The sequence below is a fragment of the Bradysia coprophila genome, unplaced genomic scaffold, assembly GCF_014529535.1.
Source record: "Bradysia coprophila strain Holo2 unplaced genomic scaffold, BU_Bcop_v1 contig_24, whole genome shotgun sequence".
In the NCBI taxonomy this organism is placed as follows: Eukaryota; Metazoa; Arthropoda; class Insecta; order Diptera; family Sciaridae; genus Bradysia; species Bradysia coprophila.
The window spans coordinates 3,335,867-3,407,955 of NW_023503501.1; the positions used below are offsets into that span (position 1 = coordinate 3,335,867).

The 72,089-nt window shown below is 34.7% G+C and overlaps 1 protein-coding gene across 1 annotated transcript; it reads right to left on the reverse strand.

The window, feature by feature from the left end:
* Window positions 1–1,302: 1,302 nt before the first annotated feature.
* Window positions 1,303–18,588, reverse strand: LOC119077853 (neuroligin-4, Y-linked). The gene is made up of 13 exons (XM_037185179.1): window positions 18,384–18,588; window positions 17,169–17,318; window positions 16,446–16,520; window positions 16,352–16,381; window positions 15,487–15,815; window positions 15,170–15,424; window positions 15,085–15,103; window positions 14,812–15,014; window positions 14,709–14,751; window positions 14,373–14,600; window positions 11,735–11,977; window positions 6,579–7,265; window positions 1,303–2,360 (listed from the first exon to the last, which is right to left on the reverse strand). The coding sequence occupies exons 1-13, from the start codon at window positions 18,508–18,510 to the stop codon at window positions 2,080–2,082; spliced, it is 2,670 nt and encodes an 889-aa protein (XP_037041074.1). The 5' UTR covers window positions 18,511–18,588; the 3' UTR covers window positions 1,303–2,079.
* Window positions 18,589–72,089: the final 53,501 nt, after the last annotated feature.

Consider the following 72,089-nt stretch of genomic DNA (forward strand, 5'->3'; position numbering starts at 1 on the left):
AAGCTCACCATATGCCACTATCACTGTGATTTATGTCATCGGAGGCGAATATGTGTATAAAATTGGTCGGTTATCTTGTTCCATATCATATGAAATTTAAGATTTTCCACACCATTTTGTGAGAACAATAAAACCCATATGGGCGTCAGGGAATCACAATTTAATTTTAATATTTTTAAAGTGATAAATTGAATCATATAGTCAGATATGTGTAACGTGCGAGTAACACACAAAGTTAAATAATTAAAAAGATTTATTAATTTTGATTAAACAAGTAATGTTCAGCAAACGGTTCGTTCATGCTCATTTAACAAAAAATGTTGTGGCACTGGGAATTACTGGAATTGGAATTCAATGCAAAAAATAAGGGGAAATCCCTCGTACCTCTTCATACATGCAACTCATCAGCAACGCTATTCTTTCCGAATGAAACTATATTGTAATAACCGGGCTGGCTGCACAAAAGTCTTTCGGACGTCAGAGAAATGATAAGTTGGTACGGCTGTGGTGAGACAGAAGGAACATGTGGCAATGTTCTGAAAGAACAGGTTAAGACACCCACGAGGGCGGCTGACACACAAATTTTGACAAATAGATGCTATTTATTGAACAGGTTAAGACACCCACGAGGGCGGCTGACACACAAATTTTGACAAATAGATGCTATTTATTGAACATACTCATTACAGATTGTTTGAAATGTCAACTTGAAGAAAAAAAAGTTTTTATCAGGTTGACATTTAAAACAATCTGTACTGAGTATGTTCAATAAATAGCATCTATTTGTCAAAATTTGTGTGTCACCGCCTTCATGATCAACTCAGATGTGTCTTAACCTGTTCTTTCAGAACCTTGACATGTGAATGACAGTTGGCTAATATGGGAGAGAATGTGAGAGAATTTTAATGCAATTCTCTCACGTTCTCTCCCATAGGAACCAACTGTGACCTCATGTGAATTCTATCTCGCCAGAGGCGTACCAACTTATCATTTCTCTGTTCTGCGTTGAATGATGAAAATCGGAAAAGAGCGCTTACAAAGAAGCTCATCGGATATCAACCGAATGCCCAGGCCTAGAAAAAACATCATTTTTTTCTCGTGTGCACCATGCCTTTTGATACATATTAGATGCACAGACGAAAATTGTGGACGAGAAGAATTCCAACTTTTGCTCATTTTTTGTCCACAAAACCAGAGAAATAATAACAGATGGCGTTGCTGTCATACCAGTGAGACTACAGCAACGCCATCTGTTATGAATCATGTTAATACATTCGATAACTATAATTTACGAATGACGTTCGTTGTTGTTTAACGAAAATTTCGTTGCGAAATATACTACACGAAGCTACGGGACATTGACGTATACGTATACTTGGAACACGTACAGAAGTTATTCGTCAACATTCACTAGCGAATTTTTGACAGTTGTAACAAAGATACCTATATCACATAGATGGGTAGAGGAGAGAGATAGATAGTGAACTTTGACAGCTGTCACTTAACGAAAAACAATTGCTGTATGCGTCCCAGAAGATGATCTTATACTGTCATAAGAGAGCCAACCGAAATCTGACCTTTATCAAATTGATGTAAACAAATTTTTATCAGTGTAGCCGTGAAACTGTAACATGTAATTGATGAAATATCATAAATAAGTTGTAGTTCAAAAGCAATTTCAAGAACCACTCGACGGCATCACAGGTATAAATAACATTTAAAACTCTATTTAAATACTTCATAAGTTCCAACAGTTTGATTTCAAACGCAAAAAGCAGAAGTGCAATTCACAATTCAACTCATATGTGTTTCCGCATAACTTTGAGCATAAAGGGGAAAAACAATACGAAATCGTTTACTAAATGGTTTAATGGTTTGAGCCGCAACGTAAACTCGCGTTTAAATTAAAACAAATTCCTTTCAGACCATTTTCCTTTCTCTGCTTCAATTCAGTTTTTTTTGTTCAGCTAAATAAATCGTATTCTGCGTGTGTATGTAGCTACCGTCCGCAAAATGTTTTTCTTTTCGCAAAATTTACGTTTCGAATAAAATTTCCATTTCACAAATACCTTAATCCTATCAAACTCTCATCTCGTTCATGGCAGCTTGAGGCACCTGTGACATTGTAGTACCTTTGATCGCTTGTGCGCTATGGTTTTCTAGATGTTGTTGTTGGGACAACTGATGATTATGATGATGCTGCTGCTGCTGATTATTCTGTAGTTGCTGTTGAGTAGTTAAAAGAGGTTGCTGTTCGGGTGGGCTAGTACTACGTATCGGTGGTCGTGGTGGTATTTTAGTGCTGATGCTATGGACGCCAATTACATTACCGTTAGGCTGGAGTTTACTTTGTTGAGCCTCTAAAAGCAAACAAAATTTTTGTCTAATGAATATTCATTGGAAATGATTCATCTGTCTGATGTAGCATGTATCCGTTGTCTTAAGAGAGATTTTCCCTTATTTTGCATGCGTTTGCTTTTATATAACACGCGCTCGGTTTAACACAAACGTTGACTGAGAGAGTGAGAGACGGAAATTAATTTCATTCAATTTATTACCATTATACGAACAGTATGTAATTTGCCCGATTCGATAAGGCTTATATGGTAAACCGGGAGCATTATTTCTCTTTCATGTCAAAACGTAAACAACGAGGATATTTTAATTAAAACGAATCGTCCTCGTGACAGTCTAACTACATGTTGGATCAGCGAATTATCTAAAAATGAATGTAGGACCTTTTGAAAGTTTGAGAGCACGCAGTTTTACAAGAATTAATCTCATTGATAACTTTGAAACTTGGGACCATTCAACAATTAGAGAATTGTCGAAAAGCATACGAAAGTTCGCGACTGGGGGATTACCGAAATACTGTGCAATCGATTTGGGAACGTTTTGTTAAGAATGTGCAAGCAAAATGAAGAAAGTCATCATTTTAGGCGTATACAGTTTGTGAGAGGCTGCTCATCTGTATACACACACTGACTAGGTTTCACCTTTTGGGCGGGTCAGGTCCCTTGACTGACACTTTTCTAAATGTATTTTTGTTAGTCAACTATCAAGTTGTTGGTCTGCTATCTTTGATAGTCAACTATCAAGTTGTTAGTCAACTATCAACTTTGACAGTCTGCTATCAAGTTGTTAGTAGTTCACTAGCAAGAGATGTTTACACGTTAAAAGCTGGGCACCAAATGATGAAATTATTCTTCCTACTAGTTTTCAAGGCTGTGAACTTTGGGGCCCCAAAGTTTACAGCCTTGCTAGTTTCATGCACATCGAAACCAAACTAATATGATTTACACACACTACCAAACAAAATCAAATTTCATCAAAGTAATCTTTTTTAATTGAGGGTACGCTTAACAGTGTAAAATCCCCTTTTTCTCGGATAGCTTCCAGATCCTTAGTCCTACATAGCCCATCTTCGAACTTAGCCTCGCGGGATTATAATTCCACGTATTTAAAAAAAAGAATCATCCGAATTTGTTGAGAATTACCCAAGTTATCGTGCCTTCAACGAAAAACTGTTACCCACATTTAACGTTTTTCATAGCATTTCATACATTTTCAATCACAGTTAACACATTGAAATCAATTGCGGCTTGCCAACTTTCGGCACCCTGGACTTTACTTAATAGTCGAGGAATGCCTCCAAATAAATTTCTTAAAATTTAAAACTGAATTCTAGATTTTTAGAAATTTATTTGGAGGCATTCCACGGCAATTTAAGTAAAGTCCAGGGTGCCGAAAGTTGACAAGCCGCAATTATTTTGAATGTGTTAACCTTGTTGTTACCCATATTTTTCGGTATTTTCTAGTGTGAGACCCTGACTTTCAGTCAAGGGAATAATGACTGCATCTAAACATAAATCGTTTGAATTAGGTCTTATTTTAGGGAAAAGTTCTGAAAATTCATAATTCTGCATCGCTGAACTTTATATAAAAAGTACATTGTTTTCAAAATCATGAATGAACACATTCTGCAAAAACTTATGAAAATTGACTAAAAACAACACACTTCAAGCATGAGTGGTACTCTAAATAGAGCACTGAAAATGGACAGTGTATCAAAAAAAATTGACACTGTAAAAAAAAATGGAATATTTTTTTATACAAAATAGTACTCTATTTGGCAGCTGTCATTAAATTCATCTTTGCTTGAAGTGCATTTTCGTCAAATTTTTTCAAATCGGCTAATCAGGGAGTTGCGGGAAAAAGGAAGAAGTAGGAAAATATGCTGTTTTGCTTGCTTTCTCGCCAATAGCTACTGTTATACCAACTCGTTTTTCTTACAAATTTAATATTTTGTATCGTCTCGTCAACAATTTGAAACACCATTTGCACACTGTTTTTAAGCGAAAACAACCAGAGATATCCTGGAAAAACTTATTTTTATATGAGAATGATTTTGAATTGTTTATTTAAAATCGAAAAAAAGGCTGCAATGCTCAACCACAACCAGTAAAAAACGATCTTTTCAAAAACACATATTTACAATAAATAAAAATCATCAACTCAATTACGTCCTAAAGTCCCCAAAATGCAACTAGCGTCTCTTCGTTGAATTGCAATAAAAACCTTTTGTAATAGGTAATCCATTGAGCGTGGTTCGCCAGAAGCTTTTCGCATTAATGAACCTAATTTCTTAATAAATGTACTAGTTTCGGGACCCATGCAACCTAGTGATTCAAAAGCAATGGGTGCAAATAAATATTTTCCTGGAAAAACTAGTGAAAAACAGACAAAACAAGCAAAACACATTTAATGTATGGTGTCTAACAACCGAAATCAGACTGGACAAATTTGAAATTCTTGAAATCATTTTGAATTTTCGAAATATTTGCTTTCTTTGCATAAAACGTGTGGAGCTAATTACTTAATGAGAAACAGACAATATTACCATTTCCCGGAACCCACTGTTCAATTTGTTCAATCAACATTTAATGTCAAACTCTGCTGAATTAAGAGCTAGTCAAAGCATTTCATGAACAATAGCTCATACAAAGCCATCGTAATATTGAAGTCATTAAGTGTATAACTGTGATGATTATAGTAAACGAATTTTTTGAAATATTTTTTTAAATATAAAAACATGAAATTTTAACGAGTTTCATCCGAGTTTCCCTCACATTCAGCTTTTACTGCCGTGTTGTCAATGGTTACGACGAACCATTGTATGATATTTGATAATTAAAAGTAATTTCATCTGTTGGTGGAAATGAAATTAAAATTTTATTTGAAAACAGTTTACAGTATGTATACACTTCCCTTTAGAACATGCCGTATTATATGACATATTCTGATTCTGTTGTATGCTTAATGTAATTAATTGATCAAATTCATCGCAAAATGTACAAACTACCATTAAATTTAAAAAGGAACATGATATTTAGTAGATTGTTATTATTACATTTCATTTTAGGTATCATTTTACCAATGCTGGGAATTATCATTTGGCCATTTTATTGGATGCGCGGTGATCAGGGACTGCTTTTGTGAAAACATTTTCCTGTATTTTCTTGAATTTTCACAAATTCTCGTTCATTTTTACAAATCTAGAAAATCTAGGAAAATGCAAGAAAAAATTGGAAAAAAATTTCTCAAAAATATTCCCTGGCGATGAAACATCACTTTTGTTAATTTAATATATTATAACAAAATTCACCACATCATCACAACAATGATATTCATCATGATAGTGATGAGTTTCTTTGTGTCAAAAACACACATATATTACCAACGCACTTCAAGCAAAAGTGTTTCGAGTGACAGCTACCAAACAGAGTACTATTTTGCACGATTTTTTTTCTAGGTTGTTTACAGTGCCTAGATTTGTTTGATACACTGTTCCGGTTCGCTGAACCGGGTTCAGTACTCTATTTAGAGTACCACTCATGCTTGAAGTGCGTTGATATTACCATAAAAATCTTGTTGTCAACCGTATCACCGGTAGCCTTGCATTTTAATTAGTACATTACGTTCGTTGTTTCAAATTTTTATTTTGAGGTATGGAACAGATTCGATGGCGGCAAAGATATCAAAATAGGAGGCAATGAAATCCAAACCGTTAGGCTCGTACAAATGTCTCGGTCACGACACAAGACCGGTCTCGATAATCAAACGGCTGAAATCACGAATTTTCGGGAAAATCACGAAAATTTGTGAGAATTCTCACAAATTCATGAATGATCGCGAAAACGTTTTCACGTATGCAGTCTTGCGATTGAGTATCCGATTTCGACGGGCTATTTTTTCAAAAGAATTTCCCCATACCAACATGAAAAACAGTCTGAAAAGGAACCGTTTCAGACTATATCAAAAATAACATGGAACGAAATGTCGGGGGAGTCGGATATCGCTTTTATAGTATTCTTCGAAATATTAAAAATTTCCTTTTCTCTCTATCTCTCTGTGTAAGCTTTCATGAAAGCATAATTAACGAACGCTGAATAAACCTGTAATTCGATTGTTCAGAAGCTTTGATATTTTTCCCATTTTTTTTTCTTGGCAAAAAAAAACATCCCCGGCCATCCAATGCGGGCTGGGACATATCATTCATCTAACAAATCAATAATTACCTGTATTTCCAGATGAAGTATTCAAATTCGTTGAATTTATATTCCGTGGCAGTGTCACACAATCATTTCGATAATTAATTGGATGATGGCCTTGTTTCGGTAACGTCATCATTCCACTCGTATTGTACGCTGTATTGCTTCGGCTGAACGTTTGTGCGTTTTTCATTGGTACATGATCCCGATTTTTCGTACCATACGTTCCGCTATCGTTCAATGGCACCTTTGTGGTCATACAGCTAGACGTGTTTATTTGCATTGTATTCGAACAGATGTGCGGTGATTTCACGTCATTCGACAGCAGCAGCGTACCCGTGTCATGATTCTCAACGTCAACAATTACATTAGCACTCTGCGAATGTCCCAAATGGTAATGGGCATGTTTGATTGGATCGTATGGGCCTTGTTGATGCATGCCACGCTGTTGGTACTGCTTTTGCAAACTCTTCACTTCAAGACGGGTTTTGTCTCGCTGATAATACACTCCAGCAAATATTAGTACGTTCAATATCAGCAGACTGCATCCAATAGCAATGGTTACGCTTAGGGCTGTTGAATATGCTGCATAACCGGCGGCTTCGTAGCCAGCCAATGTATCTGTGGTAGCATTGGTGACTGTAGTTGGGACAAATGCACTGTAGTTATATGGGGTGCACGTTGTTGAAGGCAATGGTTCTACTGTTGTTATGCCTGTGTAATAATAATGAAGAATAGTAATGTGCAATCTCATGTAAAGAAGGATAATGTCGACTGGATTTAAATATAAAATATGAAGCAAAATTTTCTGTGGTGTAGCGTGGTTGACAATGAAGGAAGCTTCGGATATGAGCACTATATGCAAACGAGCAAATTATTTTAATTTTTTTTCTTTTCCTTTTTTTTCGTTCTACATGACAAAAGGGAATTCTATATTTGCATATCAGAGTGTAAAGGTTGCCAGAGCATTACAAACGACATTACAGGTCTACTATACATATTTTTATGTATTAATGCAATGCGATGCAATGTGTAGGAGTAGCTACACCTATAACGAAGTACATTTATGCTTTTTAATATTTGATATTAATCATTGCCTAGTGCCACCCACTTTCGCCTTACGACTTCATTTTCCATGTTTTCACTTTCCGAGTTATTTCCGCTGAATTGCTTGAAAACGGTAACTTTGTAACAGATTTTTTATGCTGATCAGTGAAGTGTTAAGATAAAAGGAAATGTTAATTGGCGTGAACAGTTTTTACAAGTGGTTTTTTTTTATATTGAATTGTTTTCGATAGGAGAAGGGAAAAAAATGTTCGTTCATTTTAGCACAGGTTACCAAGAAAAGCAATTTTTTTCAATTTTAAAATTTGACGACGACAACGACGGTTTGGAAAAACTATACAAAGGTTGCAAAACACAGACGGTAAAACGTTCGTTCGCTTTTCTGAGAATAGCGTTGTATGCAACTCGGTGATAATAAGCGCAATTTCCTTTATTAGCTCTATGTAATTATTGCACGGGGCCCAAAGATGAACAATTTTTTTTTTCCTACGAAACAAAAAGCAGCAGGGCCTATTTTTGAGAATTTGATTCCTAAAAATTCTTAAAATTCCTAAAATTCTTTAAATTCCTAAAAAATTCCAAAAATTCCAAAAATTCCTTAAATTCCTAAAAATTCCAAAAATTCTTTAAATTCCTTAAAAATTCCCAAAATTCCTAAAATTTAGAAAAACTGAGTAAAGACGTTCTATTTTCTGGATTTCTAATTAAACGTCTTCGAAAATTTAAAAAATTAAATGAAAACAACATTTCAAATGAAATTTACTCAGATCATTTAAATTTTTTTGGTAAAAAGTATTCAAATTTCGATTTTACATCGTTTTCCAACGATTAATAATAGACTTTTAACTGGAAACTATAAAAAAATAAAGACGAATATTTTAAGATTAATATTTCGATTATACCTCAGAGTTCAAAATAATTCAACAATAACCAAGACGTTCACGAAAAAAAATTCTTTGAAACCCAAAAAATTGCGAATTTATCGAAAACAAGACAAATGTTTCCTCTTTTTTATGCTAGACGTTCACAATAAATAATAATAAATTTTAAAATTATTACGAAAAAACGGTATTGCACTTTGTAGTATGAAAATTTCTTCCAGAATTTTTTACAGTGCCAAAATTTGTTTGATACACTGTCCCGTTTCAGTACTCCACTTAGAGTACCACTCATGCTTGAAGTGCGTTGTTTCAACCCAAAAACAGCGAAATCTTCTCAAAAAAGGAAGAGAAATTGAAAAATATCTTTCCTAAGAACTACAAGCGAAGTGAGCATTCATTTTTGTATCAGTTTCTAATCTAATTTAAAGTAATTAATATATTTATCACGGTAGTGCATTTATATCGATATTTAAAAGAAAGGAAGTGTTACTTGAAGTATCAAAAAATATTTCGTTTACAAAAACCGTTTCAACTTGTGTACCATTTGAGGGGGAAACAACCTGAAATGCAACTTATTTACAACTCATTTGCAACTCTTTTTTCTTCTACCGACAATTCGTTTTTCCATAACATTTAACATTTAACCAGCGTATCCATAGATTTTTGGTTATGACAGTAACGTAACATTTGATAGGTTTTTGTAACCTTTCGTGAATGACCAACGCACTTCAAGCAAAAGTGATCATAGTCGACAGCTGCCAAATATAGTACTATACAATTGTTTTTTACCGTGTTCCACAGATGTCTGACAAACTGCCAAGCTTCAGTACCATATTTAGAGTACCACTCATGCTTGAAGTGCGTCCAAAAAAATAACGATAACAAAAACGTAATGAAAGAACCATTGTTTAAGGATGACGACCGGGCCTCACTATCTCAGTCGACCTTATACAATTATTTGTATATTAATACAAATGTGCCTATATAGTAGCTGATTTCGATGCAACAGCGGCATTAAATTGTAGGATGGCAGAAAAAGACAGAAGACCGAAAGCTAACTCGAAGGCAAAATCGCAAGAGTGGTTCAAAGGAGTGTTTAAAAAAGCATATCTACGTAAAACCATCGAACGTCAATCAAGAATTCAATTTTGACTTTCAAAACAAATATTGTATCTACATTTCAGTCAGTTCAACTTTTTTTCGCTGAAGTAACTACCGTTTTTATTCATGCCACGCCACAGACCTAGAATAATAGTATATTACCACATTAATTGGTCATGAGCATCATTATCTCATGTTATACTTATAAGAGCGGAATCCAAACAAAGTTCTACTATATTAACTTGATTTATAGTGCATTTGAAGTATGAACTTTATTAAATAACGAAATAATAAATTCCAAGAATTCCCAAAAATTCCAAAAAAAATCCTTAAAAATTCCTAAAATTCCATAAATTCCTAAGAAATTCCTAAAATTCCTGAAAAATTCCAAAAATTCCAAAAACACATTCTCAAAAATAGGCCCTGAAAAGCAGCATAACGTTTTTGAAAACCTAAACAAAGTTACTGCTCGAGTGAGAAAAGTTCTATTAATCCACACAGCAGGGCGTATTTTTGAAACTTTGAAAGATTCAGAATCTTTCAGGATTTTTTCCCGGATTTTTTTAGAGTTAAACTTGCTAACAATAAGCTCTGCCACACAGTCTTAGATGCGTTATATGGATATTTTGGACACTAGGAATGGCAATCCAGCAAAAATTTCGAAGGTTAAAACACCGGACGAAAATAGCTTAGAAACGTTTTTCCTCTGTACTTTTCTTCAATCCACAAATGGGATCCACCTGAAACCTGACTATAATGTATGCTACCACAATGCCATCTATATCGATTTCCTCCGATTTCCAAAAACTTCTTTTTTAGCAAACCAATTTTCTCATGCTGAATTTAATCAAAGTTTTCGATTTCTTTACACCCGCATGGCGCACATTACGGTCGTCGGAGTTCACATAAAATCCACAATCATACCCGAAGTCTTTAACAATAGGCTTGTTATGCATAGCTGTAAATAGGAACGGAGACGATTTCAATCACATAGATAGAGATTCATATAACTCCATGGATGAAATTTGAACCAAACCAAACCAATATTTAAATACATCGGCGACTTTGGATTTTGTGGAATATGTGGTATCCAAGTATTGGGAAGCAGAGGTTCTAAGCTAAATTCATTGACTGTAGTAAGAAAAAAGTGAAAAAGGACTGCATTAGAAAGCACAATCAGTGCAAATTACACAAAGAGATCGCAGATTATCTACTGTAAGACTGTTTGACTTTAACCGGTATATTCAGTTCTCTTCGGCATACTCAACTTGATAATTATCTATCACAATTCTGCATGTCTTAAAGCTCAAGAATTAGTTAGTTAATACAACTGAAGGTACAGATCAAGTCTATCTGACCTGAATCTGATAATTAGTATTCAGGAAAAACTTTGACCTGAAATCTGAAAAATTGTCCATGAATTTCAGGTCAAACTGGTTTTTGACCGCAGTTGACCTCGGTAACACTGTTCCGAACTTCAGCTGAAACTATGGTTTAATTAATTTTTCTTTTCTTTGGTGAAGAGAATGTACGGTAGTTGTTTTTATGAATTAAAATACGGTGGAAATGTAATTAGTGCAAACTAATGTAGCCGAGAGCTAAATGCTATGTAGAGATAAAAAGTTTTTCATTTTCTCTCGTTATTCAGGTTAATATCACACTTGGAATCTTTTCTTTAAAAAAATAATAAAAAAAACAGTGAAATAGCCCGGGCAAAATGAAAAATAATTTAAATTAATGAACATAAAAGCACACTAGCAAAAATCATAATAACCAGCCAAATGGAGCCATTACTTGATATCGTTAAGTTCTTAGAACTCTAAATGCATTTCAACAAAAAATGTAAATAAATCCTAATGGTTCCATTTGCGCTTTTTATTTTACTCTAAAGCATTATTATTTCAAATATTCAAGAGCTCAATGATGTGGTCATAAAACCAATCTTTATTTTTATACCACTCATCTTTACCCGTATGCAAATACAATTTCCCATTTTCCATATTCGAAAGAGAAAAATTATTTTGCTGTTTTATCACAAATTAAACCCAGTCTGACGATATACATACATACATACATAGACCTTCATAAACCCGTATAAAGAACGTTAAGAGTGTGGGCTGGGCTGTGTAAACTTACCATTGTAAATTGCAAATTCGCTTCCATTTCCTCGTCTTTTGAATGTTTCCTCCAAAAACGACAATCTTGACAATGAATCCGGTTTCACTGGACCATCGTACAAATCCATATCGTCGTGATTTTTGAATAAATTATGTCTAGCAATGACATCCTCCATACCGGCTCGATGTAATTCCGGAATCAATCGTAACCATATTGACAACTGATGGGCACGGAAATGATTTTTCATGCGAGGTTTCATCCCTATGGAAATTAGATAAAAATGTCAACATTTTTATTTCAAATGATTTCTCTCTCATTTTCAAAAAAAATATTATTCTGCCATCAGGTATACCTGACTACATGTGTACACGGTCAGTGTATGAGAAATGTGTAGGAAATAAAGGAAAGGCGAATGGGTTGAACTAATAAATTGTGGTGATTTTATAAATACGAGGGACAACGAGTTTACGTTCGTTATTTATTATTATACTCATAACGAAGGATCCGTACGATATAATAATGTACATTTTACGCGTCAGTATCATTTGCGATTTATCTCGTAAAATCTACGTTCAAAGTAGTGGTAAGTACTTAACATAGCAGACAATCGTATGCATTTCTACTAACTGTCCCATACGAAAGTTGACAATTAAGCAATTTGCCCCTTGTGAAAATGGTCCACATGTGCGATGAATAAAGGATCAAGACTTGCGTAGTCCACAAAAAATTGTTATCGTCCCTAGATGTCAAAAATCGATTTTAAAAATTTTGAAAAATTCATTTACAACTTGCGACAAATCAAAGAAGCTGAATTTTCGAGTTTTCGGCCCCCCACCTATTTCGACCTCTACCAAAAAACTTCTTTGAGATTTTTGCCAGCTGTGTCAGTTCTATTTTTCTAATTTTCCAATGCAACAGAAACAAATAAAATCCGGAAGTTAGTCGGAAAAGTCTACTTCGTGAGTCGTCAAAGTTCGCCGACTATCAAAAATTGAGTGGATCTTGAACTTGAAAATTCGTAAATTCATCTGGAAAATGATTCAATTTTTGCTCAAGTGAGCTTAAATTCTTGGGAATGTTGTAGGCTATTCAGAACAGAAAAGTTTTTGAAAATCATCGGTGAAACGTTTGAGTTGTTAGTATTTGTTTGACCTTGTGGGAGCTAATCTCGACCATTTATGATAAACTATCTACAGTCAACTAACTACAAAGAAAACTCGTAGATGTGATCTCGGCGGAAGCCGGATAGTGAATGATTTATTGACGCATTGTACACGGTATATATATAGGCTGGACGGCCTACTATTACATGTGGACCATTTTCAGATAATTTTTCTTTCATTGTCCTATGTGGAAATCAACTGGGGCAGATAGTAAAACAGATTGCATGCATGCTGCTACGTACGTCATTACTACGGCAACAACTTTTTTGTAAATGCAAACTCACTGGTCTTTTTTCGAGCAAATTGCTTCGCAACTGCTTTTCGACAAGTGTTTGTATATCCGAGCCGAAGGCGAGACAGTTACGGAAGCTTGTTGTTTAAAAACACACGCTTGTGAGTTTGCTTTAATCACAAAAATTGTTACCTCATGCAATGAATTACTTTCGCAGCATCCAATATATTACTATTGCAATGTACTTTGAATGGAAATTCTTAATTTGATTGCACTGACAGACATTTATATTAAATAGCCTCAATACGAACGAACAACACACACTCTACGGATAATAGCAGCAGAGTGAAATGACCCAAAATTATATCGGCTAAATTTGAAGTATTAGGACAAAATGATGTATGGTGTTCATTATCAAAAATAAGGGGCACCTTCCATACAACACTTTTCGATTGGACCACGGGAACCACCCGGAACCACCTGGAACCACCTGGAACCACTTGCAAAAATCAAGCAAAATTTCGACTCTGCCGCTATTATCCGTAGAGTGTGTGTTGTTTGTATTGAGGCTATTTAATTTATATCATTGCGAATCCCTTAAAGATACACTTGGGAGCAACTTTGATTTTAGAACAACTTAAATGTAACTTTGATTTTGCTAAATTGACGGAAGAATTTTTTTTAGAATACGGTTTTGACTCAAGCACGTAACCAGCCCGCCAAAATCAAATAGTTATTTGTTCACCGAGAGAAAATCAAAGTTGGAATATTCATGTCGAGGGTGTTGTAACCGATGTAACCACAAGCCACTCGAGATAATGAAATTTCTTACTTTTCCCCAACAAATGCTCCAGAGGTTTCAGCTGAGGTGAGAAAATACCTATATTTTCGGCTGCTTTGTGAAAAATATTATTTTTATAAGAAAAAGTCCGCTCTGAGCAACACCTGGTTTCGGGCCTCAGTTGATCTGGGTAGGGAACTACTTGAGCGCCAACGATGGCGATGACAATGTTTATGTTATAGTAGAAACCATAGCACTGAACACCATAGCACTAGGACAGATCGGCCCCTCTTCTCATGTGAATAGTTAGATGCAGAAACGGTGCATTTAGCATTAGCGTAGAATAAGAATAATGAAATTTGATAATTGGCTAAATAAAATTTTCCAAAAATAGGCCCTGCGTTTTGTTCTCCTCAATAATCTACAGAAAGTACAAAATACACCAAAAAATGTGTTCTCCTTGGACATGGAAAAACTCACCGATTTCCAGATACTTCTGATGAACAGGATCGTACTCGTCCCAAACGATGCTACGAAAACGATTGCGTTCCTTCGATGCAACGAGCACCTGATCCTGTCTGTGATGTTCATTCGGATTTCCCGTTCTAGCAAAATTGCTCCAAAAAATCATCAGAGCTTCGGATAATGCCACTTCTGATTTGGTATAGTTTCGCGGGAAGTGACTGAAGCCGTCGACCAATGGTGCACCTATGGTAAAATGTTGTTTTTGAGAATATCCTTTTACGAAAAAGTTTTTGTTTGATTTCGATCACTACTAAATTCTCATTCACAGAGTTAACAATGATAAGCACGTACCGAATACATAGGGTAAATCCTCACCATGGACGGTACCCATTCTCTGGAAATTAGACTGGAAAATTTAGTTTTCTATTCTGATTCATTCAATTCTCGGCCCTACCTGCGGATAATCTCCGTCTTTCGTTTGATAATCAAAAACATAAAAAAAGCATTTTGGTCCAGTCTTTTCTTGGCCAGGCAGTGCTGGCGGTGGTGCCAGCAAATCACCTGTATGAACTAAAGGAGCAACAAATTGAGCATCAGAGAGCGCAGCAACTGACGCATCTCTAGTATTGATTGGATGTTGTGATGTACGTTCCCAATCTGTTAGAAAAAGGAAAAATATTTAGCGATATTTTCAGGTTGACCACAGATTTATTGAATGCATCAGTACCTGTGTACTCGTTAACTACCTGTAAGGAAAGATTCGTTTTTGGATTAATTGAAAGAGGTCAAAAACCAACAACGAATTGACTTACTGTGTAAAAAATTTCACTTAAATGATACGTATAGGCGTTACGCACGTATGTGCGTATGATTTTATCTCGTCGCTCTCCCTCGAATCCGTTCTGTATATCGTGAGCGCTGAATCTCCATAATGCTTCACCCGTTACAACACCGAACAATAAATCGTAACGACCGGAAGCGTCTTGAGATCGTTTCGATTGACTACGAATCGGTGACTCGTCTGGATCTTCATTAGACAATCCAGTTCGAATGACCACACCATCGACCTGTGTAAAAATTTATTTAAATCAAAAATTGGTTACTAAAATTTCCAATGTTTTTTCCGTACCGATGGTCCGAAAGCCGTCAAAAAGTTGGGTGACTGAATATCAGCCGCATACAAATCTTCCAGCGGAGCATTTCTCAAACAATCAACCAGTTCCTCGTGATTTTTGATCAGATCTTCTGGTATCGAACAGTTCACCTCTTTGGCCAATTTTAATGCATAAACAACCGGATCGTCCACTAACGCCCACGACGAGAATGCCGATCCAGATAGTAAAATAGCACGATGGAACAGGCCTGGCACCATTGTTGGTGATGTCATAAGAAAATTTATGCAGGCGGCCCCACTTCCATGACCGGCCAGTGTCACCATATTGGGATCACCTCCGAATTCTATAAATTTTACAAAATGATAAATTTCAACAAATTCGATTCGATTCAATCTTTGCAAGGTTATGCGCTACAGAATTGACGCTATCTGGTAGATTTTGTTACTCAGATAGATACTGTTGATTCTGAAGGTTCTAAATGGTTGATACTAAAGCTTATGTTGGTTCTAAGGTTCGGAATGGTTCTTCGATTCTAATTGTTGTTAAATCGTCTTAAAGTCTGTTTATTCCATTCGATAAACCGTCATAAATCATTGAGTGCATCAACATAGTTTAATGCTTTAAACGGGTCGGGTTACCTGCATTGGTTCGAACCTGAACTTTCACTTTCTGGTTTGACCCGAATCTGGTTTGAACTTGGAAATATCAGGATCAGGTCACGTTCGGGTCGAACCTGAAATCTTAGTTTCGACTTGGGTTCAAATCCGGTTTGAATAAACCAAAATTGAAACGTGTCAACCAGAACCCCATCCGAACCTTAAACAGTACGAGTAAAAATTGTAATGACACAGAGACCAATAAAGCATTGGCCGTACTTACTTAAAATATTTTGTTGAACCCAATGGAGTGCTTGGCGGGGAAGAAAAGATTCAGTTACAATGAAATATCAACGTTAGTATTCTCTTTCAATTACCTGCCATCTGGTCCATAAGGCCATAGTTTGCGACACGAGCACGTAATTGCGGACTCGGGTTAGCATTTAAAAATCCTGCAATTCATACTTTCAATTATAAACGACGAAAGATAAGATCCTAAGTAATCAATTTAAACTGTAATATTCAATTGAATTGAATAGAAAAAAAGTCAATTTTGCAGCCACACCACATTATTATCAGATTAACTAATATCATATCCCCATACCGTCCACTCGAACGTATAAATTATGTAGGAGATTATAATCCGATTAGTCCATCCATTATATAATAACATTGAATTAAATCTATTTGCAATCATTTAGCCATTTGAGAAAATTACCGACATTTTCTGGTGTTCAAGTGCTGCAAATAAAACTTTTCCAAAAAAAAAAATTATTTCGATTCCCCGATTCAACGATTTCAATTCCCTATCCTCAAACTCGAATTACATGTATTGACAGTTTACGTAACATCACCATTCTATAAATTTTAAATTGACCCAACCTCAGAAGCTCTTTAATAGGTCAATACAGTTTCCATTATCCATGTGTACATGAAGAATTTTTGTTCAATATCAAACGACAATATATTATATATAGTAGTAACGTCCTAATATAATTTTGCAGTGTATGTGCAGTGTACACCCCTTACCCCATACGTTCCATTATATTATATGGCATGCATTTTATATATAGAGAGTTCCCCGTATAAGTACAACATACCTAATAATCCTAATCGATAGTTTAGTGTCACAACGACCATTTCACCGTAGCTCGCTAACACTGTGCCATCAAATGGATTGCCACTATTCCATTCAAACGATTCGCCATGTAAGAATACGATGACTGCAAGCTTTTTTTCAGCAGTCGCCGCTATAAATTTTACGATTCGTTGAATGGGGTTGTCGGTGAAATAGGATGGGAATTTTTTCGGTGGGAAAATGGAAAGAAAAATGTTGAAAATTATTGAGTGAACAAAAAAAAATGGAAAAGTTTTCAACTCTAAATATTATGTAAGAAGATGAAAATGTTATTTTTGATCCATGAGGCGTGAATAACCTTATTTTCTTCACTCAAATGCAGTGACAAGATGGTATTTTGTTGACGCTCTATCTGATGACAGTTCAGATGAGAAAACTTATTTTTTTAATGTGGTAAAATAGTAATTTATGCAACCGAGGTGCAAAGTACTTTATTAGGCTCTAAATGGGTAATTATGACACGAGGCCGAGTACTTTGCATCGCGTTGCATACAACGTTTCATGCCACAGAGGCACCTAAAATTTGCAAATTTTGCATATTATGAAGCTGAGTGGCATAAAAGAGTTTTATTCTCTTTGTAACTGTCATTTTGTTTTGGTTTTGAATAATGGTAAAACGAATTATGTGTTTTGTTTCGTGGATAGAAACGGTTATTCACACCACGCGCGGATGAAATAGTTATTTGTTTGCCGAGACGAGAAGAGCTATGTTTGCGGCGCGAAGCGTGTTGGAATTTCTTATTTCTCCCAGAGGTGAACACGAAGTCTGAATGTTCCGTTTTGCCGTTTTTCTTGACGAAACAAAAACATCAATTCGCCATACCATTTTCGCAAACAGAAACAAAGTGACATTTCGAATGAGAAAAGTTCTATTTTCTTCCCGCGATAGAGAAAGTGTTACACTTTTCTCACTAGAAAAGTTGGCTGAAAACACAATTTTCTTATGATTGAGTGGGGAAAATAAGGCAAAACTCAACACGTGCATGATTATGTGTACACCTTGGGGAGAAATGTGAAATTTCCTATTCTCTCCCCTTGGTAAACAAATAACCACAGAAAAATATGTTACATCCTCGATACAATATTTATATAAGTTCAAAACTCGACGAATATTTACACACATTTCATGCATTTCCACACTTCTAGTGTAATATTGCTTTTAGTCTGCTAAACTCACCGTGAACCGGAGCAAATACATTTAAGTATAGACAATCTTCCGATTGATTTTGCAGAAATGGTAGTAGTCGTTTTAAGTATTCTAGTCGGCCTTTTGGCATTTTCTCTAACGCTGCTGTTTCGTTCATTATATTCGGTAATCGTTGCGGACATACGGGGCTAAATTTATCCGATGTTCTTACACCGTCCCATGGCGAAGGAGTACGTGTTGGACTAAATCTGTAAAAAAAAGTAAATAAAGAAATTAAACTTCAATGTACCATGTGTAAGCATTAAGTCATTTGGTAGATGTATAATACTACATAGGCTGTACGGGATATAATTCCCAATAAAAATAGATAAATTTCGTTAACTCAGCAGGAATCGGAGGACAAGGAATGATTTTCATGCTGTGATTTTTAAATTAAATTTAAAGAGCTTTTTGGTTTTAGGTTACATGAAGATGAACAGCATTCGAGACAGCATTTTAGTATAGTCAACTTGTGTTGTGTGTTGGATATTTGAAAGGAGAAAACAAAATTGAGAATATAGCTATAGCACTGATTCAACATACCTTCAGGTCTTCTATTAAAACAAGAATTTTGAAAACATTCTTAAAGGATGGCTAGGGTGGGTCGACAACAAATTTCGACTTTATTTGCGGATATCAGGTGATTGATTCTTTCAATAAAATAAAATGTAAAATTCGACCACCCTATTAGAAGCGGGCGAGCAAAAAGAAAAACAACAGTTAAAGAGAGAACAGAATTCGAAATAATATAAATTTTAAATTAACTATTGCAAAAGTGTTCATTTAAGAACAGAGTTAATGCGGTTTAATAATGCGGGTAAAACACAAAATTAGAGTACACTACCTTCGTAATTATCGAAGACTTTAGTCTAGAAATTGTAACCAACATCAACGTCTTGCATCTTAAAGCTTGAGACGGTTAATAAAAGCTTGAAAATTTGATTTGAACACACTTAATGTTTGCTTTAATATGTGGAAAGTTAAAGGCTGAAGGCAACAAGCAATAAGTGAAACTCCGTACAATCAAAGCTACACAAAGCTGGAGCGGTATTACGGCATAAATTTTCTACATTCTAAATTCTCTTTCTCTATTCTACTCAGACCAAAGCACCAGTGCGATAAAGGATTTCGATACAGCTTTATCGCACTTGTGCGGTAAAGTAAATGATGAAATTTCTTATTTACGTAAAACATTGTATGAAACACGGTGCGTAATTGAAATGTTTCATCACACGATCGGCTACTCCTTGGGCTCACAATTTCACATCTAGTGATGAAATATTTCATTATGCACCTAGTTTCATAATGGTTATTTATGCAACTCAGCATCAAAATGTGCAAAATTTACAAACTTTAGCTGCATCTGTTGCATAAATCGTTGTGTGAAGCTCGGTGCAAAGTACTTTATTACTGCAGCCTCGTGTCACAATTACACATCCTAATGCCTAATAAAGTACTTGGCACTCGACGTCATAAATAACTATAGGATAGCCTCTACGAGGCACCTGATGTATCATTGTCACACAAGATAGCAGGACTAGTGTTACAACATCATGTGCATAATAATACATTTTGCACCAAGTCATTTACCAAGTTTCTCGCACCAAGGTGTGTTGTTTTCGCACAATTCCAACAAACCACTCCTATCGGGTAATGATTTCTATTTCTACAATGCGATGGCGAACCAAATTGACTTCTTTTCGTTTGTTATCATTAAGCCAATTTTATTTATTTATTTATGTAAATAGCAAATGTCACAGGGGTGAAGTCATGATATCCTTTTGCTAAAGACTAGATATATGTCATAAAGAAACTAATCAACCATAAAAGTCTCTCTAAAAATAAAGAAAATTTATGCATCATTCGATATATTGACATTTTTATGTTCTTTGCAATATATTTAAAAAGATGCTTCGGCGGTATTCCCACATATGCTATTTGCAAGATGATGAAGGAAAATTCCATCTTTTATTAGATTTCTTCTATCTTTTTCGTCTTTAGTACGTAAGGGTATCTGGGGACATGATTTCTCTTTTTTTCAGAATCTTAGTTAGAAGTTTGTTTATAGTCAGTCAGTATAGGTTTTTTTTTCGGATCTATCTGGAGATTCTTTTCGAAATGGGATTGTAGTAATGTCTCATTCAATCCCAGTGCAATAAAGTTTTTCTGGTTCTTTTTTTTTGTTATGATAAATGTTAAAATTTCGATTTTCAATTGGTCTGTCAGATAACTTTACATTACTCATCTTGCGTAGGATGAGCTCATTAATCAATTTTAAGAAAAACTAAATTTTGTACGGTCTCACACAGATCCGTAGCTAGAAGATATTGAACCATGGGTACCGACTCAATTGTACATGCATTCATGCTTAAAACGACATATTTCTCTCTCTCTCAACTGGTATATAAACTGTTCGAAAAAATTCAAAGGCGATATTTTTATAACAAGTGAAAGGCTATTTTTCCTCGTAAACTTTCTTAACTTATTTCAGAAAATGTCTTTTTAGGCATGAATACATCATTGTCATCATATGAGACCAATATCTTCTAGCTACGGCACCGACTCACATTTTGATCCTTTTTTATTTTGTTTCACGTCTCAGAGTACATTTTTTAAGGAAATTGTAACGTAAAGTATTGCTTAACTACGTCATCCGATGAAAAACCTAGAAAAATTTTGAGAGACTGTCTGGTACACAAACACACATTCTTTGTATAGTAAGCAATCCGAAGAGAACTTACATAGCGTCTTTGGACGCATATAACTAGTACCTATGTAGTAATAAAGACATTATCGTGTTTTGATTGCTTACTAAACAAGGAATGTGTGCTTGCGGACCAGCAGCTGCTCATTGCATATTTCCAGGGACAGGACAATTTTAAGCAGATCACAAAAGCAGCGTTGATTAGTTGAGACAGTTTGTCGAAATATTACGACACGTACAGTGCCCTAGATTTTAACGTTAACAAGCCAATGAATGGTGACAAAAAAAAACTTTCTTCAAAAGCAAAACCAACTTTTTTCTAAAGACATTTTTTTGTCGTTTCAATTTTTCCTTCCTTCATTCTTAATTCAACGAAGTGCAAAGGAGATTCCAAGGAAGAATGAGAAAAAAGGAACAAGAATTATATCGATTTTCCATTAACAGCAGATATTTAATAACTCTTCTACCACAAAATATGCTTCGTGGAAAAAAGTCTGAATTATATAAGGTGTATAGCCTTTATGCTCTGAATGAAAAGTATCTATAATAATATAATAACGTTGAAAACGGAGAAAAGGAGAAGAGAAACCACACCGTGACTGGCTTAATGTGTTAGAAACTGGATTCAATAAAAAAAGTGTAAGATAAAATATAGTAATACGACGATACGACGCAAACGTTGTATATAATATATATTCTGGTGGCAAGAGAAACATTTTTTTTGGGTTTTCAATTAAAATTTTTAATACGCGACACAAACTTGGTTAATATATTCATCTTCGTAATAAAAAGATTTTTATGAGAAAAAAGCGGGAAAGCCGGGTTAATTCAAGTCGTTAGCCGAGTATCCTTTTATTTTCCGATTTAAATTGTTAAAAAGATATAGTCTTCAGTTAATCATACGATAGCGAAGAGTCCTAGGTGGACGAGCTATGCAGTACCTTATATGAGGAAACAGCGTTATGGGTTACTGTGACGCTAGCTTGTAATTATCCAATATCCTGACACGGCGCTTTCTTATCAAAAGGCACACTACTTGCAATTACTCTAGCGTTTTACTTGCTGAGCGTTTTAAAAAAGTGTCTGTCGGTATGTTCTCAGAAGCTCTTGAAATTTGAATTTGGCCCGAGATTAATCCTTCATCTAGTATCAGTTCGTGTTTGAGGTTGTAAATTATTTGATTTCGATTTAACAACGGACCGTTTATTAGCGGGATTGCGATTTTAACTTACGAAAAGGCTATTTCCACTGAGTGCAAAAACATAATACTTTTGGCTATTGGCACTCAGTGCGAATTTACCATTTAAAAACTATCAAAACCTGATTAAATATCAATTTCGTGCTGATTTTCTGAAGTTTGTCTTACTTTTCGTGATCATCCTCCAGTCTTGATTTATCTCTTTTTATAGATTCATCAGCACATCCACTCTAACAAAGGGCCATTCTTCAATTTGTTATTTAAGATTCTCGTCAGCTTCGCTACATCATTTTTTTAATCATAAATTTGGACCACCCTATACGAGACTTGCATCAACATAAAATGGAATTCATAGTTAACATTTGAGAAGTCATTAAACACTTTTTAAAAAATCCAAATGGATATTGGTATAAACCGATTTTCTTCTGCAATTCTGCACGCAATTTATTGGTTCCATCTCATAAATAATATAAAAAAAGCTCACAAAAACGCCGCCGTTGCTTCAATTCTCGGAAATCATCTTTAAAATAGATTATAATGTCGCTTCAAATGACAACTTTGCCATTCGAATATGCATTTTTTCGTTTACAGAATTCAAAATTGTGAACTGAATAGCATAGAACATTGGATGGTATAGTTGTCATTGCAAATATAGATCGAATAGATCGAATGACAAACAACATAGCAAATTTAAGAATTGTTTGACGACATACGACGCAAAAATACAACCGGAAAGTGGAACTACAGAACTTTGATATCTGCATCAGGGCTGGATTAAGACTTCGGGCGCCACTGGGCTATTTCGTTTCCAGCGCTAAATATAGATATATCGTTAAAATTTCCAGCGTCAGTTTTCGCCAGTTATATCCAGCGCCAAGAGGCTAAGCCCCTATAGCCCATCGTGTTAATACGGCTCTGATCTGCATTAGCATGCACGATGTTACAGCGTATCAAAAGGAAACTATTCAGTGATAGATAAACGGAAGGAATATACCTTTCGGTTTGCTATGACTTCTCAAGTTTGAAAATAAACAACTGATATTGTTTTCTTTTGACAAATACAATATTAAATATCAATAAGCTACTGAATAGGTTTATTCTATCGTATACGTACGGTAAAAATGAATTTTGACAGGCCGAAAACGGCTGTCATCCACATCTACAGAAGCAAACACAACGCAGCTTAACCTGTTACATACGGCTGTCATCTGTTATCGACAACGACAGCAATAATAAACGACAAGCTCTGACTGTCTTATATAGCAAAAAGATTGTTCGAAACAAATGAAGTAAAAGATTTCTGAAATTAATCTATGAAAATCTTCGATCAAATGAAGTAATAGATCAGATTAGTAAAACTGTTAATATGCTTGCCGTCTGTGATAAGTTAAACAAATTCTTTCGTTGTTAAAATTTCAAAGTTAGTTTGGTTAGGTTCTCTGTGGATGACGATTGACGTTTGGTGAACACTGAAAACTGAACTTAAAACACAAACAACGTGACAGTTCAAGTGAGTAAAGTCCTGTTTTTTCTCCACGGCACGGTAGAGAAAGTGCTGCACTTTTCTCACTCGCACTGTCATTCGACCAATCGTCTGCAAAACTCAATTTTCTCATGGCCTATTGAGAGGAAAAAATAAGTTAAATCTCACCGAGTTTATTGTTCACCGAGGGGAATAAAAGTTTTGAAAGTTCGCTACACTCTGGTCAGAAGTCACCCGAGAAAATCAATCTCCTACTTTTGCCGACGTCAGCACAACGTTTCTCACAACAAAGTCTCTCGGAGATTCCGCTGAGGTGAATGAATATTTTCTCGCCTGCATTGTGAAAAATGTAAAACGATTTGTGCTACAGTCTTTTCCATTTTTCCCTCTCATAAAAACCCCTCCACAGACTTTCTCGCATAACTACCTAATGTTTGGAAAACTTTTTCAAAAATGCAATTGACATTTTAAATCGTATCGCCATGATGAATTGAAATGTTAACCACTGTTCGCTATCCACAAACGGTTTGTACAAGACAAACTTAATTCCGAGCTTAATCCTTGTTGCCAACATCAATTGAACAAGCAATGACTGCTGGACACATATCGTTAACTCAACCCTTTAACAGCGTATAACAGTGAATGCCAGCAAATTCATAATGATTCATGTAAAGAAATGCAAATGTACGTATTCATGTTAAATCGCTTCTATATATGAACACCACACACACAAAATGCAATATTAACTTCACATGTTAAAACTCAACATTATTTAAATGTCATATAAGCGCTGTTATACACCACAGGCCAAAAAGCACAAATAATCGTTCGTTTCTATGCATATCTAAATAACCAGACATTAGTGTACCCCACCATCATTTTCTACGCTGGCAAATCGAAATGGAAGCTACTAGCAATTTAAAACACTTATTGCTCATGCAAAATGTAGCGTGTAGCAAAAGTATCATTGTGAAATTTTTGAAATTTTATCTTCAATGTCATAATTAGGATTATGTCTGCATTTTATAAAGTATCTGTTTCAACATCGAAGTTACACATTTTAAGCAAGTTCTTAATAACAAGTCATTTAGTTCATGCTCGACGGTTAGTTGGGAGTTGAATCGCATAGAAATTTTAGCGAATATTTTATGTGTTGCAGATAAAATTTAAAGATTATATTACACGGAATGTCAGGTCTGTTACGCCTCAAGGAACTATATAATAAAGGAACGTGGTAGCTGGAGTTGCTGGAGTTTAAGTTTTCTTATAATTTTCTTTTATCTATCTACATCCAAAGAAAAGAGTCGCATTATCTCTAGGTTAATTAAATCATTATCGGCTTAGTTCCGAATGCCTACGTCATTAGTCATTACACGTAATGAGTCATATTATAACTAATGAAAAAAACGAATAGCCTTATAAAGTATCCTTTTCAACGTAAAGGCTGTCCGGTTTTTATGTCAAATAATTAATTGGATGTATGTGCGGTTCAGAATTTTATGATTGTCCGAAACCAAATTTTGTGGTTAAATAACCACGAATCGGCTGCAGAGATAACGTTATGCACGGAATTTTTAATTTTAACAAAAAAATCATTTAAAAAAATCATTTGAACCATTTTTTCCGCAATTATTTCATTGATATATGCCAGAAATAATATAAAAAAAATGGATCGGACCTTTTTTCCATATTACAAAAAAAATAATAAATTACTGTGGTAATCATATAGCTGTATGGCATATATGTAGTCGTTGTTAACGGTAGACCAGCTTTCAGTATAATTAATTAGAGGTATTCCAAGTCTCGAGTTTATATTCGAGTATATCCCGAATATCGAGTAAATGCCGAATATCGAGTATAATTCGTATATCGAGTATAAATCGTATAAATGAATGTCAACACAAAAACAATTAAATTTTGCCTCGACGGATTTTCGTCAAACAAAATGACGGTGTGTGGCGCACGATCTCAGGACTTTTTTAAAGTAATTTGTTTTTCAATCAGACCGATATCTGCTGAGCGATAAGATTTTGTAAGATAAATTTTACACTCGTCAAACCATGAAAACACTGAATATCACGCGTCAAAAGTTATCGGAAACCACACTTTTTTAGTTCTCTCTCAGCAGACCTTGCAAACAGGTCTAGGGATCCAGGCGATGTTTTACTTAATGGTGGAGTTTGTTTATGTTATTCGTCAAAGAGAGAAATTTGATACGAAGGCGAAGCTTACTCTCCGTATCAACGAGTAGTGTGATGCACATCGAACGATCCACTCGTGGCAGAAATTTACCACGCTCGTTCTAAACACTGTTTGCGCGCTAATTTGATTGTAAATGCTCACATCAACTACGTGCCCACACTAACGGTTTAAAAACACGTTGGCGTCACAATATTCGAAAAAATGTTTTAGGCATTTGAGAACTTCCACTGAGAATTGCTCAATCGTAAACGAGCAAACAACAGTAATGGATATAAGCAAACATATTTAACGTATTGTACAAAAATAAACGCAAATCCAAAGAAAAGTTACTTTCTTGATCAATTAAATAACATTTTGAGTAGGGCCAGTTATTGGTGGGTCAAATCTAATAGCATGGTCTATGCAGTTCGGGTCATAGCAAATGAGGTGTCGTTGTAAAGGTAAGACGTGAGGCTATCAAGTGGTGAATGTGGCATCAAAATATATTGACTTTCACAAGTCAAAAAGTTTCAGTAGAGTTGACAATATCTTGACTTTTCTCAAAAAAGTACCGTTAACTTTTTTTTTAATTATTGATATTAACTCGTCGCATGGTCCTAAATAATTATCCACAAAAAAATTTCGTAAGCAACGACTTTTTTATTTAACCTTTTTTATAAGCTCACTTTATAAAGTGATTAATCGTAAAATAAATGTTGTTTTTCAAACGTCAACATATTTCGTGTGAAAAAATTTAAAACTTTCGGTGATTTCGATGTGATTTAATTCCGATTTTGTGTGAAACTGTGCATGAAATTTGACAGTAATTTGACAATTCGTATGGCCTTGAAACAGACCAGAAAAGACATTTTTCGTTAACTTTACATTGCTATCATGCTATCTAAATCAAGAGTGCACTTAACGGTTGACTTAAAATATACGTCAGAGCCACTGAACTTCTGAAAAATATATGATGGCCACATGATGGCCGACAATATTACGTTTTGGCGTAAAATGTGTGTACGTTTTTGGTAAAATAAATTAGTGCGAAAGTAATCTCTTTTCAGAAGCTTTATAACAACACTATTATTTTAAGGTGTGTCATATTCCTTATTCCTTATTGGTATTTCAATGAAAATTTTGGTTTTTCCGTTTCGTTTGTGTCGAGAAGGAATTCGCAATTAGTCGTATAAATCCACGCCATCCACGCTATTAGTCGTATAAATTTATACGTCAGAGAGAGCATTTTTCTCCTTTGTTATGATCTGTCAGTTTTTTCATTTTGCGATTTAGTATGGAAATGAAAACTAAAATTGAGATATCTTTGATGTTTTAAGTAGTTTTTCATATTTTTTCGGACCAAAATGTGTTTGGAATCGATTGACATTAACAGATTGTATGAAAATATTTTTCTATTTTATTATTTTGATAATGCTAATCGATTCCAAGAACATTTTAAAACATTTTGATCAAAAAAAAATAAAAAACCACTAACCCATCAACTTGAAATGGGATAAATTTATCCCATGGAATTTTGTTTTTCATTGAAAAGTTTTTTTTTTTAAATAACCCATTTTTATTTATGCCAAAGACGTTGAATGATTAAAACGATCGATCTGATTACCATATACATAATGGGTACCCTTAAAATTGAAGTACTGCTATGTTTTAGTGATCAAGAGTACGTTTCAAAAAATTTCTTCCACCACAGTTGTACAACTGTGCTGTGGCTGCGATCATATTCAATTCCGTATGAACATGTTTTCAGTTTTAGACCTTTTGGACTCTTTTCTGCGTCAACTTTTTTTTGTTACGTTGGTATAACGTTTTCATTGCCGTTATGATTATAGCATCATTTGCGATCAAAATTGCGTTGTTTGTGCATCAATTGTAACAAAATTTTTATTCCGTCCAAATTTCTTGTGATTATTTTTATAAGTTTGTCGATAAAATTCTCATATCATGCCGTCGTTTGTCAAAAAAAGGTTAGATTTATAATTTAGCGATATATATTTCTACTTGAGCACTATTCGAGCACCGTTGGATGCAGTAAGTAAAACTAGCTCGTTTCTTTTGTATGCAGCAGCAAGAAACAGTCTCCCTCAACCACTGAAGGAATATGGGATAATTTTAAAGATTCGGACATTGAAGGCAGTGACGATGACGATGATTTTGAAAACAATTCGGAAAAGTCCCAAACTAAGCGCATTCGTGCGGGAAACGCATTTCTTTCTGTTGAAGACGAACCGTTTGTGGAAGGCGAGTCCGACGAAGAGGATGACAATCAGTGGAACTTTACAGAAAAAAAAGATGTGAAATGGCGCCATGGTAGCATTCAGGAAAAAGATTTCGGATACAAACGAATTTACGACGACGATACGGCCGAACAATATTTTTCACCTTTGACATACTTCATGAAGTATGTTCCAGAGTTCTTGCTTGATGAGATGGTCACATTCACCAATACCTATGCGGAACAAAACAAAACGAAGAAGTGGAGACCCACTAACAACCTGGAAATAAAACAATTCATCGGACTTCAAATCATGATGGGAAATTTGAAGCTCCCGCGCATCGAAATGTATTATGGAGACGAGCTACAATGTAAAATGTTTGTTGACACGATTCCGCTATACCGGTTCTATTTACTGCGGACCAATTGGCATTTGATCGACGTGACAAAAATCAATGAAAACTCAACTGATAAGTTCGTAAGAGTTCGACCCCTGATGGACTCGGTCAGGAAGCGATGCTTAGAACTTCCACTCGAAGAGTGCTTGTCAGTCGACGAGCAAATGATCCCGATGCGTGGAAGAATAACGAAAGGCGTCAAGCAATACGTAGCGAAGAAGCCCAAAATAAAATGGGGGATCAAAAACATTGTGTTATGTGGAAAGAGCGGCCTTGCTTATGACTTCGTTTGCTACCAGGGGTCGACGACGGAATTCGAACCAAAAATGCTATTGACGTTCGGATTAGGTGCTACAATGGTACTACATTTGGCAAACAGGATCGACCGACACGGGCATAAATTGTTTTTCGACAATTATTTTTCAACGTTCCCGCTCTTCCAAATTCTGGCCCAGAAAAAAATTTATGCTGCTGGTACAGTCCGACTCGACAGATTTTCGAAACCTCCATTCTCATTAGACAGTGACATGAAGAAAAAGGGGCGTGGAAGTTCTGAAGAAGTGGTCAGCGCAGATGGATCGGTAACATGTGTGAAATGGTTCGACAACAAATGTGTGTCGTTGGCATCAAACTACGTTGGAGTGGGACAAGTCGATACAGCACATCGATACGATAAGACTACGCAACAAAAAGTAAACATCAATCGGCCACAGATAGTCCGAGACTATAACATCAATATGGGAGGCGTTGATCTGATGAATCAGATGGTGAGTTACTACCGCATTTCCATTCGGTCAAAAAAATGGACATTGCGTATGATGACACACTTCATCGATTTTTCCATCGTGCAGTCATGGATCGAATATAAAATAGACTGTAAAAAAGCAGGAACCTCCGCAAAGGATGTGATGGATTTACTGGCATTTCGCATGAAGCTCTCAAAGCAGCTTGTATATTTTGAAACCAGTACGAAACGATCAGCTCGTATTACATTGGATGAGGTTCGGTCAAAACATTCGCGTCCGGAAAAGTCTCGAGAAAGCCGCACGGATGAGGAAGTCCGCTACGACGAATACGCTCACCATCCGAAATATTCAGATAAGCGACTCAGGTGCAAACTTGAATCGTGCAATCAGAAGTCTCAGGTATTTTGTACTAAATGTGAAGTTCACTTGTGTTTGAACAAGAATAATGATTGCTTCTATGAGTACCATGTCAAGCCGTAGTCTGTTGGTCGATTTCCTTTTTTTTTTGTTTTTTTTTTTCAATCTTTTATGCATGTGATAAATTGTACAAATTCAGTTGACAACCATTTCATGAAGTCTAATTTGAAAAATGTGAAAACAAGCGCCAAAAATTCGTGAAAAATAAATTCACATTTTCATCCCTAACACCCACATTTTTTAAATAAAAAATCCCTTGCCAATGTTGGCTGGTAAAGAAAATGAAGAGTGACCCGTACTGTGTGTAGGCACAGCACAAATAATTAGTTTTCCATAAAAGTTATAAGGGATTCTTTTGGTCGCTAGGTCTATAAACACTATTTATGACTTCCCGATATTTTTTTTTCAAAAACCAATAACCTTTTATGTTCTTTATTTTACTCATGGTGAAGAAACCCGATTTTCGTAAACTGATTGGTGTGGTCAAACGTAATATTGAATAGAGACCACTGTAAAAATTCTAAAGTACTTTGTCGACAAGAACTTGCGTCACATCAGTAACTACAGTCGAATTTTAATATCTTTTCGTGCGCCAAAAATAATGCAATAGACTTGTTTCATTCTTTCTTATTATCAACGTTCGTGTCCCATCTGTACCTTTTGTTACCTATAACATGTTTTGGTCTTCTCTCTTGCTATTCAGATTTAGTCAGTTCGAATTGGTTTTATATTTTGTCCGGATTCTTTTTACAAATTTTACGATGTCTGAACGGTTTGTTTAGAAATATTTATAATCGTTACAATTTGTGTGAAACTGATAGATTTTTTTATTAGTCGAGAATTACGTGAACGTCAATTGGACAGTCGATACGATGACCACAATCATTTACCTAAGCATACAGAAAATAGTTCGAGCTGCCAACTTGAAACGTGTAATCTAAAGTCTTACATAATCTGTGTGAAATGTAACGTGCATCTTTGTTTCAACAAGAATCTAAATTGTTTCAACGATTACCACATGAAAAAGAAGCAGTAGCATTGTGCACAATAAAATTCCTTGAAACCACTCTATACAAAAAGTTTTCGAGCTTTGTTCATCAAAAGTTGATAAAAATTCTGTTCCACGAAATGCTTGAAGTCTAGAGCTGGAAATAGGTGGCTCAAACCTAGGAACCAACCTATATACGCAAGGATCCCATTTTATTGCGATTTCACTAAAAGTTGTTCATCTGTTCCTCGAAGTGCTCGAACTCTTGAGTTGAGAATAGATAAGAGTGGTCCAATCTTAAGAATCAACCTGCAGTTATGTCAAACATAACATTTTATTACGACATAAACAAAAATTATTATTCTGCTCCACGAAATGCTTGAGTTCTAGAAGTGGGAATAGATGGAAGTGTTCCAATCCTAGGAACCAATCTACCATTACGCCGAGGATCCCATTTTATTGCGAAATAACCCAAAATTATTCTTCTGCTCCTCAAAATGCTTGAGTTCTAGAGCTAGGAACAGATGGGAGTGGTCCAAACCTAGGAACCAATCTACGATTAAGTCAGGGGTCCCATTTTATTGCGAAATAACTCAAAATTATTCTTCTGCTCCTTGAAATGCTTGAGTTCTAGAGCTAGGAATAAATGGGAGTGGTCCAAACCTAGGAACCAACCTACGATTAAGTCAGGGGATCCATTTTATTGCGAAATAACTCAAAATTATTCTTCTGCTCCTTGAAATGCTTGAGTTCTAGAGCTAGGAATAAATGGGATTGGTCCAAACCTAGGAAGCAACCTACCATTACGTCAAGGATCCCATTTTATTGCGGAAGAACCCAAAACTACTCTTCTGCTCCTCAAAATGCTTGAGTTCTAGAGCTAGGAATAGATGGGAGTGGTCCAAACCTAGGAACCAACCTACCATTATGTCAGGGATACCATTTTATTGCGAAATAACCCAAAATTATTCTTCTGCTCCTTGAAATGCTTGAGTTCTAGAGCTGGGAATAGGTGGGAGCGGTCTATTCCAAGAACTGATAATACTTTGTCATTACACATCCCTCTTCTCACAAAATAATCTCATAAAACTGAAAAAATCGTATTTGGCGACTGACTTCAAGTCGGTGGGTTAAAGCAGCAAAGATATCAAATAACAAAGGAGGAAAAAGCTCAATTTGACATATGCGAATTCGCCACTAATTGCGTGGATTGCATAAAGCGTTGTTGTATCACAGACAAGATGTTTTCTCAGCCCGAGGCGAAAAAATATTTCTCCCTCAGAAAGGTCATTTTCTCTTCACGATTTGTTTTTGGTCGAATTCTTTTTACAGTATGATGTGCTTCAAGATTCGAATTGGTGACACTCATAACACGAATTTTAAATAAATTCTTGATCTTATTTATTTAAATAAAAATTATTTGCGAATTAAGGAAGATATCATCCGCATTATAATTATAACGACAAAAATGATAAATCGCTACAAACACTGTCCTTTGAACAACTTTGAAGAGATGTGGCGCAAAGAAGATGGGAAGTCTTTAATTACAAGTTAGTTAAATATTTATTTTAATCTCTTTTTCTTTTCAAATATCATCTCTTGAAATGAAGGTTTTTGTCAAAGAAACATCGTTCGTGAAAGTATTTAACCCATTCTCCTTGAAGCGAAACTCTTGACTGTAAATTAATTTGGCTTTTTGTTATACATAACATTAAGCTTTACCTTAAAACACAGAGAAAATTCTTGTTTCAGTTTTTTCTACTCTAAAAAAACGTCCACATTATTAAGGATTAATAAAAAATTTTCGAGATGTTATCCAAAATATTTGAAATGATTTTCTTTTGATACACGCAAGATGTTTGCTCGTGGGTACAAGATGAAAAAAATAAACCCAACCCAACATTGTACATAAAAAATTCATTTCTCAACGTTCGAGAACGAGAGAGCGAGCGAGGGAGCGTGGAATGAGACTTTGCAATACCGAATTATGTTCAGCATTTACCATCATACACGAAACGTCTCGTTACATTATACACATCAAATTGTGAGTCAAAAATGGCAAAAATTCGTTTACAATGTATCATAGTTCTTTCATCCGTAGCCTCTATCGCCCGAACATCATATCTGACGATATACGAATAAGATATGACAGCATATTATCTAAACATTCAAAGGGAATAAGTTACAAATTAAATCTCAACATCATACCATAAATCTATGTGGTTGATGTATATGTGAATGCCAGTGGGGAAGCTACATAACACAATATCATATCTAATGTTACCGCCACCATACACGCATCCCTTCAATTTTTGTCGTCTCCGATTACATTACCAGATTATATATCCTACAACAGCAATAGCTTAAGAATTTCACCCATACACACACTGCCCCATATTATATGTATGTTGATGATGGACACTTGGACAGCCATCGCTTTATCGCCATCGGTTGGATTGTTCAAATTGTTTTCGTGTTCAGATTAATTGAAGTGAATGTCGTTGTATGATGCGTATAGAGAACGAACATGGATGGTTCCAGTTTATATCCTTCTTGTTTCAACGACATAATGGAATTGCTCCATTGGCCTAAATAGCCACAACTTGTATTACACTCTTGACCATATCTTGCACTGAATATTCACACAATATGTTCGCAGAGATACCGAGAAACCTCAGAAATGTCGCATAGAATGGAATTGATGAAGATTCCGTAATTTATAGGCGAGATATGATTAATGGTGACATGGTCAATCTACACAAAATGTTTCTACAGTGCAAGGCTATCATTATGATAAATCTGTATTTGCTACCGTTGAACCGATGAGTGGATTAGTCAAGTAGCATTTTCCCAGTGTACATGCTCAATGTAAAACCGGATAGGTAAGTAGAAGGACCAATTAAGGAATGGATAGTAATATTGTAATTAGTAAACGTCATACGAACGTATCTAAATGTTTGTATCACTTTCAATTGAAATTGAATTCAAAATAAGTTTTTTGAGGATTTTGATCACCTGGTGTGAATAGGCAAACTATTATAAAGAGGCTATTCGCACAATTCTCTTCTTTGCTATTCGCACACTGTAAGAGAAGTCGGTTGATTTTTAGTATCATTATGACTAATGTGTTCATATAAATAAATGAGTAGAGGATGATGACAAAAGTGAGCAACGTTAATGATGAGTGGACCTTGAGGAAATTCTATTTTCTTCAAAATATGCGAATAGTAACTTTGGTCATTCGAACATTGTCTGAATAAAGCGTGGGGTAAGCTACTGGCCAAAAAAGTGGCAAATCAATTTCTAATTCCTTTCAATTCCGTTTAATTACCTCAACTACCGGAGCAACTCGTCTAATTGCCGGATTCGCACTATTTCCTTTCAATTCAGTTCAATTCCTTTCAATTCATTTCAATTTCTTTCAATTCCCTTTCAATTTCTAAAGGTACTTCCTGTCAATTTCTTTCAATTCCCTTCAATTCCCATTAATTCCTGTCAATTCCTTTCAATTCTTGTCAATTCTGTTTAATTACCGCATTCTCCGTCAATTCCGAGCAGGGTGTGTAATCAATTACCCGAGTGGTTTCCCCATCGGAATAAAGTGATACTCACCTAAAAAATGTACACAAAAATTCACTTCAGGCTGGCCACGCACTAACTTCGAAATGCAACATATCTTTCGAACAATTATGGCCATCGGCTTACCATGCTGCCAAAATCATTTTACGTCTATTTTCACCAATTTAAACGTTTTTTTCTTCTTTTGTTCAAATTTTCGCATCAGTAAATCATCAGAGACTTAAAGAAGGAAACCTCCCGGCGCCCAAAGGCCTTTGTCATTTGATAATTTAAACATATTTCACTTCACAAATTGTTGGCGCAATCACTTGCCGAGTGTATCAAGCAAAACACAAAGGCAAAAGATAAGAAAACATTCGCAATGTTTTTTTTGTGTGTTTTCTCTATTTTCTCATCTTTGAGATTCTCATGAGGCTGTACCGTACCCTTTTTCCTCATTCTGTTTAAGCTGCTTCATTCACATATATGTAGATATGATGCGAACGAACAGAGAGTCATGGTTCAAAGCACACGATAATACCCAATAAATTTTAAAATTTTCATTAATCTCACGAGACGAAACCTTTTTTGTGCACTCCACATGGCAGATACGTTCAGATATAGCTGAACTGTATGACTGAGCTAAAAACATGTAACGTTAGAAATGATACTCAGTTTGACAATATGATGTTATAAGACGGTTGGAATCGGTTCATAAGACCGAGCTCGTGTCTTTGTAAAAAAAAATGTTCATTTTATCCCTCATCAAATATACTTACACAATAATAATTTGGAATACTAACCGAAAACGAATAAACATCCCATGCAATTTATTATGTTCTTGTTGCTACCTAACATTAACATAAAGCTATTGGACTATACTTGCGTATGCTTTTTTTTCATTTTTAATCCAATATGGAAACGGAAATGTATAAAAAAGTATCAAGAAGCAAAGCGCAAATCTCAACGAGCAAACAAAGTCCCTTTATTTAGAGCATGAAAAATTTGCATGGACAAAAATCCCGAATAGTGTATGCGTTGAATTTGTGCTGGAAGCAGTGAAAAGCATTAACCCAATTTCGTTTGTAGATTATACCGAATTAAATCGGAGTATATTGTACCAACAGAGACGTTACAGAATATACATAGAACGGTTTCTCGTCCCTATATGCAGTAAATATTACCGACAATTTTGCGTTTCTGTCCCAGTGAAAAAGACTAGCGCGACGTCTACACGATACGTGTTTGCCGACATATCTTCTGATTTGGGAGTTGTTGTTTTCACATTTTCGTCGTAACTGTCATGTAAGTGGACGCACTCCACCATATGTGAGATATTGTAAACCCTCTTCTTGCGTGCATTAAAGAGTAAGTCCTTCCCGAGAACTCGTCGTGTTTAGATCGTCAATTGATAGTAACAAATCAATATATAGATCAACGCACTTCAAGCATGAGTGATCATAGTGGTCAGCTGCAGAAAGTTCTCTATTTTACAAATGTGTGTTTACAGTGTTATACATGATACACTGTACAGTTTCAGTACTCTATTTAACGTACCACTCATGCATGAAGTGCTTTGTCTAGATTCTATATTTTAGCAGCAAACGGTTTCTACCACAGTTTCGATCTGTGAGATAACAAGACCGTCTTCTGATGCTTTACTTTGTAAAAATACCACATCTTATGGGTCATGGCGACAGTAACAAAGAAATAACCAGCCTCTAGGTCATACCTCTTTTCATGAAAAGATCTAGTGAATCACAAATAAAATGGAAGTAAACTTTCATATTATTTTATCAGAAGACATGCCATCACTCATGCGGGTGTCGGTGGTGCAGCTACTACAAAGCTGGATTTCAACCAATCAATACAACAACTGAAGCATGAAAACTTCAAACTTCAATTAAAACTTTCATGGCAAATCACTGCTGTGGGTCGTTAAAACTTCAAATATTCGCAGTGGTACATGTGCGTTGTTTGGTTGTAAGATAGAGATATCGAAATATCTCTGTATCATATTTAGTTAATCGAACAATTTGTATAATAGCCAATAAGCCAATAATATATTGGTTAATAGAGTAGGGGTGTGCGATAGTTCGGGGATCAAGATGGAAGGGGTCCACAAAAAATTCTTACCATCCCTAGATGTCAAAAAGTGATTTTAAAATTTTTTTAAAATTCATTAACAACTTGCGCAAATTCACTGAAGCTGAATTTGCGACTACTGGCAAAATCTCATATCTCGACCTCTACCAACAATATGCTGCGAGATATTTTTTGCCCTAATTAGGATTTTTCTACTAATTAGAGTCCAATAAAACAGAAAATGTTTAAATTGGAAACATTTGGCCGAAGCATTATGTTTGGGGTGTCGTCAAAGTTCGACAACTATGAAAAATTGAGTAAATTTTAAACTTGAAAATTCTATAATCGACATAGAAAATTATTCGATTATTGCTCAAATGGGCTTAAATTGTTGGGAATGTTGCCGGCTATCCAAAAAAGAAGAGTTCTTGAAAATCGTCTGTGAAATTCGTGTGGTGTGACGGTTTGTTTTGCCCAAAAATCCTCAACGGAAAATATCGATTTTTTTGAAAACGTTTAAAAAATCACGGATTTTAATTTTTTCGACTCTAAAGTGCCCACAAACTTTAAATTAAATTATTTTAGGCAAAAACAATGCTTCTCACACGTTTTCAAAAAAATCGATTTTCTTCGTTGAGGATTTTTTCCTCAATTTTGGGCAAAACAAACAGTCATACCACACGAATTTCAAAGACGATTTTCAAAAACTCTTCTTTTTTGGATAGCCGGCAACATTCCCAACAATTTAAGCCCATTGGAGCAATAATCGAATAATTTTCTATGTCGATTGTAGAATTTTCAAGTTTAAAATTTACTCAATTTTTCATAGTTATCGAACTTTGACGACACACCAAACATAATGCTTCGGCCAAATGTTTCCAATTTAAACATTTTCTGTTTTATTGGACTCTAATTAGTAGAAAAACCCTAATTAGGGCAAAAAATATCTCGCAGCATATTGTTGGTAGAGGTCGAAATATGAGATTTTACCAGTAGTCGCAAATTCAGCTTCAGTGAATTTGCGCAAGTTGTTAATGAATTTTAAAAAAATTTTAAAATCACTTTTTGACATCTAGGGATGGTAAGAATTTTTTGTGTACCCCTTCCATCCTGATCCCCGAACCATCGCACACCCCTATTAATAGAGGCACTAAGCATAAAACAGACATATTGCTATATCAACGACGAACGGTTTCCACAACTGTAAGATGGAAATAGCATATTTCGATGCTTTGCATTTAATAATGTTCAAAGATACCAAATCTCATCAGGCCGTGGCTGCAAGAGATGATCAAATTCCAGGAAATTTCGTAGACCAACGAGGGTTTCTGTTTTTGTGGGAAGAATTCAAACCACAATAATTACTAAATCAGAAAATTCTAGATTTCGTCAGTTAGTACCGATCATTTCTAATCGATACACACAGTACCAGTCAGTGAATTTCGGACCTCGCCTAGAAGTATGCAAACAGTGTCTGAGACACCTCGGCGCTTAACTAATATCTTGCCTAAGTGTAGGCTAGCTAGATATTCAGTCATCACACGTCACTGTAAAACCATGTCATGTCAAAGGTTTTGCCGTATTTTTACTGAAATCCACAGAGATGCTAATATGACGACTGGGTCGTTTCGACGGATAGAGGGAATCGTCGAAATGACCCAGCCGTCATATTATTATCACTCTGCTGAAATCAAAAACTTATCTACTATTCAGATTACTGTGGTGTTAATTTGAAAGTAATTTTCTGTATTTCCGAGGTAATTCAAAAAGACGTTAATTGTTGAAACAGAGTAATTTGTGTTTGGTTTCATTTGAACTTTATTTCCTCTTATTGAACCAATTGAAAATAAACAGTTGTCAGGTTGTGTAAATCATAGCACCACTGTGATTGCGAAAACTATGAACAGTAATTCTTCATAGAACAATGATTGCGAAATGTTTACATTTGAAATTGAATAGCACAACTTTTCCTTCCGTTTCGAAATGAATAATTTGAATGAAGTGAAAAGACTTAAAACTGAATTTTAGCTGCGGGTGCAAAAGAAAATGAAAATGTGAACCAATTTATCAGTGGGAAAATTAAATGCTGAAAAACAAGCATAATATACATGCTATGGAGGTCAACATTCAACTTTGGGTTTGCATTGAAATAAAACCGTCTTGGCAATATATATCAAGAGAATTATTATCCATGTAATTGAAAAAAATATTTTCCTTAAATAAAATAAATTGTACAATTTTCCATTGACGCGATGTATTATACATTATACATAGCATCGTATATAGTATAATATTCGCGCTCTATATGAAGACGGAGTTGACATAAAATGTATTGCATTTCATGTAAGCTTAAATTATGTTATACCTGAAAACTTTGAGACAGAATTTGATTAAAATTTATGGTAAATAACACACTTTATATATACATTAACCATACTTGTCTGGATGTACACAAACATTGTTGCGGTGTTATACAGTGTTTTCAAACGGATAGCATTTTCTAAAATGTTACGCGCCAAAATAATTGTTAATTTAATATTAAATGGAGTAGCATGTAAGGTTAAATTGTTGCTATCGTTGGAGTGTGTTATCGATTTTAGGTTAAATTTTATTTACGAACCAGTTGGTTGTACCAGTTTTTAATTGGCGTGATTGAAACATTGATTTCCTACCAACGCTCTTCAAGCATTAGTGGTACTCTAAATAGGGTACTGAAACTTAACAGTGTGTTATACAACTGTAAAACACTGTAAAAAACAATTTCATACAAAATAGTACTCTTTTTGACAGCTCTATCGACTATGGTCACTTTTGCTTGAAGTGTGTTGTTTCCTTAGACGATATATTTATAGACCGGAAATTACGAAAAAAAATTACGTAAAAATTGTGTCCCGGCATAAAAAACGAAATATTTGATAGTGTGAGAATCGGTGGACAAATTAGCGCGAAGAATTTGAAATTTTTTGCTACACAAATCTTATGAATTAAAAAAAAAAAATTGAACGAATACCTTAGGGATGAAGTTGGAAACTTTCAGAGACCGGCGTGTACTTCAAGAAGAGTAATTTAATCCAATGAATTCATAAATACGCAAAAATTCACGGGAAAATATTTTCCAATTCACACAATTTTGACACAATTCATGAAAAAACACTTGAAATTTTAAACCTTTTCTTTTCTGTCTTCTCCTAATAAAGGACGCACTCGAAAAAACGCGTCTACACAATATTTGTAAAATAATGACAAATTGTCCCGAATATTAAATAAAATGGATTTTCGAAATACTAAATTGACAGCTACCAATAAACGTCATCGCCTACATTGTGTTGGTGTAAAATTCTACGTAAAACCGTACGAAATATGCATCTTATACAAACTGACGTTGTGGAGACATTTTACCGTACGAAATACCGGTCTAGTAATAATTCGTCTAAGGTTGTTTCTACATTAGTGCGTACAGTACAGCAATTGGTTTTTGTTAAGTTACAACTGTCAAAGTTCATTTCCATCTCTCTCCTCTAACCATGCGATATGGGTACTACTCGTTGGGTAGCCTTGTTAAAGTTGCCAAAAATTCGCTAGTGAATGTTGACAAATGCTTGCTGTACGTGCTCAAAGAATTAAAAGTCCTATTCCCGACAATTCCCGTTTCAATTTATTGTAGCTCCGACACTACTTTTTCGATCGGATAGATTTAACTGACAGTTGTGCTGAATTGAGCGAAAGTTAAAATTTAATTTTTTGAGTTCTTACGTAAAATAACTCATATTTAAAATAAGCTTACCTTCTGCTAGCATGTACTCAGTGGTTCTTTAATTCATCATGGTTTCAGATGGCTTATCTTTGAGCAAATCTCCATTTTCAAAAAAATGTATGGACTGTATCTCAAGCCCTAGACCCCCCTTCCGTCTTTGGTTACGTGGTATTCGAGACATATTGTCACATTTCCGATCAATTTTAGATTCACGAATTTTTTCAAGTAATCCATCAGAATGAAGCTGTATGTCAGGAAGCATTTCTGGCGAGCTATTTTGATAATTACTTTTTTTTTAGACGCATATTGTACAACGAAAGCCTCATTACTATTTGCATCCTAGCGACTAGAACCTAGTCCTGAAAAATAGTGTGTGTTCAATTCGCTCTGAGGTCAAATTGATTTGACAAAATGAAGAGAATCTTGTACTTCGACTAATATTTTGTCATTTTCGTAACTATTCTTTTGTTTCTTTGTTTTTTTTTTTAAATTTATCGCTGCTCTTTCTTTGGACACCAGATAAAAAATCATTTTTATTTTTAAGCAAAGGGCAAACGTTCATTAAAACATTGTAATTGCCTTGCGATGAATGATGAACGGAACAATTGTTTTTTTATGGCTCAATTAATATTCTTGAAATGTTTTTCCGATCCGATACACACTGGCAAGAAAGACGTAATATTTCCATCGAAAAGCCATAAATAAAAATCTACTCGGGTAACGAGAGAAAGGGGAAATCAATACTTTTAATTATTGCATAAAAAGAAAATGAGAAAATTCTAAAGAAAAGCAATTACAAAAGGGATTTATTTCCAATTTTATTTATACAAGAGAGCAAAGCAAAAAAAAAATGTGAGTTATGTTATTGGATTATTTTATTTTCAAGTATATTTACTGATTGTCGTTCGTAATCAGCGTAGAAAATGGAAATGTAACACGACCAGATACTGTATGTGTATTTTTCAAAATTAAATGATTGTAAGTTAATTAATGAATAACAAAAAATATTACAGAATAATTGAGGAGAGCATGGAATCATTATTTCCAATTAGAGGTGCAGGTAGAGTTAATTTACGGAAACTTCGAACAAATTGTGCGGACCCTTTGGCGATTTTTTAACGCTATGCATTAAGTTATTAAGTGATTCAAGTGATTTTTCTGAGTAATTTACAGGACAAATTTTGTCTTGAAATAATTTCGTTTTCACAACGCAGCACGCGAGAAAATGACTCGCATCCGCTGAAATTTCGTAAGCCTTAATTGGGAAAAACGTTATCTTAACTCGGAAAAAAGGTTGGAAATTTTATTTTCTCGCGTGACATGAGGATCTCACAAACAACACTCTCGAAATGAAATTTCCAACTTTTCGTCCCTCGTTGAACAAAAAAACTATGTCATGTCGTTCACAAGTTTTTTTTGTATCTAATGACTTTGTTGGCTGAAGAAATTGAAATTTAACCAACACGGTCAATGTTAAAAGTGTTGATAGGGCACCACAAATATTCTTGAAAATTCATCCTGATATCTTCGAGGTAGATTATCTCACCCATTCCTTCTCTATCAGATTTTAAAATGTGCAAGAAATCGTTGAAACGACCGTAGGCCGGAAAATCCCATCTTCGCTTCTGATTAATGCCTGCCCGATTTCATTGTGATCCGGTCAATTTCGCTTTTCAATGGCATAATCCAAGACGATTCGCAAACGCTCGCGACGCCTATAGCCCGCAACGCCATTTTTGTTTCATCGAAAAATATTGTTCCACGAAATGTTGGTACTTGATCAATGATCAGGCTTTAAAGAATAAAAGATTTTCGAAAAATGTTATGTTGCGAAAATGCTTATTGCCCATTTTGAAGCGTTACACGCGATTTTTTTTATTCTCTTCAAAGTGGATAAAATGCGGATTTTCGCAAAACGCTAGCATGGAAAACGTTGTGTTCACCTAGGGAAGAATAAGAAAATTCCACCTTGAGCGAAATGCAGCATTTGTTTTGCTCTGGCCGTAATTCTTGGTTAAATTTCCTTTTTTTTTCAGAAAAAAAAAACCATTTGACATAATGAAAAAAGTTGGAAAAACGTAAATTGAGCGAATCAAATATTTCTGACACAGAGTGCCCCGTCTCAAAAATTATTTAAATTCTCAATTATTAATTAATCAAATAATGCTACAAATTATGCAACATATTTTGAAATTCCTAATAAGTTGCTGCAATTAGTACTCATATTCACTAGGTGTGACTTACTACCTAAATAATCTCACAAATATCCGAGTTTCTATTATTTGCAGAATTTTGTTACATTTTCTGGACACAAATGAATCCATCTCCACGGCATTTTATTAACAAAATTTACAATAGCAGCATACTCGAAATTGCATTGTTTAATAATTTGCAATTAGGTAGCGATATAGCGATTAAATGTAGGATAATATACAATACACTGTCTGTGTAGTGTAACCAAAATGAAATGAAACAAGTCCTCATATACGATAATAAACGAACTAAACAACATGGAAATGAACACAGCATGAACATCAGCCATACAACATTCAGATATTTTACATTTGTATACAATATGGACGGAAAAGCATTGTCAATTTGACATAATTCAAGAAAATTTTAAATTCAATATTTTACAATTTCATGTTCTGATACACTGTGCTAGTGAATCGGTGGATTTTTTTTAGACAAAGAGATTGTATGAAAATGTCATGATGGAATGGGTCGTACAACAGCCTTATTAAAAAGGGAAACGGGAACAGGGTTCATACAGCGAAAAATTACAATATGTCAAAAAATGTATCGTTGAAGTCATGTTCTACATTAAATCACAGAGTGAAAAAAAAAATTGTTTAAAGAAAATGTCTGATCCTTTGATATACATCGCTATTAGCTTATCAAAGTGACCGAACAATCATTTCTTTTCTGTATGTCTTTTTTCCATTCAGTGTTGTGCTCTTCAGGGCCCAACAGCCAACCGCTTCACCTAATTCACTCACAATGGAAGAGAATAAATTGAACTAATATTCTCAACTGGAGCGGTATTACGGCATGACTTTAATATATTCTAAATTCTTCAGTTTTTCTTTTCTGCCGTAGTTTCGCTATTTTAGGCTAAATGTCGCTGCAATAACCTACACCCAGAAAAAGAAAATTCAGACAATACTCCGGATATGTGTAAAATTTCTCGGAGAGATGTAATATACTTCACTGACGTATATGATACATGGACACTGTTTCTTATACGTGAACCACATTGAAAACGTAGTTACGTATTTCGATTGTCACATTTAATTATTCATGTGTTACGTATTGTGGTGATGTACGTGGAATGTGAATAACTTACGAGTTGGACAGAAGTTAAACGCTCAGCACGTATGTTAAACGTATACAGTGGATGTTGGTCTTGAATATTGAATTGGAACCATATTTATATTTCTTAACATGAAGAAGATAAACTAAAAAAAAATATTTTTGTAAATTAGAAAAATTCTCGACAAAATCCTTTCAATTTTTATGAAGTAATCATATCAGAAATTTGTTTAAGTTAAAATTATCTATTATTGATCCTGGTCCATAACTATCCATTCATCAAGTCATAACTAATTCCTCATTCTTTATGAACTTAATTCAACTATGTTAAAAAACGTCATATCATTGTTTATGTGCGTTTCTTTATAACGTGATCTACGTATCTTAAACGCCACACACGTTTATGGCTTTCAAAGTACCCTTCAAGAATAAGAAATGTCAACCAACACTACTGTGCTGCAACATTAGAAAGATCGTTGGCTCATGATCCAGAGGTCCCCGGTTCAACTCCCGAAGAAGTCAATTTTTAATTTCAAATATTAGGTACTAATAACTTCAAAAATGAATAATAACAACCTGTTAATATGGTGTGTATAACGTAGGTGAATTCAATAAAATTCATATTTTTAAATCTGTGTCAAAGCGAAATACGTCTCGCACGTATTATATTCGAGCCTGCTGTATAACTACCTTACCACACTTTTTAATGATATACGTATAGCACGTAGGGAATTTCGCTCAGTGTGGATTAGAACGGTGATTTAGTACGACTCCAGATATTAGCAAACATTTTTCAGCGACATCGTTTCAAGTGGCCGTACAAAACTACTACAACAATCTATGGCATCTACGAAAATTGTATAGAATTTCCTATACAATGTAACAACTCCAGTTAAATTTTCGTTTCAATCACATTCACAGGAAAATGTATCGCTCAAAAAAAAAATGAAGACCAAAATAAAAGGAACATATCCATCATCGCATAGGACACACCCTATTTCTACAAACTCACTTGTATCGGGATTTAAATGAACGATTTTTCAAATGGAAAACCATTTTTCATTATAAATTGCTTGACAACGCTCCATATCCATAAATTATCAACGCCGCAAAACATATATACATATTCATTCATTGTTAACAAACTCCTGATGTACTATATTCCATGAAACTAATTGATTGATATGTGATGAATGGAATTAAATATGAAAAGAACAGACATGATGGAACGTTAGTTTTCTAAACTGGATCGAACATTAAAACTTTATATTATTACGTTAACAGTTACAGCAGAAATTTGTTTGCATCTGGACCAGACTGGCTACCTAAAAACCCATCGGGCGTTGATTGACGCCAACTATAGCTTGTAATGAGCCCTTCGGCAACACACTCAGACGGTGTATCAAACCAATTTTAACAGTTTAAAAAATGTGCACAAATTTTTCAGACAAAATTGTACTCAATGTGGCAACTGTAACTCGAAGCAGTTTTGCTTCAAGTGCGTTAGTTCATACGAAAAATCGATAAAATCATTCGAACATTGCCCATGGGGCTAATCCGGTCCTGGTTTGTACAATTTATGTTTTCTGGGGTAGGATGAAGTTGACGGAATTTTTTACATGGGATAGCGGTATCAGTCTCTGGACATGTGCCAGTCTTATTGTTCTTTCAATCATAAAAAAAAAACTTAATAAAAGAACAAAAAGAAAGATAGGTGTGACTACTGGTGACACGTCCAGAAACTGGTGCCGCCATCCTCATTCAACAAGTTGGTGAGAGACGAGGTGTAAAGCTCATTTCAGCGTGACAGTCGATACTTTATCTGTTTTTTTTTTTTAAATAAAATTCTGAAGATAATCATTGCAATTAACTTCGATTTATGTTGGGCTGTGAGTCAGGGTCATGCATTAATGCTGAATTGTACAATTGTCCCCGATACGGGCGATGAATTAGTATACCTGGGTGCTGAAGCTTCTGCAGTTCCTTTTCGGCGCACAATATTTTTTGCTCAGATTTCCGTTTGAGGTCGAATAAAAATATTTAAAAAAAAAATCGGTTTCTCGCTCCATTCCATAAAATTTCTAAACTTTCCAATTTTCAATATTATGCGCTAACAGAAGTAAATAGTTAACTTTAGTCATTTGACTAAAATGAAAAGGAACCGAAAAACAGTCACATTAGTGTCCTGTTACAAAAATATAAAAAGGAGACATTAATAATGCACAAACTGCCAACAGTTAGGTAATCGTTTAATTATGTCAAACGAAAACTTTGGATGCTTTGCTAGGCATACCAGAGTAATAGACGGAATTATCTTCATTTAATATTAATTTTATTTTCCATCAACATGTCCATCACAATATAATAACATAAATATTAATCGGTAAAGTTCCGTCCAAGCGAAATCTTACAAAAATCCGAAAGAATGGTGAAAATAGAAAGCAGAGACGAAGGAAGAAAAAAAAAATGAAACCTTTCCAGTAACGACATTATTTCATGTTCGTGTCTATCGACATCGCACAATTCTTTCTGTGATTCAAATCCCGATGTATTGTTGTGAATTGAGTGATGATGATTATTTGATTATAATGCTCGAGTTATATATAATGTTTATTGAATACACGTCGAACGGTAAAGGTAAAGCTAAATGAGATAATCACATTGTCCCCAGAGAGTGGAATGGGTCAGAGTTTCATCGATACGGTGCGGTGTTACGTACGAACATATTGTTCATCACATATGTATTTTGTGCGCTGCCTTTACCCAGACTCAGCATAATTTTGATGATTAGGCAAAGAAGTGTGGTGTTAATCTCATTACATTGATTGTAGCTTCACCTTTGGCGGTTATTAAGTTTGTACTGACGATATTCGAAATGTTATAACATTGTTTATTACGAATATATAGACGTTAATCGTAGCACTTAAACAAGTTGTTTGGGTGGTTTGACTACCTGGTAATTTCTGAAAATATATGAGGTAGCCAATTATTTGAGTATTTGTCTTTATTTCGATCCATCATCAAGAAACTGGCCACTATAAGCTGTGGAAGTTCGAATTATTTAATCAGTTTTAACAAAGAAAACTGTTCATATACGTTTATAGTGACCCATATATGCATGGAAACAGTGCTGAATTTCAGCCTAAAACAGCCTAAAAAACTGAATTGATACGAGAATTTAGGACTACTGAGAAGGAAGGTGCGGGAAAAAACAATAAAAACGCATAAGATTCAATTCGGTACAATTAAGCCGTGTCGTGTGGGAGCGATCCTGAACACATGAACCTGATCTGGGCTAAATGGTGTACTTTCGTTCACTTTTCCAATCTCTTTCAATAAATAACACAATAACTAAAGAAATCCAACATTACGTAATATTACGTAATATTACGTAATATTACGTAATATTACGCAATATTACGCAATAGACAATCTGCATATTTATAGAATCACTTCAAACCATTTTTAGACGAAAACTAACATAAAAGTAAATAACATTCACCATTACGCATAATCAAAATATTGCTTCTATTTTTTTAAATTAATTAAAAAGATTACTAAAGGAGTAAAGTGTGACGTCATACTCTAACGAGCATTTATTTGTAATATATACACTAACACATCGGTAAATCATCAATGACGTCATTGTTTCTTAGTTTATCAGTCTACCAACTTTAAAAATCAAAAAGTAAACAAACTGTCAAGTAAATGTGTAAAATTACTTAATGCCGGTTGTGTAATTGTTTTTAAAAATGAGGAAACGAATTAATCAACTCGATAATGGTTTTGTTGTAGCAACGTGCAACAATTTACCAGAAGTAGATTTTGAAATGTTTGAAACATCATCGAACTCTTCGTCTATATTTTCGTATTCTAAACTTGAAACTTCAGATGGATGCCAATCTGAATCATAACCTTCGTTGGTAGTGTAAATACTTGAAACCGTTGAGGTCGATGATGCATCCACCTCTCGACTATCTTCCACACTTTGTGGTTCACTTGTGTTTTCCACACCTTGTGATTGACTTGTGTTCACCACACCTTCCGGACTTTTAGAATGAATCGATCCACTGCTTTTTGAAACGAACGACTTGAATGAAACAATGTTGGGTGAAAGATTGTCCAGACGTTTTAAGCACGGAATGACACCATTTTTTAGTTTGGGTTTCGATGATGGATCTGGATTATCCTCGAGGTCTTCATCGATCTGTAAGGGACAAAAAGATTTAATAATCTTTTCGTGTTGATCGATGAGACTTGAGGTTATGTTTTTACATTGAAAGGATCTTCGCAGCAATAGGCTGGTGAGTTAATACCCATACTTTTTACATTGCGTCCAACTGAAATACACCAATTTGTTCTTTTTTATTTGAATTATTTCTACATGAAAGCACAAAACAGTATTTCGGTGACATTTTGTTTAAGTTTTCGTTTTTTTGTGTTACGTTGGTGGTACTGATTTTTACATATTTCATTTTAGTCAAGTGTTACAGGTCGAATATTTTTTTTTGATTAAAAAAAAGGGAAATTTGAGTTATAAATTTACATTTTTTTGATGTTTTACTTAATATTGTTAATATTTGATATTTCATAGTGAAACATTGTATATCAAAAAAGAAGATGTGACTAAGAAATAAAGTCATATGAAAATATGTACCGTTTGAGATACCAGACTATAACTTATTCATGTGTCCACTAACACTTTCAAACAAATCCAACTCCAACTTTGCGAAAATGATGACGTCAGTGACTCGAGAAAACTTTAACAGCTAATTAAAAATATTAATTAACATCATTGAGCTATAAAACTTCGTATCTATGGGTTTTGAGACCTTAACTATCAGAATAAAATTGTTTCAAAAACTCATGCAGATTGTCTCATTGACGTCGACTGCGTAGACTAATCATTCCTAAACAGGAATTACGTACGGCGAAAAGTGGTCACTACATCAGTTTGTATGATATTCATATTTCGTATGACTTTACACCAATACATGTAGGCGTTGACTATTTTGATAGTTGTCAATTTTCCATGTTGTTGTTAATCTCGTCGCGACGTTGTGATTTTTTATTTTGCTTAAACAATTTAAATATTCAATTCAATTCAATTATTCAATGCATTGTATTCAACGGTGTATTGTACCAGTATAATATGAAATATGTTTTATTAAGGACTGCCGAAGTAGGAGCGTAAGAGGCTATAAATGTTTATTTTTCCGGTATAATTTTGTGTGCAGAGACCTTTTTTCCGAATTATTTGTGTGGCGACAGGTATATTCAGCAAATTTATAAATTATGAACCTTAAATAGCGTATTTACAGCCTTGCCAATGTTCAGTTCATAGTCGGTTAATCGGTTAATAATCTATAGAAATTTTCGATCAATTTCGATGTAATTCAATGTCCGACTAATGTAACCATATTGTAGTAGGCAAATTCAAATTCTACGCGCTGATTTAGGCGGGCAAATTAGTAGGAAAAAACTCACACTATCAAATATTTCGTATTTGATGTAGGGGCCACTTTTTTACGTAATTTTATTCGTATTTTCCAGTCTATGTATAATTCGTCTAAGGTCGACGACTGGAATGATGAAATTGTAAATTTTACTTTAAGTTACGGAAAATTAATTCCATGGCCGGGTCGACGTGCTGTGCAATAAAGCAACCGACTTAAAGTGGGCATCACGTTTATTGTATTCAATATATCTACTTCTACTTGTAAATCTTACTGTTTCTGTTTATAACCATGCAGCAGTATCTTTTCCAAGAAATTTTGGTCATTCTACGAACTTTCCTACTGTTAACGTAATTAGCCAATCAGTCAGTCAGTATGGTTCTAATTAAAGTTACAATTTGAACGAATCCAATGGCATGTTCTGTTGCTGAGGAAAGGGGAAAACTTTATCGTCACATGATCAAATTAAAGAGGAAACTGTCTGAAGTAATGTATTACCCATAACGAAAAGTATTCCATTTTGCCAAAACAAAATTCAGAAATTTTAAATTCTTTTCCAGAAAAAAAAGCTTCTTCAATAGATTTGAATTTTTTTATTGTTTCTTTTGTTTTAAAATTTTCTATTTGCTTTCATCACACATTCCAGCGAAAACTCACAGTTTTCCATTTACAATTTCAGTTTCGGGCATTTCCATTTAATATTCCAAAGAATTGTTTTTGAACTCGCAATTGCCGATTGTAGATTCGCTTGCAAACAGCTATACCATGGAATATGGTAATAGAATTCATGTAATATACTTCCATGTTTACTTGCATATTAACGTATCTACCATTCGCTTAAAACACATTGAAAAGGCGTTTTATCCAATTCCTTTTAATGTTTTTATTTTCGCTGATTTAACGAGTTAGCATACACACAATTTCGCTCCCACTTCCCGAATAAGTGTTGAATGTAAAAGCTTTAAAAAACTTTTCAGTTCAACCGAATGCACTTAGCATATCTTCCCACATATGTGCGGTATACAAAAATGTATACGACCATACGTTACCGTCATGATCATATGTATGAAATAAAATTCAAATAATCATTTATTCTTTTGCTCATGGAAAATTCAAAGCAAATATTCGGTTCACATTTTTGGAATTGAAGAATTTTCATTAACGGAAATGGAATGAAAATTGTAAGTGTTTTTAATAAATAGTGAAAATCTGGGATATTCCGTTGTGGAACTTGTCGCCACATTTATTGGTGTATGTTCAAGTAAATCCCGCAAAACATAATTTTCAAATTCGGTTGTGTGTTGTGTACAAATTCATATAGTTTTTGAAAATGTTGTAAGTGCAGTTTTTTTGTGTGTGTATGTGTTCTAAATGGAGAAAATAATTTCCAAAACTTTATCCATACACCATTTTGAGTCTGAATGGGATATGCAATGCTCTGTTAATTCGATTTGGAAAAAGGAAATTATTTTGCGACAAGCTTGTGCATGATAGAATAATAACGTATAGCGGAATGTGTAGGATGAGATTCAATTTAATAAATGAAAATTACATGAATTTAAGTTGACAATCCAATGGGTTAGAGAATGGAATTTGGCTTTATCGAAAATGGTTAATTTTCATTTTTAGCCTCACGCAAAGGACTTGGGGCTGACAGATTTAATATGACATTTGTAACTGACTGTCATACAAACGACGTCAAATTTTTTCAGTGATGCAAGCAAACTAAAATTATAAATAACTCGTGAACAATGCACTTTTTGATGTCAAATGTGTGACCTACTCACATTTAGGATATATATTTGGCGGGTATATTTGACTTCAAAAAATGCATTGTAATAGATCTCTTCGGTTGACGAATGACAGTGTGGATCGCATGCGGCATGCCAAAAATTGTGTGCAAACTAAAGACGGCCAACTTCGCAAAGAGGTGAAGCTTTTGAAATATTTTTTAGGAAAAAAAAGTTAACATAGAAAATGCTAATGGGAAATTGAATTAAGCACTTTTAGTAACCGTGAAGTGTATATATTTTAAGTCAAGGAAAATAAAAGCGTTGAATTGATCGAATTAGTTTGCACACAAAATCGTCAAAGTAATCCACTGCACTGAGCTGTGCTGGCATCAGTTTCGCAATCCGATGAGACCTATCGAGTTATTGATGATTTTAATTTGCTTGCAGCACTGAAAAAATATGACGTCATTTATGAATGATCCCTAATTTTCATAAAAAGTAAGTGCCAAAAATAAAACAAAACAATTTTTTTGTCTTATTTTTGATACTTGTTTCATTCTTTCCTTATTTATTTATAGTTCCAACGGACAGGCCAAAGCCCAATTATGCATTGAACTGATAATTAAGGCAGAATGGGCCAGTGTCCTTTGTCAAACGTTTAAATTTTAATTCAATTCAATTTATTACACCAAGACCAAGAAGGAAATGAATCCTTTATCCTTTAAAACTTTTTACTTTCAAAATATTTGTAAATATTTGTTTGATCCACAAATAGAAATGCATATGGAACGAGTGGAACGAATGAGAACGTAAACATAGCTAACGCCGACGAAACACCTAACCGTATCAAAAGCCTATAATGTGAAACTCATCGTCTCTCTCACTTCATTCTCTTCTCTGCTGAAAAGCCATGAGCCCTAAAATCACTTACATTACCCATTCTTTGCCTTGTTATAATACATAAAGAAATTGCCGGAGGCTCCTTACGAAGTCAAATTTAATGAATTCCTCTATGAACCGCTATATAGCGCCATATTTACCTTAATTTTACTATAAATTATGACTTCGCATATAAATATGCTATTATATAGCTTAAAATAGCTATCTATGCCTACATATAGCTACATGTAGCTGTATAAAGATGTCCATAGATAGGATGTTTAAAAATCCCCACACATAACTTCTATGTTAACAGAAACTCTCTAAGTACCATTTTTCCCAAGATAAATCACTTTTATTAAAATCCAATATGGCCACCGGCAGCCATTTTGTTAGGACGCTACCGACGCTTTACATTCGTTAATACCTTTCAAACAAAAAAAAATTCATGAAATTCGGTCAAAGTTTACTCGAGATATTGACAAAATTCTTCACGTTCACTGTACGGCCGAGTAGCCGGATATGACCTCACTCCAAGAGACCTAGCTCACACTCCAGCGAACCGAATTTCATAGACTTGATTGGTACGGTCAATACCTATCTAATAAAGCGAAAATAGTTTAAATCAGTTCAAATTTAGCTGACCAACAAGCAAAAACTGCTTGGCGCCCTGTACCTGGTTCACACTAAGGGCTCTAACTCATAAGTCTGTGATCCGAGCGGATACTCCGGAGTATAAGAAAAAGAGGTACAATCTCGTCACAACGAAATTGTCCTGTTGAATTCAAACAGCGCACTGCAGGCAATAAATTAGACTGATTAAAACCGTACTAATTTTAATCTTGTAATCGTAACATCTTATTTGTCCCCACCTGCAGAACGTCAAGATGTTTATCTCAAAGTTAATTTGATATGCGACCAATAAATTACCGATTGCATTCACTATTTGAAGTATCTTAGATAGATCTCTTAATGCTTATCGCACGTAAACTTACTCTTTGCGGTGTAGAGTGATCGAATTTTTAGACGCTCGGTATCAGTAGGTTGCGGCGAAAGTAATCCATTACATGAGCTAACTGTTTGTGCTAAAAGCTAACTTGCAAATGTTTTTTGAGCAACATGCTTCGGTAACTGTCGTTTTCACAAGTTTGTAAATACGAGACGAGGACGAGGTATTAGTAGATTACTATATCAGTGAAGGAATAAAGCCCTCGGATACTTTTACTCATTTTGGATATCAAGTTACTTCATTGATGCTATTTTACTTTACGAGCGATTGATTGCTAAAAAACACACTTGCGGGTTGCGAGTATCATAAAATTTGTTTTTAAATAAATTAATGAATTACGTTGTAGCATGCCATGTATTCTGGTCTACTGTACTATGCAGAAGTTGACTGTATTAACGTAATGGATCATTTTCGCAGGGACAAATTGCTGTACAATAGTAAATTTTCGCGTAGGGCAGGGCAGGTAGTAAATGCTATTTGCAATATCGGTGTGGTAAACTGCGGGCTCAGACATTTTACAACATTTTTTAGCATCAGAACCTGTTAACAAGACATCTTAGATTTTCTTCTACTACCCCCAAACAACTCTAATTGTTATTGTTCTTTGGCCGATTAAATTTTTATTACTTCTATACATCACCCTTTTGATATAACGAGGTTGTCTGAAAGGAATGACGTGTGCTAAAATTAAAATGCTCGTGAATGTCTTCGCTAAATGTAGTAAAAATAATTTAGTAAATTTGGTACATTTTTATGGATTTTGGTTAGACAACACAACGAATGAGCAAGAGAGCATTGGCTACGTACAGTTCTGTGTAAAATGTAATCGACGAAAGTCGTTTGAAGGAGGAGTGTGAAGTGAAAGAAATTATCTCGATCCCACCACATCCGCAAAATGTATTTATGATTATTACCTACCCTAATTTCAGTGAAAACCCTTCAGCTGAGGAAAATGGAAAATAAAACGCAATTTATATCTGCGTTTGATACAAACAAATTCGCCTTACAGCCCCATATACAACCACCTTTAACATATAGTAACGATGTAGAGAAGAGTTTTCAAGCAAAATCATTACTCCTTATTTTTTTGTTGTTGTTGTTGTTGTTTTTTTCTATTCGCCACAAAACGAATTGAAGTAGAAAACCACTCGCTGGATTGTGTATGTCACCCAAACGTGCATTATGTTTGTGTATACATACCTACAGAATTTCCCATTATAGTCAGGAAATAATGGTGAAATCCTGTATTGTCTAGAGAGAGAATAAACGCAACAACAAAGCCATACTCCACAGTCATCTCCATCATTGTATTGTATCTATATGTATCTATCTATTATATATATACCAATTTCCATTCACAAACAACAAGTGCAATCATAAATATAGAAATAAAAAGTATAATAATAATCTCTAAGAATTTTATTATATTTCTCTGGCATTACGTTCTATATCACTATAATGCCTGGGTGTGCTTCTTTATGGGATGCCATACCAAGCAGCTTCCATGAGATAAATATAAATGAGAGAAATTCTGATTTTATAAAGTATGTACATCTGAGCAACCACTGGAGAATTTTCACTAATTTGGAAGCTGGTGCGGTTTACTGTAATCATACAGAATATGGAGGGCGAAAATACCAATTACAATTAGTGGCAAAGGCATAGTAAAAGACAGTATATCTGAAGAACTGAGTTAATAAAGGACATTTCTCGTCAATTATTGGTGATATGGAATATTGGCTCAGTTGAGTAGAGTTATGAATAACATTCTCTGCTAACAAACAAATGTTTAGCCACAGAATTCAACTAAATTTCTATCTAGCAGGAGCGGTATTACGGCATGAGTTTTATATACTCTAAACTCTTCTCTTTCACTATTCTACCTTGTCTTCGCTATTTCAAGCAATATGTCGTTGTAACAACTCGATTTCCGTATAATGTAAATAGGAAAATAATTTCATTTTTACTCGACGAATTTTAGTCAATTATAGTGTCAGCATAAAGCGCATAATCGCAGAACTCCGGAACAGTACTAGTTTATATACTGAAGACTACAAAAGCGACACCTTTATTTCCATAGCTGAATGCGGTCGTTTCGTGAATTTTTATACTGAAAACTACATCAGCGCCATTTTCAGCTATAGAAAAATTGCTGACAAGTGGAGAAACCGTCAACAAAGAACATGCCTTATCCCAGGTAAATATAGTGACCTCACTATATTTACCTTGGCTTTATCGACCAAGCATCTGCTGCAGGATAAGAGTTAGGAAAAATGACACGAAGCAAACTCTTATCGCGTAGTAAATATTGAATCGATTGCAATACTAACTACTGTTCCGGAGTTTTGAGATCATGACAGTATAGTTGAGTAGATTCCGTAAAAATTTAATTATTTTTCTTCTGACACTACACCGACACCGGGTTATTGCAACGACATCTTCATAGAAATAACAAAGCTATAAAATAGAAAAAGATAAGGCTTTAGAATATGGAAAACTAACACCGTAATATCGCTCCAGATTCAACGTTGTATTGCATTTAACTCCGGAAAAAAAACTATGACGAAGCACATGATTGAACATGTTTGAGCTCCTCCTCAGAATTTGTACTCAACATTTAAAATGGAAGCGCTATAATATAACACAAATTTGCACCGTGCATAAAAATCGTGCAATTTAATTTATATTTTTATATACTAAGGAACTTGCGTTATTTTGCATTTTCAAAATCTCTATTCACTGAAACCATAAATTCTCCCTTCACCATAAATTATTAAATTCCATTATCGCAGGCGGGGTAAGGCTGAACGGGTGTAGAGCAGAAACTCTACAATAATTTATAATTTCCGGTAAATATTTTCGAAATAAACGTCTATATCCTCGTGAAAGTTTAATGTCTATGCCATGCCACTGATTTTTGAATGGTGTGAGAAATACCCAACCGAATAATGCATTTAAATTGTTGACCCAGACAGCAGTGCCGCATCTAGCATATTAATCGTACACTGACAAAAGAGAGTCTAAACTTTTACCTGTAGCAGGTAACTTTGTGTCCAGATAATGTAGAATAGCTGCTACAGCTGTGTTTTTTGTATGAGGCGCTTCAGCTGTGGCAAGTATTCTAGGTTACCTGAAGCCGGGTAAGATTTTGAACTCTTTTCTGTCAGATCTTTAGCTTCTCCTGACCAGGGCTGCGTACCTACTTGTTTTGGCAAGTAATACAGCCACAAACAGTGATGCAAAGTGCACTGATCGATTGGATGTGCTATTGTGAATAAAACTCATGTTCACAATTAGAAAATTTCGTTTTGATTACGACGCCAGAACAATCGTCAAGCCACCTTAGTCGAAGGTGGAGGTCAAAATCGTTTTTATTCAATCACTCGTGAAAACCTGAACGAAAGCATTCTTTGACCAGACGACCCACATCCAGTTTATGAAAATGAAGTTTGCACAGGATGTGGGATAAAGAAATAGTTTTATCTGCTAGCAAGAGGTAAAGTGTACATTACCTACCACATCGTTAGAAAGTTAGGAGTGAATATGACAACTGTAATGAGACTAGGTTAATGAAAATGCGTAAAAATGCTTTCATTTTGTTGTGTGAAATAGAAGGTTTCATAGAAGGTTAGAATATCGAAACAAAAGTTATGAAGCAAGTACATGTAATGAGCTATCATTTTATGGTGGAGAACTCTAATAACCGAAGCGGAAAAACAGTTGAACAGTTTGAACTACTCTCACGTCAACCTTATACGTAATTGTACTGTTTACTTTCAAACAACAGTAGTGCACAACAAACACAGGAATGAAACTGCTTTATGGTAAGAGTGCTCTCAGTCTTTAGGGTTTTAATAAATTCATAAGACGTTTATTTGAAATAAAATAAACATTTCAATGTTCCAGGCATTCCATTAAAAATTTAAAGTTGAAGAGTGCGATTTAGGCAAACAAACAGTTCCTGGAACTAGTTGGATTTTCAATGAAAAAGTTGTTAAAAATAGAGTTCTCAGGAGCTTTTGTACCCGCAAAATGTAAGAATTTATCTTGATTAATGGTTTATAATTGTATATAATTGTCGACGATTTCAAGTAATTTCGCAAAAAAAAGTTAGTTTAAAGGTTCGAGAAGAGTGATAGAGGAATCGCTGATGTTCCCTTGGTGTATAAAAGTTCGCATTTTGGTGTTCTCTTGGGGTTTTTTCATTCACGTCACTCTTTGTTTTTTAATTTAAGTAAAAGTTTGGAAATAGTTTTCTTTATCAGTACCAAACGGAATACTACAGCAACAAATTTTTCTTTCGAAAATTCCAGATCTAAATATGCTACCAAGGAAATTTATAAGAACAAAACATATCGATCCATGAGAGTTGCGGGAAATGTTCAAAATTGACACACAACAGTTGACAGGTCGGAAAGAAAATCTGTAAACTGGTTAGGTACATTTGTTAAGTATGAGGTGAAAGCGCAAAATCTGTCATCATTGAAGTCTTTTTGCATGCGTGCCGGAGGTTTCAAAACATTTTTCTTTGTTTTCTTGATCTTCTAATTGTTATGGTACTTACAGCAGCAAAAACTTTCGTTCAGCAATACTACCAAAATATCTGCGTTTCTTTCTTCTTGACAGGGAGGTCGACAGTGTGGAATGCGAAGCCATTCTTGTAGCACATTTGATGACAGCATGTCAAATAATGAAATATCTTTAACCGAAGTGAGAATAGTTTATACTTGAAAGATTGGCTATTCGTATTTTCTAAGTCCAAGTGCCTATTCACACTTACGTATAGTCACTCCGTAGATTTTAAGATGTCGTGTTAATTTTGCATGTGGACTATTAACGTTTCCCGCAACTCCATCCATGCTAGATGAAGTCGCTACACATACAGTGAGCAAAAGAACATTTGAGCTAGTCTGTTATATACATTTTTTAGATTATAATCCACAATATTTCATATACAAAACAAAAATGATCAAATGATGTAAATATAAAGTAAACAATGTTAGCTCAACTGGCGTAAAAAGTTTTCTTTTTAATATTAAAACATTACTTTCCAAAGTTCTACGAAGAAACGAAACAACTATAAATTCTATATACATGTTTTTCACAGATTAAAATTCAATTTAAAAACTTTGGCCTGTGTTTAATGTCTTCTTCTTTACCATTTTTTCCTTTTCTCTTTCTACTTGTGCTCTCTCGTCATAGCACATCATCTTACATATTTCATGTATGCTTAAAAGTCGACTCTTCCAATTCAATGCAAACTATATACTCGTATATCAAAATAACAAAAATCTGTTACAGAGGAGTGAAGGATTCACATCAAATTATAATTCTGCTTACATTAAGAAGTTGTATGTTTGGTACTGAAGTTAGATGAAAATGCTTCTGGTAAATTTCGATTTACCCGAATTTATGTTGCGAATATGAATTCCGGGAAAACAGCTTGAAACCCATATTTCGGCTTTCGGCTGTATGTGTCGGGCCCGGGTATAGATAGGAAAAATACGATAAATATGAAAAGCGCAAGAGGAAGATATTGTCAAAAAGAAAACGCCACCATGCCAAAACTTGCAAGTTTCTTGTAAGAAAGTTTCTTATCCTGTTCTCTGTATTGATATAAACTTTGAATTTGTGTAATATGATAATAATATACGATGTCGGAGTGTCGTCATCAGTCTAAGTTATTTTTTTTGCTTCCCTTGCTGCATTATGTTTTTGTTAACATAACCTGATCAAAAATGTTATGTTTATTTCCTTTCGTCGGCATTACTGCAGAATGCTGTTAAACATATTCAACGAAAATCTTATGTTATACTTGAAGTGTTTTCCATTGCAGCTTCAAAGTCTGTGTACGAACATTCTCAAAATTTCGTTGAAGAACCTTTTTGCAGCGGACTATGATATCAGGAATGACTTTAAGCTACTGAAACAGGATGATTGAATTAACTATTTTAATCTACGAAAAATAGAGTGTCTGCAACAACTCAAACACCGCAGAGACTACAGTAGTATAAAAGTTAAATCGAGAATTCGTTGAACAATCGGCTTGTCATCCCATCCGAAATTTTGAAAAATATCCTACCAATCGAATCCTTGCTTCATTACTTGATCAAAAGGAGAAATGAGTCACCTCTCTCCGCAGTGGCTGAATTACTACAAATGTATCTTTGACCATTGACCCAAGGGTTTTACTTGCCCACGGCAGCTCGCCCACGGAAACGACACTTTGGAGAAAGGTGAGTTATACCTCGTTGAATGCGTAATAAAGCAAGCATCGCTACCATTCCGCTCAGAATTCCGGATGGGATGACTGGCAGATTAGCCCAAGAATTCACCATTTCACTCATACATCACCGATGTCATTTTAATCAGTGGACATAACTGTTGCGCCCGGCACTGATTAATATGACATTAAAGCTTTAGGTAAAGACTTTCAGATAACTTAGGAGTACACACACCATTCCACTACCTGATGTTTTTCCTCAAGTTTCTACGTAATAATTAGCTAGCCATTGAATTACGACATTTCCCGCAACTCCGTAATGTGCCATTGATTGAAAACAAACATTTGGATTACCAAGTTAAATTTGTTTTCTCCAATAGATAGAGATAACTCAACTAACGTGTCGATGAAATCGGTTGAAGTTACAAAACTATTTCAGTAAATTGTTTGAAACATTGCACGGTTGAGAACAACCTATCAAATATGACAAATGCGTTGTTCCGTATTTTAGTGATGATTAACTTTTCCTTGAATTTAACTTAATATGTTTCTAGGAGAATATGTTTGAAACACAAATCGGTTTGCTTCTACATCAATGCTTCAATTTCGTCGGAAACCAATTAATTTGATTCAAGGGATTTGGATTGTATATTGGATTGATTAAGCAAGCTAACGAGTATCATCGCATGCAGTTCATTGATTTGATATTAATACAATGACACCTCCGTCATTTTATTTTATGCAGCGTTTAACAACGTCTAACTGTCTTAAACCCAACATCCAGTCAGATAAAGTGACATTGAAAAAATAAACAAAATAATCTCCAAAGCTCATTTCGTTCTTTTTTACTGTCCAATAAAAGATAACCTGAAATTTTATGACCTCACCTATTGCCATTCCTTAAATAAAGTGCTTGGAAGCGGTAGCGCTGTGCAGATCGTATTAAGTGATGTGATGTTATATAAAATCGGCTCTTTTTTATAATATATAAAAATTTCGGCTATACATGTGTGTATTACCGTGACATGTGTGTTATCCTTATCACATATAAAGAGGTTAACTACCAAAATATTGCCAATAAAGGGAGTTTAAAATGAAAATATATTATGGACGCTAAAGGTAATATATGAGTACGATAATACGTGTACGAAATATAACATTATAAACGTGTTTAGAAGCATCGTTGAGTGTGATTAACTCGTGAATCATTTAGTGTCTGAATTTCGCTCCAAAGGATGTTTCTTAACACAAAGTTATGCTGTATGTCGGATACATATTCCGGGACGGTTTAACTTTTCTAAATGATTATTTATTGAATATTGAACGATTGTATTCACTCGGCTGGTGATTGTCAATGTTTATTCGGTAATGTCTAGAAAAACTACTTCATCCATACACTGAATCAAGCACGAGAACAGAATTTTTAAGAGGGGTCTCCTCGGCTCAGTAATTAAAATTTCTTATTGTAAGGTTGGTATAATGCTGTAGCAATGTATACATTGACAAAAAAGATTTTAGAATATTACCTGTGCCAGGTAATTTGTCTTCAGGAAACTTTATTTTGCATGTATAAATTAAAGTTACCTGCAGCAGATCAGATAACGTATTTTTCATACGTATTGACTATTCGCAGGCGCCTGCCAATAGCCAAATTATTACTAAAGATGCTATTGGCAGGCGCCAAAAGCATCTCCCCTATACAAAATGCTATTGGCAGGCGAACTTGCAAGCAAGTGTTGTGTTGTTATTTTTTTGACAGGCGCCTGCCAATAGCATCTACGAAATTAGGCCAAACTTAGGTTCAGCATGAATGAAACTTAAAATTTATCAATTCAGGTCTGGTTCTGGCTAAGTAGAAGCTTGGAAGGTAAGGTTCATTCACCTTAATCATAAATCAGCGTTCAGGTTAAGACCAAGGTTCAAAACCACCTGAACTTGATTGGTGAGAGAGAGCCATTGAAGTGAAAAATGCTGATGAGCGTAGTTTTGCACTGAAATTCATTTGCACAATGTATTGGTGGAACAAACGTCTGTCATATGAATTATGCATTGCTCGGCCAGATTCCAAAAAAGGCCTATTTGAGCAAAGTTCTGAGAGAACAGGTTAAGACACCCACGAAGGCGGGTGTGACACACACACATTTTGACAAATAGATACATTTTGTTGAACACAATCATTATTGTTTGATTGTTTGAAATGTCAACTTGAAGAAAAAGAAAGTTTTTATCAAGTTGACATTTCACACAATCTGTAATTAGTCTGTTCAATAAAAAGCGTTCTCTACGGGGGCTAACGTCTATTTGTCAAAATTTGTGTTGTCACCGACTTCGTAATCAACTCAGGAGTGTCCTAATCGGTTTTTTGTCGAACCTTGTACTTGAGTCCGAAATTTCGGACTCCTTCATAAACATCAACTTATTCATTTGTCAAATGATTTCTTTTTTCTCATTGGACGGTTGATGTCGGAGAATTAAAAAAATTAATCATTGGCATTCCTCACCTCCTACCTTTAGGGTCGGAAAATTAAAAACGATTTTGTGACAAAAAAATTATGTGAAACAACTGGCGATCCCATGTTGAAAAATATTGTTTGAGTTCCAACCGTTTCGATTCTCACAAGTACGTACAGTGGCCGTCAGGCCGTCACTGATTTTTATATATGAAATTGATTCAGCTGTTTTCCAGCTGGTTCAGTCATACAAACAAAACTTTACGTCTTTAAAATATGAAATAGTTACACGCACGCGCATGGTAGTGACAAAAACGAATATGCATGTTTGTTTGTATGAGTGGAACAGCTGAATCGAACTCATATACAAATATCAGTGACGTCCACTGTACTATTACAAAAAAAAGTAGAAAAATTGTGGAATCCTAATTTTTACGTGAAAAATAATTCCGAGCTTGAGATCTGACCGCATACAAAACAGATCATTCAACATCCAGGTAAATTGAAAAATGTGAGCGTCCTTTCACCTGATATAATTCCGAAACTAGTCCGAAACTGATGTTGGTGTCATTTGTTGGTGTTATCTACTGATATCATTATTTATCCACCAAACATAGAGAGTTATGTAACGCAATTTGTAGCTTTTCAGTGTTTACTCTTCGAATGCAAGACAATTAGACAATCCATTGTTATTGTTTGGCTTGCATTTAATTTTGTCCAGACCGTTCGTTAAGCCTGTTAGATCAGACGAAACATATATATTACGTAATTAGTCGATTTATAACTTTCCATTCCTGACATAGCGCAAATATATTATCCACAACAATGATAACATTTGCACAATATAGTTATTTGTATACACCCACATGATGTCTACCGTATGCACTTACTATGCGATTATGAATATTGTCTAAAGAACAAAATGAGCACACCGTATGCTGAAATAATAGAGAAATATTTTTGAATTTCTAATCTTTCCCCGTCTCACTTCATGCACACACTGTATTAGCTCACAATTCAATGTGGCAAAACTTATAGAATTATCACAATCTATACGGTATTATGACGTGTCTCACGATCACACATCGTAAGGTAAGCCATCACTGTCATTCATGGTGTATCTATTTTGCATTTTCTATATTAACCTAGAAATAACGGTAATGTAATCCAATACACGATAGTTTGCTACCTTAATTCCATAAGAATATTTCATGAATCCTTTAACACGCTCGGGTGGCTGCGTATCCAGCACTCAATACAAGTATGTATGTGTGTATATATGCTTAGCATAAACATGTATATTAAAAGCGATATCAGAAAATTATTGCACAAATATAGATATGAGATGCACCTGTCTCTGAATTATGTTTGCAAGGCATTTTCGTTCATATATCAGCATAATATTCAAGTATAAATTAGTATATGATTCAAATTGTGATATGTTTATGGAATGCTGGCTGGAATTGCATTCACTTCCAGCTGAAAGATAATTTGTCTAAGCCTCGTAAATAGCTTTATGGTAATGAATATGAAGAGAACACAATCCATTTATCATGCTTAAAGTTATTGGAAGTAATTTGAATGGCCATTTTGGTTAAATATATTTGGAAGGAAAATGGTGGCGCTTGTTTGCCTTTAGATTAAAAGTTAAGGTGTAAACGAGTGTGGTAAAATTCTGATGTCTCCAATCAAACGTGGAACTTGAACGAATTTCAATTTAAACAAAAGACCAGAGTACAAAATTTGAAAAACTAATTTTCTCCTGTGTATAAAGCACTTCCTGTTCGGATGGTAACATTCGAGCGTTATTAGTTTTTCATTGAGCGTTAAAAATAATTAATTTTATAACTATTTCCTCTTCCCGTTGGGACTAGACAACATGCTGTAATATCATGACAGCAAAAGTTGTCATTTACAATAGCAAAGGGAAAAAGAATCATTTTCAAATTATGTCAAAGCTTTTTGTTTCTTTATGATCGAAACAGTGGAGAGGTGCGAAGCTGATAAAAAAGCTGATTTTATATGGAATTGCACAAAGTGACAGTAACATAACACTTTTGGTGTCATTTGAAAGGTAATTGACAAACGATTTGTTGGCATGGTGATATGTCTCCAGTCTGTGTTTAGATGTTATTAGGTTAATTGTTGTGTAAGTTTCCTTTTGTAAATAACTCGGTGAACAATAAACAACCAAGCAACCTGTGCAGATAAGGAGGTTCCTCTGAACTGAATACTGAAACAGGAGGTGCTTCAGAGTGCACAACTTAGTCAAAAGTTTGCTTTTACGAAGTTGTTCTAAAAGTTTCCGCTGGGCGTGGCCCTACTAAGACAAAAGTTACGGTTAGTCGTAAAGAAGTTCTGCCTAAACTTGACATGACCTGGAGAGGGATTACGGCGTCACTTCGCTTTTCTCTATTTATTTGATTAAAATCCGTCGAGTAAAAAAATAATTATTTTTCTGATGACATTGGTTTTGTTGCAGCGTCATCTTTCAATGAGATAGTGAATCGTTCTCTATCGGTAGAGTTTTGATTGAATAGAGAAAAGAGAAGTGGAGAAAGATAGCCGGTAGAGAATGAGAGCCGTAATTCTTCTCCAGAAGATGATTGAGAGTCTTCAACGAAATTGTTAAACCAGGGAAAAATATGTCCTGAAAAAAGGAATTTAAAAGGAATCAAGCCATCTGCCACTTTGTGACGCAACTTTTTTTGTAAAATTTTCTTTCTAAAATATTTTGGATCAAATTTATGTTGTTAAAATTTTTGTGTATGGGTGCAGAATGCACCTACAACGATATTAATTATTTTTTAAGTCAAAACACAAGGACTTGCGTCGCCTTTAAGTGATTTTGACTGATATAATTTTATAGCAAGGGATAAAAAGTTGGAAATAATTTTGTTTATATAGTTAGGGGGGTCCAAAAAATAAAAGTGTCGAGGAAGTTGGCGGACCCCTGGGAAAATAAACCTTTATGGCCTCCTGATAAAAATTGTATATGGGGCCGATGCCCGATGCCGATGTCTGGGCACACCTAACAATATCGATATAGACAAAAATCGACATATAATTTCCAAGTAATACAAAGTCAGGCGAGGTCACTATTTAAATTAAGTGTTAGGTGTCGTTGTAAAGGTAATGACAGTGGCTTTCTAACGAGCCCACACACAAGAAGTTTCAAGTTGGTGTCTTGACGTAACAGTCATTTGAAAATTGCCTGAGTTCACGACCCTGACATTTTTGCACCAAAATCGATTCCTATATAGCTTCAAAAAATTGTTTTCGAAAAAATTTCTTTTTGCAATGAAAGCTTATGCCATAAGCTCTCGTTAGACATGAATATATCCGATGCACATCCCATAAATGTTTTGGAAGAACCCAAAGACTGAGTGAACAGATTACGAATCTATGACTGACTTGGGAGCTGCGAATGCACTTACAAATCATTAAATCGGTCTCTTTGGATTATTCTGAAGTGAAATAATCCAACTCACCTTAAGAAGTGACCTCAGCATCTGTTAGTTACGTTCAATTTTTCATTAACCCTCATTTTCGTGGTTTTTCACATATTTCGTCATTGCGCGACCCATAAACCAACTCGGATCGCATCGGCCCCATATATATTTTTTATCAGTGGGTCATATAGGTTCGTTTTCCCCGGGGTCCGCCAACTTTCTCGAAACTTTTATTTTCCCATACGATTCTGGACCCTCCTATAAGTGTCGAAATATCGCGACTTCGCGACTCTTAGCATACGTTAGGAATGATACTATTCCTAATACAAGAAACAGGGTGATTTAATGAATATTTTCCTAATACGAATTATGACGCGAAAGACTCAACGTTTTCCTTGTTCAAAATACAGCGCAATAGAGTCCATATTTTCATTATCTCTTGTACAAAGGCCGTTTTTGATTGTGCACGAAATAGCTTTCCGTTTTGTTCAATTTTATTCGAACACAAAAACTTTTTTTTCAAAGAAAAAGGTTTTTATGTTCAATATCTTAGTTTCTACGTACAAAATCAATATTTGCCGCATGCAAAATATTTTTGTTATAAAAAACTAACATTTTATGTACAAAATCATCATTTGTGTGGACAAAAGACATATTTTTTTTGTAAAAAATGTGTTTTATATAGATTTTATGTACAAAATTAAATGAACTTTTCGGAACTAAATTGAAAAATGCAAAGCATTGAAACATGTATCTCGTCTTCTCACAGTTCTGAACAGTCAGGGGCGGAAAATATACGTGATCTTAATTGATTTCCACTGACCAAAAAACTACTCAGTGCAGTGAACTTTTACAATTTTTCCTCTTTTTATTTGACAGCTCGCCCTCTCACACGGAGTATTTTTTGTCGAGTGGAAACCATATTTAATGATGATTAAATTAGATTTCTGTGAGAGATTTAATTTCTTTCTCTTTACACGCTGAGGACAACTATGACTTTTAGCATTAAATAGCCGATCCAAACATCTTATCACATAGCACTCACTGTCAGGTAACGAATATGAACATTCTGAATGTTGAATATAAATTCCATTTTCATCTAAGTAAGGAAACGACATAAAAATAAGAATTAAATGAAACGGAATACGTCATATTTATAGTGCGCAATGTATGCATACCATAATTCAACAGATTCAAAATAATATTTTGTTGAAAATATGGAAAATGCAATGCATACAAAACATAAATCCCAGACGTCGCATCATAAATTAGATAAATCAGTAAGCAAATACGAGTGGTATGCATACACGAATTCATCTTATTAAATAGCGAATACGGTGGTGAATTTTCAATTTGTTTTTCTATTATTATCTAAATGAATATAACAGTTTGAGTGCATTGCAATGACGAGTGCTGCCTGCTTCATGTCTAACGTTATATCCGTTTAATTCATTATTTTGTTTTGAACTCAAACGCAAATTATACGACTCCGAAACGGTATTATATTCCGGTGGAAGTGAGCTGAAATGATACAAGTTATTACACCACATCATTTTAATCATGTTACAATTATGCTGCGTACTTGGGATGGATTCGATGGAATTCGTAGCGAATTGAGTGTACATATAATGGAAATACGAGAAACATTTCATCGAGATTAAGTTGAAACTACTCTTAAAAGAACCATTAATGTTCTTCGTGTTAGATAATAAAATCCCGAAATAATAATGGTGTTGTTCCACACCGAACACAAACACACAACAATTTGTGGATAAGTTTTCTTGGTTAAATTCGAAAATAAATGCATTTTATGTCGTAAAATTCTTGTTTATGGCAATGTTGTTAGGAAGGTGTTATGTGGGTCATGAAGGGACGGGGCCATATAAAGAGCAGCTAGTTTTATTGCATATATAGTTTTGATACTACCCACATAAGTGTAATAAATTTGAAAATACATTTTATGAGTTGATATGGGAAATTCTGTTACACTAATTCCGAAACATTGTGCTAAAACATGGAGTGGATGTTGTTGTGTGGTATACGTTCTGTTTGTTTCTTTAAACATTTTTTTTTTATTCCAAATCATTTTATTAGAGTTTGTTTATTGCGTTTCAAAGTCAAACATAATTAAAACTTCATTCGTTTAAACTTAAAACTTCGTTAATGAATTTCATTGCGAATTTCTAGTTGCATCATCGAAATAAAAGTTACATTTTTTTCGACTACATTCTGTGCTCCATTTTATCTTTTCTGCATACATGGCGAATTCCAGCTATTTTAGCTTTGTAGTTTCGTTAGTCACGGGTCATGGATAGATTTAAATGAAGTGGGTCAGTTTGAGTGTATAAAGTCTAGTCGTCGACCTTTGCAATTTTAATTGGATATCGCTTAGCGCAAATGACACTTCATTTCTGTTGTACTTCAAAATTTACATTGTGGTAAAAGGTCATTCAAAAAGCACAATCGCGATAAAGGGGTAGCGGGAAAATCGTAAAAAGCATATTGGGAAACTATAAACTTGTTAGAATGTTTGGTGGACTAACTGTGCAATTGAACTGTCATAATTTTTGAAGCAAATATACCTTACCTTAGATCCATATCAGTCTTCAACAGTATTTTTGCTATAATTTTTCCGGAAGTAAATACAAATAAAGTGACTGAAAAGCGTAACGTTGACATCTAATTGTCAGACTCATTTGGTACACACACAAGAATTCGTTAAGCCGTCAGCAGTGGATTTATTTTAAACCCCACGTACATATGCGTTTGTGTACATTTAGCAACTTTTACAGTCGACGACTCTGCAATACGTTATTCATTTCATTTCACTTGTTTTTCAACTTTTACTACATGCCTCATGCGAAAAGTGACCATTAAATGGCACTTTGCCCATTGCGAAAATGATCCATTACGTGTGGACTATTTTAGGTTATGTTTCTCATTTTCCTATGCAGCAATCAACTTTCACATGGGGCAGATTGTAAATCAGAATTTATTGGACGCTGCACTACATGCTCAATTACCTCGGAAACAACATTGTGAGACTTACAAACTCGCAAGTGTGATTTCTGAGCAATAAGCCTCGGTAACTGTTTTTCGACAATTATAGTTGTACGCTCGGATATAGAAACTCTACACTCGTCAAAAATACGGTTACCCAAGCTTGTTGCTTGAAAACACACTACCACATACATGCCTGCCGTATAAACAAGTGTAAGTACTTTTGTCTGTATGAGTCGACCAGCTGAAACACTGTTGAAACGAATCGAAAAACTCGAGATCATAATGTTCGAAAACTGCGAACTTTAGATCTTTCTGTTGCATGCAGCCTCGTGTCATAATTACACATCTAGAGCCTAATAAAGTACTTTGCACACGATGTCATAAATAACTACTATCAAACTGTGACGTCACGATTATTTATCTTGAAGGAAAAATTGGTAATTATTGACAAGTACAACTGTTGTTGTCGCGTTTTCGCTCGAATGATAAAAGCTTCGAATGAATCGATAATCTTATATTTGATACATTTTGCATGAATTTCCCTATTGCATATTCAATATCGATTTCAATATCGAGAGGGTGCCGGTGAACTAGACTGTTGCCGAACTATGAAGCTATTGTATAATTGGAGCGTGTGCAGAAAGAGAAATTTTCCTCAGAACGTTAATGGAAAGCCATAATAATTATGATAACACTTCCGAATCCATTAAAAAATTACTTCACGCTTTTCGTATAAGTGTTACATCGCGCATATTATATTCACTGTTAACCATGTTGAAACACCTAGCAGAGACATGTTCCACTATAACTTTTATTCGAAAATATCGTTTCATTGAATACGAGACAGACTAGGAGTGATAAATATTTGTATTTGCAGTGTGTGTGTGTGTGATTACGAACGTACGTCATACACTTATTTGTTTACTAAAATAAGGCACAAGGAAAATCCATTAAGGAAAACGGCTAATAGACCACTTCAGCTATTTCCAGTGCAAAGCTAAAAGTTTAAACTGTTACAAGAGGAGAGTAGTAAAATATTCGATTTTCGCTAATTAAATTCAGATTTTCGCTAATTAAATTCAGATTTTATTAAAGCTTAAGCCTAAGCTTTTGTCGATAATCAGATTACATTATTGCAATGATTCCGTTTCCATCGTTGTTATACCGTGCAAATTAACTATTTTATGATCATTAATTTTAGCTTAAATGGGACGAAAACTACGAACTAAAAACCTGTTCATTTCTCCCTGCCTCCCACTTTTATCCTGTTCAAGTAATATACGCACACATAGTGCCAAGAAAAACAGAATAAATGATTTATAATGTATATTATACTTCTCCAATAACATCGTAATAATTAATTACCTAAAAAAGCAAATTAGCTTCTACAGCAACATGATTGATTATACTTTCATCCCCTTTTCGATTTGAACATTGTGAATATTGTGTATAATATTCTGTATACATAGCAATATCGTATACAAGCTTTCGCCTCTTAAAATTTTGTGCTGAGTACAGAAAGATAATTTATATATTGTTGAAAACACTTCTATAATACAATACATCGGTCGAATGATGTTACAGCAACTTACGTCTTTAACTAAACAGTGAACTTTTGTTTGTACAGACTTTTCCGAATGTTCGAAAGTATATGCAAACATATAATGAGAATCAAATATAATATCGAATAACGGCAATAATAATGAGGATTATATTCTGTTGAAATTGTATCGAATATAAAGTACCCACTTTATTGATGAGTTTCCCAAGAAATGAACAGTGTTATAATACAAGTTCACTGAATTGATGTTTGCCATACCAATTGCCTTACACTTTAATATTGATTTCAATCATTTCGAATAAACCGTTCCAACCGAAATTGCGAACATGCTCTAAAAGAGTTTAATGTAAGTAATTGCTTTAAGGATTTCAAATCAACGATGGTATTGTCAAATATATATAAAATGAAATAGAAAGAATGTTTACAGAGACGGTACGGGATAGAGGAAACAAAAAAAAAAACGAAATTCGTAATTCCTCTTACACCATCCGAATGAGACGACATATAATATAAATCTTTGCATTACGGCAATAAAAGTAGCGCATTATTTCAAATATATTGTATGTCATGTAGTGCCACGGATGGTAATATGGTGCGGTACAATTTTCCTCTTGCCACTGTTGTTTCTGATGTCGCTGCCATGCCGTAACCGTATGTTACACATCACCTCCTTCACACTTAACTCTTATCACATCAATTCGATTTCAAAATGACTTCGGCACATGTATTCCATTATATGGCACAACAATATCAGATTCCAGGGTTTGATGGCGATAATATTTTCTCAATTTATTTTTGTGCTTTTCCTTCCCACCGCATTCGTTCTTTGTTTCCGGTGTCATTGGTGCCACTTTCGCGTGTGTGTGTGTACAGTCCCTATACAGATCGGAGTAGATATTTTATGCCCAACAGAGAATCAAAAGGATACATCGCGTGTGTATATATATATCGCAGATTGATATCGGTCGATTTAAAAGGTATATGTGTGTATCAAAGTGAATCAAATTTTCTTCGGAATTTTCGTATTGTATCCGTTGAACTGTTTAATTCCTGAGAAAACTAATTTCCTTACGAATGTTTAAACACAAACCACCATATTGAAAATGACTGACAAACGCAACCGATTTGATGACAAAGAACGAATGGTAAAAATTCAATTTGACAAAGTAAATAAATGAAAAATGTTGTCAGACAGTAATTGACGGACTATTGACAGACCAATTAAAAATTGATCTTTCAATGTAAATTTGAAATGTATATCGAAAAGTTATAAAGCGAATGCACACAGCCAGGCTGATGATTTTTTAGCTGTGCAAATAAATATTAAGGAATGTTTGGCTGAGAATTGGGGTAATTGGAATATTTTCAGTTTCGAAGCTTAATTGCTTGAAACCTATTTAGAAAAAGAAGCAAAATTCAATTTTACGCATTCACCTGTTTCATCCTTAGACGAATTATTACTAGACAGGTATTTCGTACGGTAAAATGTGTCCACAACATCAGTTTGTATAAGATGCATATTTCGTACGTTTTTACGTAGAATTTTACACCAACACAATGTAGACGATGACGTTTTTGGTAGTTGTCATTTTAGTATTTTGAAAATCCAGTATCGCGACGCGAATGTTTTTATTTAATATTCGGGACAATTTATCATTATTTTACTATGAAAATATTGTGTAGACGCGTTTTTTCGAGTGCGTCCTTTATTAGGAGAAGACAGAAATGAAAAGGTTTAAAATTTCAAGTGTCAAAATTGTGTGAATTCGAAAATATTTTTCCGTGAATTTTTGCGTATTTTTGAATTCACTGGATTAAATTACTCTTCTTGGAGTACAGTCTCTGAAAGTTTCCAACTTCATCCCCAAGGTAATCGTTCCAATATTTTTTTTTTAATTCAAAAGATTTATGTAGCAAAAAATTTCGAATTCTTCGCGCTAATTTGCCCACCAATTTTGCCCACCACTTCTCACACTATCAAATATTTCGTTTTTTATGTCGGAGACACAATTTTTACGTAATTTTGTTCGTAATTTCCGGTCTATATATAATTCGTCTAAGGTTTCACCTGTTTTGCCATTAGCCGAAAAGTGGAAAGAGCGAAAATAGTCAAATGTATTGGAGAACATCCACAGAGAGACAGAAACATAACTTCAACGCCTTCGCGAACAATATTTTTATGTTCATGGCTCTATGTTTGACGCTTTCACATCTCAAATAATCTTGGAACAGGAACAGGAATTGCAGCAATTGATATCTGGTGATTGTACTTTTTTGTATAGACTGTGGCGACAACTGTTTGTTGTGAGCAAAATGTGAATCTACTTGCGTCCGATATTCAAATATTTCAACATATAAAGTAGTTTCATTTATTTAGCGTGAGAATCGAGAAGAGAGGGTTAAAGTAGAGCGAAAGAGCGATGTCTGACTAGTTTGTTACAACTTGTCTCGGGGCCACACGTCCAAATCACATAAAAATTTAAACTGAGTTTACTCCCAATGTTTTAATTGGTAATGGGCACCAAAAATTGATGAATGTAATCAATAGAAAGAATTAAAATATTTGTAAAAGGAAACATTCCAGTGGTTGTACCACAAAAAATGATGGTCGGAAATAATTTACCGTTTTTCATTAACTAAAATTCCAAATAATGAGCCTGTTGTTTCCCGCTGTTTAATTTTGTTTTACAACGCAGGCGAGAAAACAGTCATTTTCTTACCTCAGCTGAAATTTCGTGAGACTCGTGAACCATTAGCTATTGAATCTGGGCAGTCAGTGCGATAATAGTATGTTGTGTTACAAGTAATGTTGATTTTTTCAGCACTAGAACCAAGTTTTCCATATGCACATAAAACCCAAAGCATACAAACACT

Excerpts from the sequence above, each read along its gene's own strand:
- LOC119077853 (XM_037185179.1), bottom strand. The coding sequence starts at position 18,510 with ATGAACGAAACAGCAGCGTTAGAGAAAATGCCAAAAGGCCGACTAGAA. Across the intron at positions 17,319-18,383 it reads TGTATTTGCTCCGGTTCACG|CGGCGACTGCTGAAAAAAAG; the intron begins GTGAGTTTAGCA and ends TAAAATTTATAG. Across the intron at positions 16,521-17,168 it reads CTATCGATTAGGATTATTAG|GATTTTTAAATGCTAACCCG; the intron begins GTATGTTGTACT and ends TATGAATTGCAG.